At 32.6% G+C, this 62855-nt stretch overlaps 9 protein-coding genes, 1 long non-coding RNA gene and 1 pseudogene across 15 annotated transcripts; 5 read left to right on the forward strand and 6 right to left on the reverse strand.

The window, feature by feature from the left end:
* Positions 1–3350: 3350 nt before the first annotated feature.
* Positions 3351–5620, reverse strand: LOC140983103 (AAA-ATPase At3g50940-like). The gene is made up of 2 exons (XM_073450017.1): positions 4227–5620; positions 3351–4014 (listed from the first exon to the last, which is right to left on the reverse strand). The coding sequence occupies exons 1-2, from the start codon at positions 5181–5183 to the stop codon at positions 3640–3642; spliced, it is 1332 nt and encodes a 443-aa protein (XP_073306118.1). The 5' UTR covers positions 5184–5620; the 3' UTR covers positions 3351–3639.
* A 383-nt stretch (positions 5621–6003) lies between these two features.
* Positions 6004–7353, forward strand: LOC140983243 (uncharacterized). The gene is made up of 2 exons (XR_012176394.1): positions 6004–6558; positions 6669–7353. It is a non-coding gene; the product is annotated as an uncharacterized lncRNA (long non-coding RNA).
* On the reverse strand, positions 6556–13241 carry LOC140983242 (inositol-pentakisphosphate 2-kinase-like; annotated as a pseudogene).
* Positions 13242–19236: 5995 nt separating this feature from the next.
* LOC140983069 (uncharacterized) lies at positions 19237–20540 on the reverse strand. The gene has a single exon (XM_073449966.1). It carries the CDS (start codon positions 20306–20308, stop codon positions 19523–19525), a length of 786 nt encoding a protein of 261 aa, XP_073306067.1. The 5' UTR covers positions 20309–20540; the 3' UTR covers positions 19237–19522.
* A 9804-nt stretch (positions 20541–30344) lies between these two features.
* Positions 30345–34522, forward strand: LOC140983441 (glucose-1-phosphate adenylyltransferase large subunit 2, chloroplastic/amyloplastic-like). Of its 6 annotated transcripts, none has more exons than XM_073450496.1 (15): positions 30345–30479; positions 31030–31265; positions 31370–31498; positions 31806–31979; positions 32089–32181; positions 32243–32326; positions 32406–32461; positions 32587–32680; positions 32986–33171; positions 33254–33334; positions 33487–33573; positions 33649–33753; positions 33888–33994; positions 34076–34136; positions 34278–34522. In XM_073450496.1, the coding sequence occupies exons 1-15, from the start codon at positions 30440–30442 to the stop codon at positions 34377–34379; spliced, it is 1635 nt and encodes a 544-aa protein (XP_073306597.1). In that variant the 5' UTR covers positions 30345–30439; the 3' UTR covers positions 34380–34522. The 6 variants fall into 6 exon arrangements, with proteins under 6 accessions (XP_073306597.1, XP_073306603.1, XP_073306600.1 ...); XM_073450502.1 differs by having other exon boundaries at positions 30390–30475; XM_073450499.1 differs by lacking the exon at positions 30345–30479 and adding an exon at positions 30482–30588.
* A 1063-nt stretch (positions 34523–35585) lies between these two features.
* Positions 35586–38094, forward strand: LOC140983655 (proteasome subunit alpha type-1-A-like). Its single transcript, XM_073450792.1, has 2 exons — positions 35586–36068; positions 37335–38094. Exons 1-2 carry the CDS (start codon positions 35718–35720, stop codon positions 37803–37805), a joined length of 822 nt encoding a protein of 273 aa, XP_073306893.1. The 5' UTR covers positions 35586–35717; the 3' UTR covers positions 37806–38094.
* A 962-nt stretch (positions 38095–39056) lies between these two features.
* On the reverse strand, positions 39057–40509 carry LOC140983012 (isoflavone reductase-like protein). Its single transcript, XM_073449867.1, has 4 exons — positions 40238–40509; positions 39991–40125; positions 39654–39891; positions 39057–39525 (listed from the first exon to the last, which is right to left on the reverse strand). Exons 1-4 carry the CDS (start codon positions 40418–40420, stop codon positions 39155–39157), a joined length of 927 nt encoding a protein of 308 aa, XP_073305968.1. The 5' UTR covers positions 40421–40509; the 3' UTR covers positions 39057–39154.
* A 3798-nt stretch (positions 40510–44307) lies between these two features.
* LOC140983014 (protein RADIALIS-like 3) lies at positions 44308–44784 on the forward strand. The gene has a single exon (XM_073449869.1). The coding sequence runs from the start codon at positions 44379–44381 to the stop codon at positions 44754–44756; it is 378 nt and encodes a 125-aa protein (XP_073305970.1). The 5' UTR covers positions 44308–44378; the 3' UTR covers positions 44757–44784.
* A 2680-nt stretch (positions 44785–47464) lies between these two features.
* LOC140983013 (zinc-finger homeodomain protein 4-like) lies at positions 47465–48881 on the reverse strand. The gene has a single exon (XM_073449868.1). It carries the CDS (start codon positions 48387–48389, stop codon positions 47607–47609), a length of 783 nt encoding a protein of 260 aa, XP_073305969.1. The 5' UTR covers positions 48390–48881; the 3' UTR covers positions 47465–47606.
* Positions 48882–53860: 4979 nt separating this feature from the next.
* Positions 53861–58557, forward strand: LOC140983541 (sugar transporter ERD6-like 6). Its single transcript, XM_073450628.1, has 18 exons — positions 53861–54296; positions 55032–55094; positions 55164–55253; positions 55348–55407; positions 55500–55565; positions 55650–55715; positions 55796–55871; positions 56241–56305; positions 56391–56483; positions 56664–56744; positions 56847–56931; positions 57047–57093; positions 57179–57241; positions 57324–57383; positions 57508–57573; positions 57680–57739; positions 57980–58094; positions 58253–58557. The coding sequence occupies exons 1-18, from the start codon at positions 54102–54104 to the stop codon at positions 58363–58365; spliced, it is 1464 nt and encodes a 487-aa protein (XP_073306729.1). The 5' UTR covers positions 53861–54101; the 3' UTR covers positions 58366–58557.
* A 136-nt stretch (positions 58558–58693) lies between these two features.
* On the reverse strand, positions 58694–60659 carry LOC140983540 (3-ketoacyl-CoA synthase 4). The gene has a single exon (XM_073450626.1). It carries the CDS (start codon positions 60477–60479, stop codon positions 58941–58943), a length of 1539 nt encoding a protein of 512 aa, XP_073306727.1. The 5' UTR covers positions 60480–60659; the 3' UTR covers positions 58694–58940.
* Between the last annotated feature and the right edge of the window lie 2196 nt (positions 60660–62855).

The raw sequence follows: 62855 nt of genomic DNA on the forward strand, positions 1-62855 counted from the left end.
ATTGTGTATCTTTTGTTAATTTGGATGACTCAAGAAACTGATTTTGTTTCATCTACATTATGATATCATCTTCATAATATTTTTATTATATTTGTTAGTGATCTAATTGTTATCTATTCACTTTTAATTAGAAATCTTTTATGTTTTATAAATAAACATTGGTCGCTTAATAAAATTAATTTTTTATTATCGTATCTCTTCTCAATGTTATTCTTTTATTTTACTTACCGAATATCCAACAAAATGGTATAAAGAGTCACGATCTTGAGAGATCTGTGAGATTTCTTTCACAACAGTTGCACCTCCATTGTTTGATGGAACAAATTATCAAAAGTGTGGGCGGTTAAAATGGATGCTATGGATTTGTGAGAAGCTCTTAAACAAGAATAATACATTCCAAATTTGTCTCACAATCCAACGGTTGCACAAATAAAAAATCAAAAGAAGAATAAGCAACAAAAAAATCAAGAACAAGAAAAAATATGGCAATACTCGAGACTTTCCACACCGTTCCTACTGAAAAAAACCAATCATCCACAAAATAAGTATTGGTGGACTCTAGAAGCAAGATGTCACAAGTGTGACCAGTTAGGACACGCAGAGAGAATATGCAAGACTCAACAACAACAAGCAAAAGTTACTGAAAATCAACATCAAGAAGATGAGTTGTTTGTGGCATCATGTCTTGCCACCAATAATTGAACAAAAAGTTGGCTTATAGACAGTGGTTTACAAAGCATATGACTTATGATCGAGGTGTCTTAAGAGAGATTAACAAGATTTTGATTTCTAAAGTTAGTTTTGGAAATAAACAATGCATTGAATTGAAAAGCAAAGCAACGGTAGAAATTGAAGGACACTCAGGTTTGAAGTTTATTTATAATGTTTTTTATATTCCTGATTTTAATCAAAATCTTTTGAGTGTTACTCAATTGTTGGAAAAAGGCTGCAAGGAGTTTTTTGAAGAAAAAAATTGTGAGATCAAAGATGCAAAAGGCATAGGCATTAAAAGTCAAGATGCAAGACACAAGTTTTGTCTTGGATTTAACTAATAGGGGGCATGCTACTATACAATTTATGAATAAAAATAATTTGGTGAAAGATTTAGCTAAATCAGAGGAGAAAGATTCTAAGCATGTTACCTATCAAGATGGGAAATACACCAAGCTTCTTTTTCAACAAAATAAGGTTGGAGGCCCATACATAAACTACAATTGATTCATGCGGATGTAGGAGGACCAAAGAAAGCACCATTCACTTCTCAACAAAACTGTGTTATAGAGAGGACAAGGTATACGCATCCCGTTAGTGAAATTCATCTTCAAACAGAAAAAGAATTCCTAGAAACATTAAGGGCACAAATTTATTTGTGGCCAACCAGAACAAACCTCCTGACCTCATTAATATATTGTGCACAAATAAAAGCAAGCTTTATGACTTCAACATCGAAAAAAAGATGAGGTTTATACTTATATTGCAAACATATGCTGATCATCGATTCACAATAAAAAGAAGTTGATTCACTTTTTACTGCTGACTTTGAACTAAGAACTTACGAACCTCAATGGAGGTTAGAAATGAAAATGGCAGCGTAAACAGTCTGTGCCGGATATCTCAATTGTGTAGGTGAAAGTATATGCTGCTCAACATAGATATTTGTCATTTTTCGGCATTATGAGTTACTGTTTTTGTTATTGAATTGTTTGATTTTCATTGACTCGCACTATTTAAGTTCCATGCCTGAAGAGGTTCCACTTCCCTCCATCTGAACTCCAGGGAAGGGGGATAGTCTTAAGTACATATCTGCAATGATATCAAGTTGTGTTAGGTTCTATAGGTTTTTTTTTATGAAATATTTCAACATCAACACTTACCCCTTTTGCACACGGTGAATTCGGACTAGATTTTAGTCATGGATACATTTTACCTACTGGTTTGCTGATTTGTCATGACTAAGGCATTTTCAATGATATGGAACTAAGATATTAAAGTAATTAACCAAGAAATAAATAAAATTGAATAATCTATGTGCTCAGTATTCAATAGGGTAATCTGCTTCCTCACCATGCGACGACTGCTCTCCTTTAATAGATATCAACTGTATTGAGTTTTGCTTTGAATCTTTTCTTTGTCCAAAAGGAGTTTGATACAACATAGTAGAGCAGTATCTGCATCCTCACTTTTCATGAGCTCTCCTGCAACTTCAGCTGGTGTCACCTTCACTTTTGNACAATAACCAGTCTTTTTCATAACCAGTAATCGTCTTTACAATAAAATGCGGAAGCGAAATACATGATGATAAAATTAAAGGACAGAATAAATTCGACTGGTCTCGAATGGATTTGCTTTATCACCAAAACAAAAGTAATCTTGTTCTTCATCCTCGATTTGTTCCTCGTTCTTATCTGGGTGGGAATGTAAGGGGTGAGTATTTTGGGAAATACTCAGTAAATGGGGGCCGATCGTGCATAACAAATATCGAGGATATACATACGAATAAATTATCGTAATTTCAATATTAAGCATGTTGAATCAAATACTAACAAAATACAAATATAGCACTGAAAATCATCTCATTTTCTATGGTTTTACTGATCAGTCCCCTATATGTTACTCCTCTAAGGGGCGAGGCCAAAGGAACGGTTATTATAACCCACCGCATCAGGGCCTAAACAGAGAATATCAAAGTTCGGAATTTCCTTTACCATTTCTAAATCGAATCATTACAGTGCATTTCAAATAATTCAACATGCTTTCAAATATTATAAACGATTATCAAACAACGAATAATTCAGGGGATTTTATACCAAATGGAAACGAATAGATTATGCCGATCGAATTTTCAAAATCATATTTAATTTATTTTCTACATATATCATGCTAAAATAATAATAATAATAATAATAATAAGTGTGCCCAACTCTTTTATATAATAATATAAATATTCAAAAATCTACCTTAAAATAATTAACTAATGAATCATATTTATTATAGAAATTTAAATATTAATAGTCAACTAAAATCAATATATTTGTGCAATTTTATATAATGGCAAAAGAAACCCACTTACTCTCCAAAGAAGATAATCGAGAATTGATGAGTTTGTGGGGAGGATTTGAAACTTCAATTGGCTACTGGGCCAGGGACAACAACTTGCTGTTGCACAATTCAAAGATGACAGCGAAGCTCCGTGAATTTGCTGCAAGAGGGCTCCTACGGAANAGTTACTGTTTTTGTTATTGAATTGTTTGATTTTCATTGACTCGCACTATTTAAGTTCCATGCCTGAAGAGGTTCCACTTCCCTCCATCTGAACTCCAGGGAAGGGGGATAGTCTTAAGTACATATCTGCAATGATATCAAGTTGTGTTAGGTTCTATAGGTTTTTTTTTATGAAATATTTCAACATCAACACTTACCCCTTTTGCACACGGTGAATTCGGACTAGATTTTAGTCATGGATACATTTTACCTACTGGTTTGCTGATTTGTCATGACTAAGGCATTTTCAATGATATGGAACTAAGATATTAAAGTAATTAACCAAGAAATAAATAAAATTGAATAATCTATGTGCTCAGTATTCAATAGGGTAATCTGCTTCCTCACCATGCGACGACTGCTCTCCTTTAATAGATATCAACTGTATTGAGTTTTGCTTTGAATCTTTTCTTTGTCCAAAAGGAGTTTGATACAACATAGTAGAGCAGTATCTGCATCCTCACTTTTCATGAGCTCTCCTGCAACTTCAGCTGGTGTCACCTTCACTTTTGTCAAAAGCTCCTCAATCACAGCGAATTGTCCGTGTTCCTCTATCCTCAGATAATTGGCTGAAAGTATCTTGAAACCATTGAATGTGCAGTAGGACATCTCCAAGTGCACGTCCATGCGACCCGGTCTCAACAGGGCTGAGTCTAACCGATCCTTGTGATTTGTTGTGAAGACTATGATTCTCTCATCTCCACAGCTCGACCACAAGCCATCAATGAAGTTAAGTATTCCCGACAATGTTATCTTGCAACATGAAAAGAATTCATTTTGTTAATGTCTAAACGCATTCTTGGTGACCCCAATACTCTGGAACAGAACTAGGAATTTGATTTATAGGAAGCCAAATAAAAAATTAATTGGGGAAAGGTTGAAGTATTTATGAAGTTATGCTTGAAATTTTCTGTTAATTTTAGTTGACAAGTCTTCCCTTCGTATTTTCTTGTGTGTTTACATACCTTGTCCTCAGCTGCTGCGCTATCAGTCTCTCTGTTGTGCATTCCCACATTGCAATCAATGTCCTCTATTACAAGTATAGACCGATTCGACGTGCCAATCAACAGCCTTCTCAAATCTGAATTGCACTGTACTTCTCTCAAATCCAAATCATAGACATCAAACTTGAGATAATTAGCCATGGCTGCCACCAAACTCGATTTTCCTGTCCCCGGTGGACCATAAAACAAGTACCCTCTTTTCCAAGCCTTCCCAACTCTCCTATAATAATCCTTCCCCTTTACAAATCTATTCAGATCCTCAATCATCTTCTTCTTCACATCAAAATCTATTGCCATTGTATCAAATGTTGCAGGATGGTTCAAGACAACCGAGCTCCAATAATCTGTGCCATTGTAATCAACAGTATGCAGCCTAACCGTCTTTATTTCTTCCTTGATCTCCTTTGCTTTCCTCAATATGTATGGCAAATAAACTTTCAACACAGTATCTTTAAATTTCTTGTGAAAACTCAATTCAAAGTATCGTAGCTCGGTTTTCTGATTGCTATTTTTGTTCCCTTGAGTTGCCCGTTTGATGGAAGATGACAGCAAGATCCACTGTAACTTAACCCCATCATGGAAATCCATGATTTCTTGGTTATTATCGACTGTTACGGATAACTCCTCCTGTTTCAGGGGCTTATTCACCTTGACTCTTTGTGTGGAGGGGGAGATTTTGGTGCCCAAATATACATTAGCTGCCTCAAACATGTGATTTGAAGTAAGGCCCTCGAATTCTTCTATGACAACAGTGAGTTTGGTGGAGAGTTTTTTGATGGAGGAAGTGAGATATGTGTGGAACTGAGGAGGAACAAGGTCATTGACAATTGATTTTAGGAGAATTATGGAGGCAGCTACAGATGCCGCTGCTGTCAGAATCTTGTTGGGAGGGGGCAGAGATTCGTATGAGAAATGCATCTTCTCGGATCTTTTCGGGTGGTTTGTCTTCTGGCGGCACTTTCTGTGATTTAAGTTTGACCGTAGTTTCTTGGGATTTAAGGCACCTGGTTGTACTAGAATTTTATGGAATGGCGGCTTCGTGGATAAGGGTTTTGTTAGATGTCCAAGGTTTGGTCTTGGCCCGAATTTCTACCTGCTGGATCCAAGCCCAACTGCGGACTTGATCTTGATCCGACGACAAGATTATTTTTTAGTATAGCATATTCAAATTATTTCCGTAAACTCTCCGACCTTGCACTACTTCCATGATTTCATAATTATATTATGTTATTTCAAGGGAAAAAAACCCTTAAAATGCAAGACAAAGCAAATGATCCCGTGGAAAATACGAACAACCGAGAGACTATAAATTACGAGTAAAAAAGTTCTTGTTTGTTTATGTAAATGTCTAAAATTTCTCTCAATATTTTTGATTATTTCTTGATTCGAATTCGAAGCGGAGTCGTAGTCTATTTTTGTATTCGTTCTAAATTCACACAAAATCACAAATAAAATAGATTTATAGGTTTGATACCTTGTCTAGAACTCATGGGTAAAAGAAATATTCGATCACATAGAGTCTACAAATAAAGTGGGTTCAGTAGTTCTTCATATCAAATTATTGACTCTAGAGATATAGTAATATGGAGAAGACAAAATTGTTTCAAACACCTACAGAACCTTTATGGATTAGAAACAAAACTCGAAGCTGATTTCATATCAACATGATACTGACTACTGGACGTGTTTGCTTGAAAACTCAATTCAAAAGCTCGACCTCTTGTTCGTTAAAATTTTCTCAACATGGCCTACTTTTTGTTTTTTTTTTTTAAATATTTATTCGATGATACCATTTGCATTCAAATAATCGTTCATAGTTTTAGCATAATCATCAAAATCTTGTATTTTATTTACATCGCATCAAATTTTAATTTTTACAATCAGAAAAAAAAAATCAGAATTATATTTAAACAAATACGAAAATATTTCACTCAACTTTCAGTTGAATTGAATAAAAAAAATCAGACTAAATAGTTTATAGTTTCTGAAGACTTTCTATCTCTTCAATTTTCACAATTTCAACCAAAAAAGTTCAATTAAATTCTTCCAAAAACAAAGAGGTTATTAGAAAAGGATATAGATTCAAAATCAGGTTTCAGATTTTTTATTAATGTCATCAAACAGAGATCTCATCTCTAAGAGCCCAATGAAAGACAGCAACGCACAAAATCCTAATGGGGTGAGATAAGTTACATTTCAGGGTAAGAGACACACAGGATACAACAAACATTTACAATGTCTCGAGATTTAGAAGATACAGATAGAACGTACATAAACAACATACAGTGGATAGGCGCGCAGTCCCAATATGCCATTTTTCACAGAGTTGATCCAAAATTTGACAGGACGCCAATCCAAGAGTTCCAGCAGTGGCTCTCTTTCTATGCAGAAAAAAGTGGATAGGCGCAGTCCCAATATGCCATTTTTCACATAGTTGATCCAAAATTTGGCCAATCCAAGAGTTCCAGTAGTCGCTCTCTTTCTATGCGGAAAAAAGATGTCGTGTTCTTCTGAAGACCATATCTTACATTTCTGCGGAGACATCATGAATGGCCATCTCTTAACATAAAATTGAGTATAAAAGGAGAGCACAAGTATCCAACTCGGGTATTGGGTCCGAAATTAATTCTGTGACAACAATTATTATTATTCAAACCATACACTTTAGTTCATTTCATATCAACTTCGAAAGCCATTGAATAACAGGAACTCAAAATGAGACAAGCAGCAATAATCTGATACTTTTGAACTTAGCCTTAATTACAAGAGTGAGAGGAGGATGAGTTTTCAGCACTTAAAAGGTGTCATGAATCAATAATCACCACGCGATCGCGGGAAATTGGGTACTTCAAGGCATGCACATGCAAGTGAACTAGTTACTAACAAATTAACTCGATAAATCAAAAAGACGTGGAGCAGAAACGAAGTCATGATATAAAGGAAAATGTACAAGCTTACAACTAAGACCCGATTCCTTTTTTGAATTTTAACCATAAATCATGAAGATGAGGTTGCTGCGGCATCAACACCGCCAATTATGAAAGGTCCAAACAAACCAAATCCAGTTGAATGCTAGCCAATTTTCATATTCAGCTTGAGCTCAAACTTTTTATCCAACTTGAAGCTCATAAAAAAAACTTCTGAGCTCAATCTCAAGGACCGTGACAGAAAGGCAGCACCAAGAGGCTTCCAAGCATTCTAGAGATCACTTGAACTTAATGTAATTCTCTAGAAAACTTGAACTTAGTGTAATTCTCTAGAAACCACTATTATGTATCTTTCTCTAGAATGTTCACTTGTAAATATCTTGTAGAATATCCAACAATATTGTTGGAAACTTAATTTCCACCACATATGAAATCAACTTAGTCATTAATTCCTAACGGGAGTAGTATAAATAGGCTTCCCCACTTTATCTATGACCATCCAAGTTTGTAAAAGCATTCAAGCTATATAAAGTTACTTTCTCTCAAAAGCTTCATTGTTCTCTTGTATTTTTGTGGTTTCTAGTCTCACTTAACTTCTTGGGGAAGAAAATCTAAGTATCGCATGTGGCTCAAGTTTCAAGAATTAGCGCATGACATGAAGCTCCAATTAATGTTTGAATTTGGGCTCGATTTGTTTCGTCAAAACTTAATTAGCGATCTCTATTAAACAAACACTCAGATTTTGGGCTTATGCTCGCGATGTAGTGTAATTTTTAGCATATCTATACCTCACAAGCTATCCAACAAATAACTTCAGTTTCCATTTGGTCTGAAAAAATATTCGAATATCTTTTACCTCGATTCGAGTTCTATAATTTTGAATTACTTGAAAAACCAGCCGACTAAATTTCTTTCCACCTTTACATTTAGTAAAAATTTTGCAATACCTAAAGATCTAAGGGTTGCGAAAGAAAATGGTATCTGCAAGTATGCAACGGAGAGACTAGGTATAAAAAAATGAAATGAAAATGAACTACTACGAAGTACCTGAGATTTCATTTGCACGTTGGCATTGGAACATCTTTTTGGCATTATATCAATACGAATTTGATGATTCACCATCTTCAAATTATTCCTCATTTTCTACTTTCTTGACATCATTACTTACTATCTGTTGATCCAACTCATAGTACTACTCCATTTTCTTCAATGGTTTCATATCCAGGTCAATGAAAGATACCACATCATATGACGATCCCTGATCCATATTACTTCTAGATCTAAAACTAATCATCATACTTAGGTCCTTGGCAGTAGCAGATATCAAGTAATCTCTCACGATTTTTAAGCTTTCATGAATTGGCATTGAATGCAGGGATGAATACTTTCTTGAGAATATTTTTTCACCTTTTCCTTGACATACTGCACAAGGCTCAGAAATAATGTCATAGTATGCATGAATGGCTTCTTCGATGTCAATAACGTCAAGCTTTTGTACTTCAAGCAATCTATTCAGCAAACCAGAGTTGAAAATTGCCTCACCTACAAGTTCCAAAAAATAATTTGTATGCGCCCCATTTTTCGCAAGAATGACATGTCTGAGGGCATCCTCAAATGCTTGGTCAATAGTGCAACCATTACAGTCAACGACATCTAGGCCTCCAAGAACAATTGCACCATTAAGGAAAACCCGAAAATTATTCTGAGGTGTAAGTAAAAAGGAGTTAATTGCTTTTTGTACTCTATCCTTGGATCCTGAAAATAAATCTAGCGGGTCATATTTGCTTATTTGTGATACCTGGACAGATCCATACACAGAATTCATCAGTAATCCGAAAGAAAACTAGTACAAGTATAGGTATAGATCTAAGATGATAGGCTAGGGCCATCATCAACCAACAAAAACTAATATGGAGTTGAAGCAATGCAATGGTAAAACAATTAAAAACACACATATCTTAGGTAGTTGCAGGTAGGGGGATTGTAGTTCAGGTCCATGTGTCACCTTTCCTTGATGTAGTCTCAGAAATTGATGCATTTGAAAACGAGTAATTCTACTTTTGACAGCATTTTCTTCCACGATAAATTGTGAAGTAGGAAGAAATCCACATTTGGGCTGCATTTTTAGAAGAAGAGAAGAAATCAAATACGTTATATTCCCTAAGAGGTGCTCAAGAAAGAATAGCCTTAACTTTGTTGGTCCTCACTGTATAGTCTATTTCAAGAAGAAAAATCATTTTGACTCTAGACCTATGTAAAAAGATCCCCTAAATTATCAAACACCATACCAAGTCAAATATCAATTCATCGTTTTCAAACACAATAATTACCTAATCTTTCTTTTCCTCAATCATTTTAAAGCTATCATTATACAACGACGATCAATGCATATCAAAGCAACTATCAAACATATTACCCAAATATCAATTCGATGTACTTTTCTTCCACTTCAGACACTTTTCTCAAATATCCTGAGATGAGAGAAATTAGAGGCCAATATAAAACAACTTATATCTTTTACACGATATGTATAAACATGTAAGGAACACAACATGTAACAAATATGACATACATTCATTTTTCTCAAATATATTGAGATGATAAAAATAAGAGGCCAATAAAAAACAACCTATATCTCTAAAACGCTATGCGTAACATTTAAGGAACACAACATGTAACAAATATGACATGAGAAGGACCTTAATCTCCACAGACAAGCAAAAATCCTCCTTGAGGCTTGAACATACCTGAGACTAAAGATTAGAGCATGATTAGGGAATTGTTTATCCAACGTGAGACACTAATCACTAATGTAATATGAAATGCAAGTAAACACATCTATAGCCTCCAAATTTTTCCCTTGATCATAAAAAAACTCAATTGAAGAGAGATGATTTCACAAATAAGATGAATCACAATATCAAATGTGACTAAACTACCTCAATCACAATTATATGCATCTTCAGCAACAAGGGGGAATCTATCTTGTGCACATGCCTGCACCCATTGACTTGCTAATTTAAATGTGACCTATTAAGACTCTCAATGAAAAAGATACTATGATCAATGTGTTTTTCACATTGGAATTTTTATTTGTGACCGTTTTTCGGTTGAATCTCATAAAGACTGATTGGACGATTTTTAGTTAAGCCCTCCCATATTTTTAACTCATGCCGACAATAAAAAAAAAATGAAAGCTTATAACATGAAGATTTTCTTTACATGCTGAAATACGATTTGCAAATATATTTTTCTCTCTAAACAGTAAGCTAGACATATTTCAAGAATATTTCTCCAAACTAGCAAAATTTTATGAGCCCGTCTGTCTTCAGGTATGAAATAGTAGAATAACATGGCCAAAGCATTTTCAAAATCCAACGCCAAAAAACAACATTCTTTAAAGGTAAAATGTTGTCGTGGGGTAAATACTGAGGATGCCATCAAGTTGAACAGTAGATGGAATAAAAATCTCCAATAGAGCAAGCATATCTATACTTAGTCCACTTATGTTAAAGAACATCGGGAAAGATTTCGTGGTTTGAGCGACAGATAGATCTGACAAAGATAAGATATAAATGAATACATATACAGACAACCTAAATTAAGGAGGGCACGAGGAAATTAAAGGGAAGCTGGTACCAAGAGGAAATACTGAATGGTCAGCAATAAGAAGAACTGAGTCACACAGGGGATTGACTTTGGCATGATCAACACGCCAGGAAGGACGAGAATGAAGAACTCTATTTTCGACTGCCTCCAAAAATTCTCTTGACACAAGAACACGAATCTGCCAAAAGCCATTGCATGATCCGGTATATTAGTTGCAGAGGTGATAATGACATAACCAGTTTCCATATTGTGTCAACTCAACAACAGTTCTTTTTTTCAATTTGCTGATCTCGTCAACAGAACAAAGGATGCATGGAATTTATAACTAGTCCATCAATCACTTAATCAACATTTATTAAGCGACTACATCATGATAAAACGCTGTAGGTCATGCAACGAGTAAATCTACTTTATGTGTCATTAAAGGTTGTAGAGTGTGTGTGAAACAAGTTTATATCTTTAGCAAATATAAGGTAACGAAAAACGTGTACTTATACCCTTAGATCCAAAAATGGACGAGCAATGGTACAATAGGCATGTACCGAAGGATAAACAAGCATAATAAGCACATGAAAGGAAAAGGGGTGCGACTTATATACTTGGTGAGGAGAATTCATGACCATCATGGTGATAATAAATAGATGAAATGAGAATAAAAATTAAAGTCTGATGCAAGAGCAATAATACTTTCCTTCAGAATTGACATGTCAACAACTTACCCCTGCGTCAACATGCTCAGAACCCAACAAAGGGCACATTATTTGTTGCACGTACAGTTGCTCTACAATTTCCCTTGTAGGGGCCGAGGCAATGCCATCCACTTCTCCCCACAGGACGTATTCGTGCTTTGTTAGAGCTGAAAGACCATTTACATATTCAGATCCATTTCTTGAGACCTTTTGAATCCTTAAACCTTTTCCCATCTTGAGAGATAATATAAAATAGATTACTGAGGCATCTGTAGAACAAAAATCATCTACCTCTACCATCAAAATTTTATTTCAAGTTTTTTATATTCTTAACACGAATTGATACAATGCAAAATTTCAAAGCAAATAAATCTAACAAAAATCAGTTTCCGTTATTAACAAGGAAAAAGAAAGGACATTTTCTCAGGCCTCTCACCCACTACTATTAATTACGAACACTAAAAAAGCCAGGCTCCACAATTTATACAGCAGCTTGCATCATGGCCAACAAAAGGACTTTTAAAATAGCGAGAAATTGAAAAGACAAAAACGATGTGGTCAAGGTGAAAACATACATATACATCATCCGCTCAAAATCCAATTAAACAAAATCAAAGGAGAAAAGAGAAAAGAGAAAGAAAGGAAAAAAAGGTACAAAACTAGGAGAGTTTCCACAGTATGCAAGAACCAAATTGACAGCTCCCTCAGCTCTATATGCCCACTCCACCGCGTCTTTTGCCTGTAGAACCATCTCCATCAGCTGCCTACAACACACCATTTTTTGTTACAATTCCAGCCAACAAAATGCACAACAAACTCAACACGGAATTAACAATGCACATACAAGTTAGAGTGTACGATGTCTGGGTTTTACCTGAATCAAATTCGGGGATTAATTAGTGGAAATAGGGCTTAGAGTGAGACAGTAGTGTTGCTACTGAGTACCATCTCTATTTCCAATGCCCTAAAAATTTTGTTCGGAGGTTTCTTAAGGTTTTGTTGACTTTTTTAAAAAAATAACATACATATGTATGATTTATATAACTGTGCAATAATATTATTTTGCTCATAAAGATTATAAATTTTTTTATTAATATTTTCTTGATTTATTTCATTATTATAAATGAATTTATCAATAATTTTTTTATTTAAGAAAAAGTTATATATTCTTTCAGATGATATTAATGATAGATGAAAACAATATATATGTATATTCTTTCAATCAAAAAATTTTAAAAAAAAAAAAGGCAATTCGACATAAATTGATATCGAAAATTCTCTTTCGATATTCTCCTCCACAAACACTCGTCGTAAAAAAAACAATTTTTTGAAGAAATTTATTTTAATTGAACTTGAGATCATGTTCTAAAATTAAGATATTGATGTCAATAATAAGCCATCGATGTTTAAATAATTTTATTCGAGTTTTAATCAAAAGAAGTAAATGTTTTGCCTGTTTAATGTTTTTTTTTTTTTGCACGGTGTTTTAAATGCTTTTACTACTAAACGAATATATTTGATTTTGGTCCATTGAGAAAAAATTGTTCCACAAATTACTCAGCAGCAAGAACATGAAAGAAGAGTTTCACACTTCACCACACCACTCTGTTCTCGAGCGGTGAGTTCTACCTCTGGCCTTGACTCCAACCGACGGTGACGACCTATGGCTCTCACGAAAGAAGGCATTGGCTCTAACTCCAGCCGATGATGGCCTCTTTCTCACTTATTAATGGTTACGGCTTCACTATTCATTGAAGGGTTGAAGATTTCAAGTGAGCAAAATAAAATTGGATATGGGCCAGATCCAGAAGCATTTATTCAGGCTTTAAAATATCGGGTACCATTTTCAAAAATAATAATAATCATTGTTGGTACCCGATATCATCCGGGTATGAATTTAACAAATCGAACACTAACCAAAATTTATATTTTCGGGTTCGGGTGTACCCGATTTTTTTAAAAGAAAATATGTGTCGGGTACCCGATAACCGTTTTAAAATGTCCAGCCCTAATTCAAACCAGGCTCAATAAGGGAGAAAAGGGAAAAAAATAGTTCAATAGACCCATAGGTTGCTTATTCCTCACAGGGGGGCTTCAAATTGAAAGTTAACGAATTGAATCATCAATCACATTCATTATTATCATTTTAACGTATTGTATTCACCATTGAAAAATCATGACTCTTAACTATTTTGACATTAAATATCTTGAGTAGGTCTCTTGTGGGACGACCTCACGTATCTATATCTGTGAGACGGATCGACTTAATCCAGATGTGCAAAGAAAGATAATATTTTTGACATAAAAAATAATTTTTTTCATTATTTAGATCAGGTCGGTGATTCGTGTCACAAAATTAACATATAAGACGGTCTCATAATATTTTTTGTGAAATACCTAAATCGTGAATTCCATATTATGGGGCGAATTTTTAGGTGGCTTTCATATTTGTAGATCAGTAGGTTCTTGCAACTAATTCGGAGCATGTTTGAACTTTGAATTTGAAATTAGGCCGCTTTGAAAATTTTCAAAGTATAAGAAGGAAAAACTATAATGTTGTATTTGGATATAAGGATTTGGGGGGTTTATTTTTATTTTTTTAAAAAAAATAAACTTTAAGATATCTGATTTTAAGTTGACATCTCAAATTCATTGTATTTTTTTGAATAAAAAATAGATTAAATAATTTGAAATTTTTTGATATATGTGTGTGTGTGTGTGTGTGTGTGTGTGTGTGTGTATATATATATAACAGGCTGTTAAAGATATATAGGTCCAAAAAGTTTGAAAGATGTCTTGAAATTTCCCCTTGAAAATGAGCTATTTAAATTAAATGTGGTTCCAAAAATCAATTTTAAAAGATTGTTTTATTCACGATGGTATACACAACGCCTATTAAAGTTGACTCTTCTCAATTTTTTTCATTTTTTACAATTTTTTACGTTTCTCGTAAGTGTCCCGTATTTTTATAAAATTTACAAATAATAACTAATATCCTTATGCAGCCTCCTCCTAATTTACGGCAAAACCAAATTATATTGAAGTTAAACGTATAATCATACAAGTCTAGAACAATAACAATTATAGTTTTTTGGATTATTCTTTGAATTTGTAACTGATCATGCATAACGATTAATTTAATTTGTTGCAATATCACTATATCACTAATGATGTGTAATAATCCAATTTAATTATTCAATTCATTATTGATGTCCAAGTTACTTATAAAAGTCCAAACTCGTTATACACTCCAAAAAATTATAAATACATGATAATTCTCATTATTCAGAACACTCTCATTATTTTATACTTGAACTATTTTAGCTCTCCGATAATATCTTTAAATTATTTTCTGACTTGAGCGTCGGATTGTCTACGTCGGACGAACCCACAAATTTGTCTCCATCTTAAGCTTGAAGCTCGACAAAAACGCCCCGCTTCGGAGAAAATAAGAAAAAAGCGGTCAAACTGTAGTTTGACCGAATTAAACGTAATTAAAGTATTTAATTAAGCGTACTTAAGCACAATTAATCGCATGTGTTTATTTTTATTTTTTTAAATTATGTATTTTTATTTTAAAATAATAAATTAGGTTTATAATTTAGATGTTTATTTTTAAATTTTAATTATGAGTAAGCGTGTCTGACAATGATTTGACAAATATTTAGCATTTTTTTATGTGGTCTAGTTGCAAAAACAAATAAAGATTGTAATTTTGATATTTTTTTGCTTTTATAAATATGAGAATTAATGCATCAGACTTAAATCTATCATATTTATATATTATTTTATCTATTTATTGATTTGAAATAATTACAATTACACTAAAGATAAAAAACGTTTTTTCGCGCTTAAGTTCGTGCTAATCTCGCTTAAGCTTGAAAAACTTGGAGCTCGACATCCGCGCTTCGAGACGTTTCACGCTTTTTATAACCTTGCAAAATAGTCATGATAATCAAAATTTTTGGCTTCATCAACTAACATTACATTTTTTAAAAAAAATTTATTTTTAAAAAATTCCTTTACTGATTAGTAAGAAAGTAGGTAAAATGGAAAAAATAATTTTTATGGGTTTTTTTTTTTAAAAAAAAAAATTAGCTTGCGGATATAAATACACGTCTCTAAAATGATTCGGCGAGTGCGTGGTAAGGCTCCACAACAAATTTAAAGACACTGCTGTTTGAAATTAATTTTAGGAAGGTAGGGCCATACTTCTATAATTATTAGCTAATTTTTATACTTCTTAATAAAAGGAATAGATGATGTTTGAGTGCATGATTTCTAACTCAAATTAAATACACTTGAGAATTTTAAAATTAATAAATAATGTAAAAATGTAGACATTAAGCCAATTATTTGAAACAAATACATATGTGTATATAATATATAAAGAGAGCGAAAACATGTCATGGAACGTCACATCGGTTGTCCTCTTACACATTGTTGACTTAAATGCTTCAACGATATTCACAAGAACATCTTTCCACGTTAGCTTTTAATTAACATTCGAGAAGATGTTATCGTTAACATTGTCGAAATATTTAATGCAACAATATGTGAGGAGATAACTAATATGACGTTTCACGAGATGTTCTTACACTGCGTCATTGATGATTTGCAAAACATACCCCTAAAAAAGGAAATGTCACGATGAAATAGTTGTATTATGTAAGTGCATGTAATCGATTACATTTTAGGTGACAAATATCATACATAAGACCCCAATGGGTCAATATGCAAAATATTTAAAGAAAAACAATAGAGATTACATCTGAAGTATTCTTTGCCAAGGTAAAATTCTAATATTTGGGCTCTCAGTATATGATGAGATTTTTTAATATTGAAATATGCGCGTCACATATGATTTAGTGGATTGTGATAGTTATGGGAGAGAGAATTTTTTTAAAAATTTATTTTGAGGTAGCAAATTTATTTATGTTTAGATATAATTACTCTTAAATTTTTTCTTTTTCATTAGATTACATTAGATAACTAAAGATAACATTCTCTCTTATCTCTTCGTTCTAAGTGATCCATGATCATTCCAATCCAAGCTACACTTATGTCGAGGCATCCCAAATTTTTTTAACAAGTTGTACGAGTTCATGACTTGGCCAAATTTTATCACCTTGAGTCCTTGACTTACAATTAATAAATTAGGATATACCTGTATATTTTTTATATGATGTCCATCCATTCTGTGCTATCTATGAGATGACACTCATCTATTGAACGTATTATTTCGACATGCTTCATTACATCTAATATATTAGTGTTACCTCATTGATGGACAGATAGAACAACATATCAAAATTATATCTATACTATTATATTAAGTGTGAGGACATGATAATAATTGCCTGGAGAGGACACCAATTTATTTTCTAATTTTACATATTAATATTACACTTTTGTTTTTTATTTTTTTTGTTTTAATTTCAACACACACTTTTATTTTTATTTATTTTTATTTCAATAATTCAAATATCAATTTAGTCCCTCTATAATTTGTCAAATTTCACTTTAGTCCATCGATAATAATAAAAAAAATTATACATACACGCATCGTGTGTGCATAGTAACTAGTATATATAATCATTGTACAGTCCCTAATTATTATAACTAGTAATTTTGGTGGACCGCTAGCTCATTTAATTAAATATAATCCAATATAGAATTTGGTTTGGTAGCTAGCAGTTCGAAAAATTAAAAAAATGCTTCTGGTTTGAATTGCTTTTGACTATTTTGGTGTTTTCGTGAAATGACAAGGGCGAGAAAACAAAATAGCGGCTAAAACTTGAAAATTTTGTGAAACTTGTACGTATAAAGAAATAGAAGAGATCATTCCTTGTCTTAGCCGACTCCTTTAAGAATCGGCTGTTAGGACTTTGGGTACTGCAAGGAGTGAGTAAAAGCACTGTCTACAACGCATTTTTTTAGCCTGACTCGAATACTTTTCTTCCTCGTCATGGATTTGAACGTCGGAGAAAAAGGTATTTTATTAGTGGAAACATTTCTAGTGGCCCTTTAATATAATCAACTTCTTATCTTCGAACTATTGTTACTGAGAAATCGATTATTAGAGGAGTTGTTCACTGCAAAGACAATAATTTCGCAGCATTATATATATGGTTGCAAAATGTTTTTAACTATTTTGTTAACTTATGAATTGACGTTAAATCACTACCTTCTGGTTTTGAATACTATTAGAATTATTATTTTATTTTATGTATGAAACAAAAAGCAACTTTGAAAAAGAGAGTGAGAATTTAACTACTCTCCCGTTCAAGTCATTGTCAAATTTTAGGCTGTCGAAATTATTTGGGAATTCGTGAATACCGGACATTTTGAAAATTTGTGCAATATAATAATATGGATATTATTCGAAAAACTTTAGAAGAAAGAGTGGTAATCATTGTATTCAGAAATGACGATTTAACATATGACATTGTGTGGGCTTCATTTTTTTTTTTTGCCAAAAAATAATAACAAAAAAATCCAGCTCAGGAACAATTTCATGTGGAAAAAGAAAATGGAGATAATTTAAACCCCAAAGTATATAAAACAATGTTTTCGTCTAATCAATGCATGAAATATGTGCCGAGTAATGAATCATAATTACTCATTCATACATTATGACTAAATGAGTGACTATAATTTATCTACTAAACACATGTGTTATGTGGTGAATAGATAAGAACGTTATCCACGTAGATATCATGAACAAAACCAACCTGAACATAAAACAATCAAGATAAACTCAATGTTACCAACTCATTATCATTATTGCTATTACAACAAAAACATTAGATGGTTCACTACAAAAAAAAAAAAAAAAATTTGACACCACCGCCAAAAATATAAATACACAATCAATAATGTTCATTGGTCATGCACGACCCAGTATAGATTTCATTATAAGTTACACATGCAATTGAGCCAAAAAAAAAAAACATGACAAAGGAAAGAGACTAAGACAATAAAAAAAAAAAGATAAACGAGAAAATTATCCCCGATAGACTCACTTGTGTGTTTTATTTTTAAAAAATAGTCATCGATCTCCTATGAATTTCAAATATTAATAGTATGCTGACACGAGGGTGAAAGGTTGATAGTTATGGAGATTTAGATGGCAATTTAAGGAATCAAGCATGGTTCCATAGATCGATTGAACTGTAGCAACTTTTACGGAGGGGGCAAAGAAAAAAGAATGTTTCAACATAGCCCACTATGTTACCCTTTAGGCAAGGTAATAATTATGGCTTAATTAGTGCGTAGTTAAAGGTGACAAATAAATGGCATTAAATGGATTAGTTTTTCGCCCAATATATATTGCGAAAGATAAAAAGTCACTTTTGAAATCATGCGAGAAAAAATTTGAGTTATAAACTATCATTGGCTAATTATATATGCGTAAAGCAAAATGTTTTCTTGAAAGCCGCTGATCCGGGATTTCTTGCGGGCCGTCAATTTAATCATTCAAACTTGAAACCATTGAGCTAGTTTGAAGTGCAAAGTGAAAATTATAATGGGAACCATCGACAGGAAATGCATGATGTTTATTAAACAATGTACGATAAAAATATGAATATATAGTCGCTACAAGAACTATTTTTTAGGCATAAAAAATGGTCGCCTTACTTTAATTGATTAAACATCTACCTGGTATTGTCTTTAATCTTGGGTAATATCTTATCCCCTGATATTTAAAATTTAAGTCCACTATAGGAATCCTTCTCTTTGGAGTTAAATAATAAACTCTCCAATTTGATACCTCATTCAAACTTCATATTACTGAAAATTTACTCCGTTTTTGTACATATGGTTGTATTTGTATCTGAAGAGAGATTGTAATGGGCGCCAAAAGCATAGAGGGTAGTTTCTTTCCTCTGATTCGAGTGAAATGCTAACTTTGGTAATAAAATTTAGTAAATTTAATGTAGAATTGAAATATCAGGTAACAGTAATTAGACATTTACAGCAATGTACTTGATATTCAGTGGCGCTAAAACTTACACTCGTATTACAGTAATTATTGTGTCGTTTTTACCAAGTGAACATTCCCCCAGTTTTCGAATTGATTCGGTGAGTTGCTCTTTTTGCTCCAGTGTTTATCGATGAAAGCCTCGACGGTACGCCGGAACTCGTCGCCACTCAGAGTGTCGATCTCCGACGATTCGAAAGACTCTGTTTCGGAATTCTCCTTGCTCTGGTATTTCTCCGTTTCCGATCTTCGGAGCTCCAGCCTCGGTCTCACTGTGATCTCACGCTTCAGTTTCTCCGATTGCGTCCTCTGGAACCTCTGTATTTGTCTCGTAGCCTCTTCGATAGCAGTCGCCACCTCGTCGGATTGCGGATTCGCCTTGATTTCCTCCGAGCATACTACAATCTGCTTCTCGTCATCGCCAAGGGCGGCGAATTCATCCACCGCTGGGACCATATTTCCAGGAGGAGGAAGAGGCACCCGCTGATGGATCGCCACGCTGTGTTTCACGTAATCATCGTACAAACCATCGCCGCCTCCGGATTGACCCAACGCTTCTTCGTTTCGCCGAAAAATCAGAAACAGCGATACGATAATGAAATTCCCGATGATGAAAACGACGTGGTGATTGAACACATAGGCGGAGAACTCCACAAAATACCCGCCCGCAATTTTCATAACCGCCGGAACACGCGCAGAGGTCCACGAAACCAGCCCCAGAACTACCAAAAGTTCGAAAAACTGCCACAGCTTCACGATTCTGCGAAATTGATTGAACTTTGCAACCGCCTTCTCCTTCTCAAACCTGACATTATCAAACACCGTTGATTCCATGTTCAAAGTCTCGAACAGGAGATCCTCGAGCACCCAGCAACGTAGGTTAGATCTTCACAGGGAAAGAATGATCGAGGGGAAGTGGAAATGGAAAGACATGTGGATTGAGAATACAGAGAGATTCTATACATGAACACAAAAAGGGAATTTTAGGAGACTGGGTAAAGGGTGATTTTGGGTTTGAGTGGGTCTCTTCATTCACAATGCAAGTACATTTTTATAGATACCATGGGAGGGATACTTTCGGGTTATTGTACGTGTATATAATTTATAGGATATATATATTTATATATGTATAGTTGATGTTTATTTTATAAATATATATTTATTTATGAGGACAAAAGTTTCTGCTATTATTCATTACATATTGAGTAAAATTTTGGACTAACACAATAATTTACAAATCGTGTTAGTCAAGTAAATCGCACTAAACAAACTTTGTGCTTGTTTTCAAAAAAATGTTGGTATGATTGATGTTTGTTATATTATTCAATCTATAGATATCATTTGATTTGTGAGATAATATGATAAAATATTTGATCATAAATTAAAAGAAAATAATAAAATCATTAAATTTATATTCTGATCATTAATATAAAACTTGAGCAAAACACGACATGATAGAAAATGTTAGAATCTCATATTTCAAGTAAAATATTGCTTAAACAAATAAAATATACTGCATATAATATAGCATTCATGTGGCATAATATATTAATTGTAATTCACGTACTGTGGACATACAACAACATTAATTGATTTGATAAATACTTATATAAATTAAACCTATTGCTTGGAAAACTTAAACCTGATTTTAGATCGATATATTTGGTTATTGCTTGGAAAACTTAAACCTGATTTTAGATCGATATATTTGGTTTTCTTATTATTATTATTATTATTATTTAATTATTTGACGGCTATATGCTAGACTTGTATATTTATTTGTCTAATTAATTAAATTCAAATAAAATAAATAGGATGAGGGTACGTAACAAACTAGTTGGAAAAAAAAATGAAATATTGATACATCACCGAATCGGAATTGGTATAAAAATGATATTCGGGGAAAACTTGACGCGTAATGTGGATGAGTTTACCTTGCAGATACTTATGTATCTTATTTTTTATGATTTGTTTTTTTCCCCCAAAATATTACACATATATGTTGTTCTTATTTCATATTTTTGGCATACAATAAAAGAAATATTAGGATTTTTGTGAGACGGTCTCACAAATTTTTATTCGTGAGATGAGTCAACGATTTACATATTTACAATAAAAAATAATATTTTTGACATAAAAAATAATATTTTTTAATTGATGATCCAAATAGAATATTCGTCTTTAGTTGATGGGGTCGTCTAATAAGAGTGTTTTTTAAAATCTCGTAAGTTAAATGGACAAAGATACCCATATGTGTTGGTTGGTGCCATGATCCATCTCCTTAATTTGTATTATATTCTCCAGACTGATGGTGGACCAAAAGTTTAAGTCACTCTTAGCTTTATTTTTGTCCAGATCTCAAATGTTTTACATTTAGTATCTTGTAGTAAAAGTGTTTATATTTGACCAGCCGAGCAGCGAAGCAAAGTTATTATCTTATCGCATTTGTTTTATATTAAGTGTGTATATAAAAAAAATATATAGTGATATATCTGAGATTATTTTGCCTTAAAAATAATATTGCCAACGACAAATTAATTCCGAAGCAATTTTTTACGGTTATATTTAGTTGAAATTAGGTTGTGTTTGGAACGATGAATTTCAAATCTATTGATTTCAAATATATTTTTGTTGTTTTAGAGAAGTAAGATCATAAACTTCAAATCCATCTATTTCATTTTATATAGTGTTTCGATCATGTGAATTATGATGAATTCCAAGTTCATTTCAATAATGCAGATATTGAAATTTATTCTATTTTTGTGTAATTAATTTGTAAATAATTAATATCTGAATTTAAAATTTCATATATTATTTCATTTTTAACAATAAAATAATAATCAAAATACACGAATTTCAAATTCATCCATCTAAATACAACTTTAGTTCAATGAGTTATATCTACCGACCATAAGAAATTTAAATTTGATAGCATATTTATTCAGAAAAACATGAAATTTTCAACTCAAAACATATATATTAAATTGTGTGCATGCTTCTAATATACATGGAACCATCGAAGAAGGTAGTGGAACAATAACTGCTCCTCATTCAAGAGTAACCAGGAACTACACGATATCATGTGTAGTATGCATCTAGTTCAAAATTCAAATTTCAGTCTTCTTTTACTATATTATTATTATATTCAAATTAAAATATAAATAGGAAACGTCTATGAAATCGTATGCTAATCAAATCTCATTTAGATCAGTGATATATAGTTGTTTGCGAAGCATGTGCTTTTGAGACTCGATAAAAAAAAAATATTTACTCATATTATTGTGTTAGTTTGAAAGTTACTCATTACACAAACAAAGAAATCTAAGGTTAAACAAACGAACGTAGTTAACCGTTTCGCTTTGTCCATGAATTAATATTTTTAAGAAAAAATTAATCTCATTAAGAAAATCAAGTTTCCTCCCTAACAAGAAGAGAGAGAGAGACACCTTTTATTTTAACACTTGAAAATTTGGTAAAGAAATGAGCGAGAAGAAGCGGGATGAGTTAAGTGATATGACATTGTGTTGACTTCACCACAAAAATGGACAATAATTGGGCATGTACTTCTGTAGATATGCCCTTTTATGTCTTGCTATACATACTTCGTACGCCCTAAATCCGAGCTTTGTCCTTAGTAATCCCATTATCGGTGGATGTTTCGAGTAAAAATCGGTGAAATAATTAGGTTCACTAATTATTATAATGTGTCTTAATCTCACCAAAATTTTCATATTCAATAACATTTTCTGGTGTCCTTTTCTAATACAGTGAAACTAACAAGCACACCTAAAGGCATGCTTGTCCCAACTTTAAAAATAAAAAAAAGTTAGATAAAAATCTGATGATACTCGTAGGCTTAGGGATGGCAACGGGTCCGATCGGATCGGGCGAGGCGGGTTGATAGTCCTTATCTCCATCTCATATCCATCCGGATCCCATCTATTTACGGAGATCAAATCCTCATCCTCGTCTAAAAAATATCAATGATAATATTAATATCAGTATCAATATAAATATCAATATTATTATTAATATTTGCAAAAAAATAAAAATATTAATATCAATATTATTAAATAATAATAGTATAAATATTTTCAAATAATAATAATAATAATATTGTTATTATTAATATTATTTTCAAGACGGGTTCGGGGATAAGGATAAGATCCCTATATTCGCCCCGAACTATTTTGGGAATTTAAAAAATTCTCAAACCCGGAAAAATCGGAAATCCTCGTCCTTGTTTGGATTTTTCCCGCGGGGAAAATCGAGGCCTATATATAAGATGTGTTGTGTATATTTATTAAAATTTTTGTAAAATGATTTTGTATTATTTAAAATTAAGTTATTAAAATCTTATAAATTCGTTTAATAAAATAAGGTAATTAATGCCGGTTAGTCATGTCTTAAAAACGAATAAATTTTGTACAAAATGATCTCAATATTTAATCTAGTTAATTAGTACCCCAAATAATTCTTCAATCTCTTTTCCCTTATTATTTTATTCCTCAACTTCTCTGCCTCTCTCATTGATTTTCTCTGTCCCGTAACTGAATTTTTTATGTAAATGTTTTAAGAACTTGATTTGACTAAAAATGTAAAGTTAGGTTCACAAATTGTTACTTAATACTTATCTTATAATCTATTTCAGCCAAACAAATACTAAAAACACCGATGTATAAAAAAAACATTTGTCATTTTATCAAAATTTATAATTGATGATAACAATACAACTGAAATATTCTAAATCGTAGCTGCTCAAACACACGTTTACTCTACCAATAAGGACCAATTATTACAGCCCAACAACAACGGATAAACTAATAGACATAAATTTAATGATTGTTTTTTTAAAAAATATATAAATTTATGTCTCATCAAAATATTAATCTCCCACAAAATTAAAGATCTCTCGATTAAAGTAAACACGGAAATCGTGACAACGTAACTTCATACATTATCACATCGTAAAATATTAAAAATTAAATAGTACATAATTGGAAATTAATATATATTCACATAGCAAAAAATGAAAAAATAAACTGTGAACAAATACAACTTTAATGAACCTTCCGATTTTTGTTTTCTCACCGAAAGGTAAAAGAAGGGGAAATTGTCATGCTTTTGTACCATAACTTTAAATCTGAACCTACGTGAACGCCAAGCACAGGGTCTTCAATTATTTGCATGAAAAACTCATGATTTCTCGTTGAAAAATATACAACAATAATTTATTTATTTATTGATGGAAATAAAAATAAAGGCTAAGCCACATAACCTCGTAATAATAAAAGTTATGTATATATAACTTAAAAAAAGCTAATGATTCCGTGAATTCGTGTGGCTTAACCAACTTTCGAAACACCACACCGCTCACGCTCGTCACGTCCAACTTTGCTCTTTTTAAAGCTTACATTCAAAATAATTACATGTTGCAATTTTTATAAATTTTATGTATCTTTTCTGTTTGAGGGAAAATGTTAATATGTATTGAGATTTTTAATTTTTCTCCTTTTATTTTATCGATAATATAGTTAGTTATCCAGTAATGGCGCTTTCTACTTTAGGGAAAATGAAGGGGGGAAAAAGAGATTTGGGGACCCGTGGACACGCGTTCGGAATGGGATTTCGATTATAAAGTTGCCTTCGGAGCTTTAATTTTGTGATTCCTTTTCTTGCGGAGACAAGTTTCGAAAGGATAAAAGATGGCTTGTAATACTTTTGTAATTTTTGTCTTAATTAATTCATATTTAAGTACGCAAGAGGGTTTAAGATTAGTTATTAATTTAGATTTCAGAAAAACGATCTAACGAAATTTAGATTTAAGAAAAACGATCTAACGAATCAATTTTGTGAGACCGACCTCCTGTTTATCTCACTTATAATAAAATATTATTTTTATGTCAAAAATATGAGTAGGATGGGCTCGTTTAATAAGAGACATGTTATTTGGATTTTAGTCGATTCTACTGTTCATTTTCTTATTTATTATTATTAGTATTATTAATATTATTGTATTAGTTATTCTATAAAGTCATAAAGTCACGTTATTTCAGATATATTATATATTATATTATATTTATTATTACTTATTAGTATATGTGGCATAGAAATATACGTGCACTTTATTATATATTTAGTGATTTATTAATATATAATCGTTTTTTAACAATATTAATTAATATTTAGTGTTGATGGTGCTTCTCTGAATGATTTTGCTACCCACTTCTGGCTTCTTTTGAGCGAGAGCCCTCTAAAATTTATGTATTAATTCGTCCATTAAATTAAAATAAATAAACTTTAATGTTACTGATACTTTTTTTAAAAAAAATATGTTTGTGCCTTGGGTAGCTAGCCGATCAAGGCTGAACGAAGTATTTTTTCTGGCTATTTTACTTTTTTAAATTTCAAACAATTCGGCGGGTTTATATATATACTCGGCCCACATTTCATTTATTTGTTTATCGAAAAATGAAAACTTAGGCTTGACTTAAGTCAAGTTTGAATTGATTTTACGTTAATTAATTAAATAAAGTCAATGTTAGGGACTCATTAACTAAACTTAAGTCGGGCTAAGTTAATTTTTCCATTTTTAGTGAATGTTACATTTTTTGTTCATATAATTTACACATTTTTTTAATATTATTGATCAATTAAGGAATTTAGTAATGTAACTTACTTTTTTTTTTCCCAAAAATACTGACATGACATCGAACATTGTTGACCGGTGAAAAGAATGCAAGTTACAAGACTAAAATCATGAAAAAATGTAATTTTACTCGTTTTTATTATGTATGAAGATTTTCGATGAAATATTCTAATGATATTAATTAATTATGCTCCATGTTACATTATTAGTGCCAATTTTGAATGTCTAAAAATAATAATTTTTTCCCCATCATTTGAAAATCTATAAAATGCATGCAATGTAATTCAACTCAGTACTCTTCAACTTAATTTTTTTTAATTATAAAATAGTCGGCAACAAAGATATAAAATTCAAGGAATCTTTAAGCACAATATTTGATGGCATCACCTACAATACAATGCAATAATGTAAACTGGTCCACGAAGACTTTGAAAACATTCATTTGCATGACATGATTTAACGGCCAAATGAATTTCCTCTAAATTTCGAGGAAAGTTACTTTCTCAACCAAAGCAAACATGTTAATATATTTAATACTCAAGTACACAAATAAAATAATAGTAAGTATTTTGTGAGACGGTTTCACGAATCTTTATTCGTATGACGGATTAATCATGCTCATATTTACAACAAAAATTAATAATTTTAACATAAAAAATAATATTTTTTTTATAGATGATCCAAATAAAAAATATCTCATAAAATTGATCTATAAAACTGTGTCATGGTTAAGTAATTTTAAAGTAATAATTAATAATGTCAATGGACGGTGTATTTTCCACACCAAATAGTGAAAGTGATATAAAATTAATGAGAAAACAAAGAGATGATGCATACACATATTATGTCATGATGAATAAATTACACACTTCACTTCTTTTAATTAAAAAAAATTGGGAATTTGCGCGTGTTTATTTTTTGTTGTACTCTGGATAAATCCAAATTGTCAACGTAGCAGTCTGAAAACTACGTTGACCAGATAAACCATATTGAACAAATTTTGTGTCGCAGACTCAAATTAACAAGACAGATGGACGGGGGAATTGAACACATTACTTCTTAGTAGGTGTTCGTTATATCTTACCATTTCAGTTACCCCTTTGGGCTCACAGACGTCACTTGTTATTTTATGTATGTGTCAAATAGGAATGAATTTTTTTTAGTCGCGGGAGAAATTTGTTATTATTAAATATCGAATCTGAAATATCGTCTCAAATTAAGAATTTGGTGTAAAATAAGTTATAAACCATCGACTCGAGAGATATATATTAATTTGGTATTGAAGTGTTTTAATAATAATTTATTTACATAATATCGATGATACGTAATTCTTCACGAAAACACGAGACAAGATGATTAAAAAAAAATTGTTTGTATGTGTTCATCCCCAAGAATTCCTTTATCCCTATGATAGCGATTTGTCCGAATCTTCTTCAATTCTTTGCTGCTAAGAAACTGAAATGTCGCAACCCGTTTTGAACTTTTAAATGTGCCATATATCTGTTAAAAAGATGCAATAATATTCCTTTTTTAGGAATGAGCACGATTTTTCTAATATTCCTGCCGAAATAACTCGATTTAATTTCTGCCATAATTAATTATTATATATTTGTACATTTGGCCTTCGTTATCTCGATGTCTTAGATTCGACAGTCTCTTTCAAAGTGAGCCGACTTTGTAAGAAACTCAATATTGAGAGTAAAAATTCAAAGCAAATTAATGTAACTATACATTATTTTGGAATTCAAATCTGATAAAGTTTTTGCTGCCGGTTGTTGTAAATTTCGATAGACTTTCTAGTTAATGAACATTTTCATTTCGAGAAAAAAAAATTTGGAAAGCTTCACATTTAAATATAGAGTAGGTCTCTTGTGAGATAGTATCGCGAATCTTTATCTGTGAGATGAGTCAACCATACCGATATTCACAATAAAAGTAATAATCTTAGTATAAAAAATAATATTTTTTCATGGATGACCCTGATAAGATATTCGACCCACGAAATTGATCCGTGAGACCGTCTCACAAGAGTTTTAGTGTTAAATATGACACCATAATTAAAAAAAAAATATATGTAAATGGTGAATAATACTCAACTTTATACTCGAATCAAATGCTTTAAAGCATATTTGTTCAACCTTTTTACCTTCCTATATTTCAATTTTGTGACAAATCACTCAACATATGTTCGAGAAAAAGGTATCGACCTTAGGCGGTCAACGAAAAAATCTTACCCGTAATTTTACAAGCCGATATAAGTCTTTTATAAATTTGGGAAAACATGTGACGGTCTAAGCTATGGAATAAAATCAACATGCGAGAGAGTTAGCAGAAACTTGGGAGTTATGACATATTTTAAATACAAAAAATCTTAACAAAGTGTGTAACAAACTAATTTTGTGAGACAGATCTTTTACCAGACAAAATTAATATTTCTTTATGTTAAAATTATTATGTTTCAGTTCAAATATTGGTTCAGATCAGATCCCGTCTCACGGATATATCTTATCACATGAGACATATTATATTTCAAAATGTTCAATAAAAAACTCTTTTGAAACAGTCTCACATATTAATTTTATGAAATGTGTCTCTAACCGTATCCAATCTATGAAAAATATCATTCTTAATGTAAAAATATATATTGTTTTTCATGGCATAGATGGATCGGATCAACATCGAAACATCAAATATAATATTTTAATTGTTTTTTTTTTATTTTTATTTTGAACCATTATAAAAATTAAAAAGTATACATTCGCCTCGGTGCTTCAAGTTTTCCGTTCCATACAAGTATTGTCTCTCATACTGGCCTCCAAAGGTCGGGCTGGATTTCAATTAAGGATCCAAAATTTACTAGCCCAGAGTATAACCAGCCCNTTATAGCTCGAAATTATCATTGATAATTTAATTCTGTAACTTATATATCACGTGATTAAAAAGTAACATTTTCATCTCTGCTTTAAGGAAAAAAGAATCATGTTTCACGGTCTATATGTGTTGCATAAGAAAATAATTGTTTTCAATTAAACCAACATATATTACATAAAAAAAATTTCATCACATAAATAATAAAAAATGATATTTTTTAGTGAAAAATAATACATTAAGGCTATGTTTGGTGTGTAGGATAAGATAACTAATTGGATTGATGACAAAACTCAAGGTAAGGATATATAATGTGTTGTGATAAAGTATGTTTTGTTTGGTAAGATTTTAATGAGTATGATAAATTTTACATTTTTTGTTATTAAAAAAAAAATACCCTAACTAGCATTGATGACAATTTGGTATATAAAATGATATTTGTAGCAATGTTTTCAAAATCATGTGTTTTGTTAATAAATAAATATTTTATAAAATTTTAAATTATAAATTATGTATTCATCTGATAATTTATTTTTTTAATAAAAATTAATATGATTTTGCATTTTATCTCATTTTTAATATTGATTTCTAATTATTTTTTTCTCTATTTTTTAAAATTTTATTTAGTTTCATCATGAAATTATTTATGTGATGTGTGCAAATAAAAAAAAATAAACCATCAAAGAATAGAATCCAAAATTGTAGATCTATAATGTTGATTTTTTGTAGGCAAAATGGTAATTTATGTTATATTTTAGGAATTGGATTGTTAATCCCTCCAAAACAATGGGATATCTTTTCAACCAAATATGTTTTTTTTATCATGAGCTTCTTGATTAATTGAGTCCATAAAAAATGAGACAAACATGAGATTAATAATCTATCCTTGACTTATCACTCACACCAAACATACCCTAAACGTAAAAAAAAAAAATTTAAACACAAATAAGCATATATTACATTATATTTTTTCATAAAGTAAATTTAAAAAAATGATACTTTTGTGGTTGAAAATAATAATGCAAAACCCAAAAATATTTTTTATAGATTGAATCAGAAATTTTTCTCGAAAAATTAATCCGTCAAACAAAGTATTCATAATTGATAAATATTAGTTAAAAAAAATATTTTATAATATTAAAAATAATAAATAATTGGAATGAAATCTAATCGCATGACTGGCGCATCCCAAAAGAACTCCTAATCTAAGTACACTTAGGAATGATTTGCAGTCAAAGTAAGGAAAAAATCGTACAGTATCAGAGAGTCAAACCGATAAAATATCATCTTGTCTTGTGGCTAATATAATATCAATGAATAATTAATTAAATAAAAAGTTAATCATCACAATTTGTGGTTCCCAAACATTTATGGGAATTTGAAGCTGATATGTATCAGTGACTGCCGTCACTCTCCCAACACTTGTATAGTCTCACTTCGTAACTTGTATGCATAAATTTCAAAACGTAAAAATCACATCTTTCGTAGGTATCACAACTTTTCTCTTCAATGATCATATTTCTCGCATTTTCACCGTGAAAATTCACCGATTGTGGAAAGTAGACGCTATTTTCGCGACCCTTTTTCGTTAAATCACGTTTGTCACACGTTTTCTTGTCCTGCTCATCTTCTTGAATCACATGCATTGAGCTTTTGCTGCAGATTTTCTATCCTCTGCTACAAATCTTGGTTCCTGAAATTATTGCTTTACAATGTTTTCTTTGATCCCTTCTTTCTTGACGTTGTCTTGTTTATTTATTTATTTTTTGCCCTTTTTGTTTTGATCAGGTGGTTTCTGATCTGGGTTTCTTTTTGCAGTTTTTATAATATTTAAATTTAAATTTAAAGTTCTATTGTTTTTTGAGTTATTTTCTGCAAAGTTGTATGTTCTCTTTTAGAATCTATGATCTTTTGGCAAAAAAATAGTTGCGCTTTTCAGATTCTTGTCCAATTGTAGTAAAATTCTATCCTGCAACATTGGATTCCTCGTTGTTATTTGTTTAGCATTTAAATTAATTAATTTATTCTGTTATTTCAGTAAAAATGGATTCCTGCTGTGCCGCCATTAAAGCTAAGGTGCTACCAGCACAAATCAACGAGGGTTTAAGAAAAGGAGATAATGGGTTTTTGGGAGAAAATTTTGGACCGAGTTTAAGGAAAAGTTTTGGGTTTGGGACAAAGAATGTGAAGAGTTTTTGTGGAAAAAGGTCAAGAAAATCCAATCCTGGAGTTGCATTCTCTGTTCTGACACGTGATATTAACAAAGAGATGGTGGTAAATTTTGGATTGCAAATTGAATTATATATTATTTGCTGAATGAATGTTTATTAGGTTCGAATTTTAAGATTTATCTTGCTACTAAAATTTGGTTTTTTCAGCCATTCGAATCGTCATCATTTGTCGAAGAGCGTCCAATGGCAGATCCTACTTCTGTTGCCTCGATCATTCTTGGCGGAGGTGCTGGCACTCGCCTCTTTCCTCTTACAAGCAGAAGAGCAAAACCTGCTGTAAGAAAAGATCAATACTTAAATTTGATTGTAGGATTTATTTTACTTTTACTTTGATAGATAACATAAGTGGGCTTGCTGTTTGATGTCATCTTTAAAACAATGTTGCAAGTAGAATATGCATAAATGTAAATTCATGTTCAGTCGCCCTCTGTACTATTGATACTCTGTGGATGTTAGACAAAAGTTTGATAATTTTAAAGTTTCGACATTGGAATCGATATTTGTCACAAATATCAAATTTCAGCACGGTTAAAATAAGACGAATCAAGTTGTGTGTGAAATGTGAATGCTTTGTTTTGTGCAGGTCCCAATAGGTGGTTGTTATAGGCTAATTGATGTTCCCATGAGTAACTGCATCAACAGTGGGATAAGAAAGATTTTCATTTTAACTCAGTTCAATTCTTTCTCCCTCAATCGACACCTTGCTCGGTTATACAATTTTGGAAATGGTGTAAATTTTGGAGATGGTTTTGTGGAGGTAAGATGCCTAATCGGATCATGCTCCCATTGGCATTATCAACGGTTGATAGTGACTTAAAAAACCAAAGCATATAGTAACTTTGTGACAAATTATGTTCGGGGAACAGGTTCTAGCTGCTACTCAGACACCCGGGGAGACGGGAAAAAAATGGTTTCAAGGAACGGCAGATGCTGTCCGACAATTTATATGGGTTTTTGAGGTGTGTATTTGAGATATTCTCACTAATATGTTTAGAATTGGCCTAACTCTGCTGATTGTAGGATGCCAAAAACAAGAAAGTTGAGAACATCTTGATTTTGTCTGGAGACCATCTATACCGGATGGATTACATGGAATTCATTCAGGTACTTTGGTGACTCGCAAACAAATGTATTCCTTATTTAAATATCAATACTTGTATTCTGACGAACAATGTACTTGCAGAAACATATAGATACAAATGCAGACATCACAGTGTCGTGTGTACCCATGGATGATAGGTACACATTTTATTCATCTTTTCGACTATATGACCCAAAAGGCCGAGATTTTATCATTCATTGAAAGAACTTTGCTCGGCCGCAAAACCTCGTTATTCAGGTCTTGGTACTTTTTGTTATCGCAGCCGAGCATCAGACTTTGGGTTGATGAAAATTGATGAAACGGGGTGTATTGTGCATTTTGCTGAGAAACCAAAGGGCTCCGCATTGAAAGAAATGGTAATCAGTTCACTCTATGAAACCTGATTATCTAATCTTCAATGTCCTTAAGCATTCTTCGCTCAGAATTGGCTTCAATAACTGCATATCAACTATTTTGTCATTAATTATGAATTTGCTTTTCTTCTCGTTAACGTGTAGTTAGTTTGAAATTGGATATAAAATCACTTTAATGTTTCTTTTTTTTTTTTTCCGTTTCCTAAAAAGTGGGTAAAGCAGAAGCTCTAGAGTCACATTTTGTAGCTACTTTCTTTCAACCTTTTTCTAGCATGTTTACTTATCCACTATTCGATAATATTCTTCAGCAAGTTGACACCTCTCGTCTAGGACTATCTCATCAAGAGGCTAAAAGATTTCCTTACATTGCATCGATGGGTGTTTATGTGTTCAAGACGGACATCCTGCTAAAACTTTTAAAATGGAATTATCCTTCCTGTAACGACTTTGGCTCCGAAATTATTCCTTCTGCTGTGAAGGATCACAATGTTCAGGTGAGATCTGTCATGAACCTTTTTGTAGTCCGACTTCAAATTGGCAGTCGCTAACAAGTTTCTTGATGCATTCTTTTGTCAGGCGTTTCTATTTAACGACTACTGGGAAGACATTGGAACCATAAAATCCTTCTTTGATGCCAACTTGGCACTCGCAGAGCAGGTTATATTGCCATTTTCCCATAATTTTCTTTGAACCACAGTGCCACTTTAGCTTGAAAAATCAATGATAATTGAATCAGAAAATAAAAGTTACTTTAATACTGGCTAGATAGAGTGAAAAGCTTAATGTGGTGGCCCATGATCTTTTTGCAGCCCCCAAAATTTGATTTCAATGATCCAAAAACACCATTCTATACGTCTCCAAGATTCTTGCCGCCTACTAAAGTTGAAAAATGCAAGGTATGGATGTGGTATTTGGCATATGTTCTCTTTGCATCTTGTTTGGATATATCTTATGAACACGATCTCTTTCAGATAGTGGATGCGATAATTTCGCATGGCTGTTTTTTACGGGAATGTAGCGTAGAGCATTCCATTGTAGGCATACGGTCACGCTTAGACCATGGTGTTGAGCTCAAGGTAAGTTGTATCTGTTTTATGTGTGCTAAAATCACTTGGCTCTAGTCCTAAATATCTTTAGGTGTAAAGCGGACTAGGTTTTATGTCCAGCTTAAAAATCTTAATAAGAATCCGACTTGCATATTAAATTTCAGGATACCATGATGATGGGCGCAGACTATTATCAAACAGAATCTGAAATTGCAGCTGTTCTAGCACAGGGCAAGGTTCCAATCGGTGTGGGACGAAATACCAAAATCAGGCAATTGAACATTTTCTTGATTTATTATTCAATTATAGTGTCAACATTTGTACTGAAATGGTTTGTGAAATTTTCTTGAAGGAATTGTATAATCGACAAAAATGCAAAGATTGGGAAGGAGGTGATCATTACGAATAAAGATGTAAGTGTCTGTTTACATTGTTATCCATAACTTGCTCATAGGTCTCCAAGTTCATGTCAGCCTCAATAACTCGTCATATACCGATAGAATCGGACCAGAAATATCTCGCTGTTAAATATCTGAATCCTTGAGACATGTCAGGGTGTCGAAGAAGCAGATAGAGCAGACGAAGGATTTTACATTCGATCCGGGATCACAGTCATACTGAAGAACTCCACCATTAGAGATGGAACAGTCATATAACAATCGAACTGCTGCAAGACTGAAACTTTGAACATGAACCAGTTTGCGTGCGTAAATAATAGATTTTCCTTGTATACTACAAGTCAAAAGGAGTTGTGAATGAATGGATGAATGAATAAATCTAGGCCTTGGCCTTCCTTCCATGTTTTCCTGTTTTATCTAGTTAATTAATTGAATGGACCGTGTTAAATCTTTTTTGCTTCTCTTTTTAACCAAATTATTCTCCTTTTTTTTTCATACATACATACATATATATATATATATATATATATATATATTTATANATTGTAATTATCTCAAACCAATAAATAGATAAATAGATAAAATAATACATAAATATGATAAATTTAAGTCTGATGCATTAATTCTTTTATAGAAGCATAAAAATCTCAAAATTACAATCTTTATTTGTTTTTGCAATTAGACCACATTAAAAATGTTAAATATTTGTCAAATCATTATCAGACACGCTTAATCATAATTAAAATTAAAAAATAAACATCTAAATTATAAACCTAATTTATTATTTCAAAATAAAAAGACATAACTTCAAAATAAAAAAATTAAAAAATAAATATATGTGATTAATTAAACGTTTTAATTAAGCTTAATTCGATCAAACTACATTTTGACCGCTTTTTTCCGCTTTCTCCGAAGAGAGACGTTTTTGCCGAGCTTCAAGCTTAAGCACGCTTAAGCGAGGCTTAAACGGACTTTTTAGAACACTGATTATTATTAACGAATTATTCAGTTATTTATAGGTTCTTATAATAATATTTTATTCAAGAAAAGAAAAGAGATATTTTTGTCCATCTCTAGTTTCTAAGTGATTTGTCTATTATTATATAGTATATGTTAATATAAAAGATGATTAATATAAAATAAGGCAAAAACTTGTGTGAAACGGTCTCACGGGTCGTATTTTGTGAGACATATCTTTTATTTGAGTCATCCATGAAAAAATATTACTTTTTACGTTAATAATATTATTTTTTATTGTGAATATCGATAAGATTGACCCGTTTCATAGATAAAGATTCGTGAGACTGTCTCACAATAGACCTACTCATATAATAAATGAGGTTTTGTATCTTTTGGGGTTTGATTGTTGGGCATAGGCGGGCAGGTATGGGTTGCTAGGAACTGGGGCCCTTTAATTCTTTATTCAATCTGGACTTCTTTTTAGGCCCATAACCTCCGGTCCAAAGTTTTGGTAGATCCATTGCCGGGTAGTTCTTGGCTTGAAGACAAAGAAAAGCAAAATAAAGCAGAAACCCTTCCATTTCTCCTCCCAATCAGAAAGAAACAAGTACAAATCACCGAATCCACAATTCAAACATGTTCCGAAACCAGTACGATACTGATGTGACAACGTGGTCGCCGGCGGGGCGGCTTTTTCAAGTAGAGTATGCGATGGAGGCGGTGAAGCAAGGGTCGGCTGCGATTGGGCTGAGATCAAAGACGCACGTGGTCTTAGCGTGCGTGAATAAGGCCAGCTCCGAGCTTTCTTCTCACCAGAAGAAGATATTCAAGGTCGATGACCACATCGGCGTCGCCATTGCTGGTCTTACCGCCGACGGACGCGTCCTCTCCAGATATATGCGCAATGAGTGCATCAATTATTCCTACACATACGAGTCGAAGCTCCCCGTCGGGCGTCTTGTTGTTCAGCTTGCTGACAAGGCTCAGGTTTGATTTTTGTTTCAGTTTTGTTAAATGTTTTAGTAAGTTACTAATGTGTTTTTCCGCGGTGGTGCTATTTTGATGATTTTTGTGTAACTAATACAGAAGGGTTAGCCGATTTTGAGTTGTGAAAAACCAAACAAGAATTATTTGATTAAAATTCAAGATTCCTTTTAGCCTTTTACTCAGTAAGTTTCGGTGCGTGAGAAATGTGAACTTGTATCAGAGATTTCAACAGATGATCTAGCTTGAATGTGAGAGCAATCAAAAGAAATTAACACACTGAAGTTTACGTGGCTCGGTCTCAAGCTCGGTCGTTGAGGCCTACTCCAAGGCAGCCAACTGCGCTCTAAGAGATTTTTTTTTTTTTTTTTGCTTTGAGGAATGAATGAAAAATATACAAATACAATTGGCTTTCAAGTATTTATATCGACTCCTAAACAGTAGCTCTAACTACTAACCGATTTAGCTTTCTTATACGATATCCAAGCCGAATGCAAGTTATCCAACCCAACTCATTTGTTGATGCCCCATTCCCTTCCTTGGTATGCAATGTCGATTGGATCCAGATGCAGAGCGAAAAAACAACAGTTTTATTTGAGGACTGGTAGTTGGTGATGACAAATTGGTATAGCCATGGGGAAAGTTTGAAGAATCTGAGATTGGGGATTATTTCAATTGGAAATAACCAAATTAGCTGGCGTTATATTGGTATTATCTTGTAGTATTAGTTGTACTATCCTTGATTCTACTGATTTAGCGAGGAACAATGGCTGCTAAAAATGATCTTTGTAACTCCGTCAACTTTTGAGGTCATCTTTGTATAGTTGCTTCTCAAATGTCAATCGAAGTTAAGTATCCATTAGTAATAAGGTTCGAAGTGACACGTTAATCTTTGTCTTGATGGATTGCTTCTATATCTTGTTTGGTACCCGACTCTAGTGATGATGATGGGTTATGAACTTCTCTGTTCCTCGATGAGTTGCTGCCATTTTGTATGTTAGATTAGATGTAGATTTATGTCCGTTTCAAGTATCTGGTATGGTGCTACTTAACCGTTACAACATCCACTCTCATTTTTTTGACTGTTTCTCCTGATCAAATGTGTAATTGAAGGAGAACTCTGGTGTTTTGTAAATTTATCTGGTAAAAAAGGCGTGTTAACATGTCAGAGTGGCTTCCCTCCCCTTTTTTCAATCTTTGATTGAAGAAGTTTCTTTTATTGTCTCGTAAAAGTAGTCACTCTTTTCGTCTTGGTTAACCTTAATGCAGGTCTGCACACAACGATCATGGAAGCGACCTTATGGTGTTGGTCTGCTGGTCGGTGGTCTTGATGAATCAGGAGCTCACCTATATTACAACTGTCCAAGTGGTAATTACTTTGAATATCAAGCATTTGCAATTGGATCTCGGTCACAGGCTGCAAAAACTTACTTAGAACGTAAGTTTGAGAGTTTCATGGAATCATCACGAGATACTCTGATCAAGGATGCACTTTTTGCGTTGAGGGAAACTATACAAGGAGAGAAAATGACGAGCTCGATATGCACAATTGCCATAATGGGGGTAGGGGAGGCATTCCATATACTGGATCAAGAAACTGTGCAATCCTTGCTCAATGAATTTGAGGTTGTAGGTGAAGATACTCCTACTGATGAGGCTGCTGCTCCAGATCAAGCTCGTGATGCTGATGCAGGTGCTGCTACCGCTGGTGACCAAGGCGTTGCTCCAATGGATATCTGATATTGTTATCCAACATTACTGTCTCTTGTTAAAAATCGGTGACATGTTTACTAAATATCCTTTTTAATAGACAGAAGATGCTGGAGCAAAAGGATGCTCTGTTGTTGAGCTGCATTGACTTCATCCTCACTGTTTCAACAATTTGAGTTCCCCTTGTAACTTGCTCCGTACATGGCCAAATTTTTTCTCGTTCAGAATAGATGGACGTCATTTGGTATCACTTCATGCTATTTTCATTTCAACATTTGTTTTTGGATTGTTTCGGTTAAAAATTATTGGATGACATTATTGATTATTGTATGTTAGATATAAATAGGACTAAAAAAACACGTTTTTTGATTGTTTCGGTTAAAAATAGATTGATGGCATTTGCTATCACTGCAGCCGCTAAAATTATGTAATGAAACGAATTTCTCAAGAAGCCCTCGGCAGGAAGAGAAACAGCCATCGCTTATCGAGGCAAAAAATGATTCAGAAAACTAATTACTAATTGTGAAATAGTATCTCAAATACAGGTGTCCTCATGCAGATATAGATTACAGCATGGTTCCCATTGTAAATTGGACATATCCAGTCAACACAAGTCCTCGCTTAATTTGTGAGAGTGGTCAATTGTACCACAAAATCTGCGCAAACTCGAGTTCAAAACAGCCTCTGGGGAAAAAAAATCTCATTGCACAGCCTTTTGGGACTTATGAGGTAGAATGCCATTAGGATGAACAAGTTCTGGTTGGGTTTTGCGGACTACCCCGAGCATCGAATCATACCCTTCATCGCGACGATTTATTATTTTTTATACTGAAAGGTTTATTTTGATTTAAAAAACTTTCATCTTATTTATGATTTTTTTTATTTCCATTTACATGCAATTTAAAATATAATTAAATTAAAAATTAAATATTTATTGAATTTGGCTAATGCTCAATGGTAATTGTTTGAAATAATTGAATAAAAATTATCTTAACTCTATAACTAGTAATGTTATTAAAAAATAATAATAAAATTAAATTGTTAAACAAATTAATATTTTGGTAATTTAAGAGGATTATTCCCATGCTTAAAATAAAATTAAAATGAACACTTCATAAATTCGAAAATCTAACTCCAATTATTTTTCACAATTTTCAAAATTAACCTAAGTTTTCAAAAGAAAAGGTTAGAGACGAATATGAGTTATCGTTTGAACTAAAATAAATGATTTAGTCGATTTGGGATTTAATGGAAATAGAGATTTAAGTAGAAACAGAGAAATAAGCTTACACACATTTATTCATTAATAATAATAATAATAATTCAAAGCAACAACATAGGCACATCACATACTATAGAAACACCTTGAAACTAGTTTCTTAGACAAACTGATCGAGATACTCTTCCACAGTTTTGTATTCAACCTCTGGATAGAGCTCAGAGGAATCGACCCCGAACGAGGGCTCGATTTCGAAATACGTTTGATCCCCCTTCACAAAGATTGAGTGGTTGATGGAGAGTATGACGTTGAGAGGGGTTGGAGCTTCTGCGATTTGTTTCAAGACTTGTTCTTCGGGTACATACACTTTCTCCAATGTTTTACCAATCTTCTTCTCCCACAATGAAACAAGATCATTGAATGAATAGATATTCTTGGGTGGCTTGATGAACAGAATCTTGTTCAATGTTCTTGGATCATCCACTGCTTTGATCGTATATGTGCCGATATCGTGCTCATAATTGAAGACAGCTGCAAATTATAGAGGACACAAAATCAAGAAAAACACTATCAGAATGGTTTATTTCTTATTTGAATGAAGTTAATAAGAATAATAATGCTGAGATACATATATATGTATATGTAAATATGATAGAAACCTTTAGCGTTGCCATCTCCTAAGATAATCACTTTATCTCTCGGGGGAGAAGTAGCGCCTGGTTGACTTAGCGTTGGGAGCGAATAGCCCGCGAAATAGTTGGATGACACATACGTGTAAGGTATTCCTTCTGCTTCAATTGCTCTGCGGATTTGAACTTTAGTTTCAAATGCAGACTTTGCTGGTTCAACAGCGCGAGCACGATCTACATCGTTCCCGAATTCCGAAGGCAAGAATCTCTACAACATTATAACAAAAATAGTTTGGATTTATCACAATTTATAGCTAAAATTTGGCAAGTGATCTAGAAACTGACGATAGCAACATATCAAGCCAACCTTGACATTTCCAGCCTCTTTAATAGCAGCAATGATCTTTACTTGATCAGCCAACTGAAAGTTACCAACTGTGGATATGACCACATCCACTTGCTTTATAGCCTTCACCAAGCTCTCGTGATCATACAAATCACCCTGCATGTATAATTTCGTAAACATGCATAATCCAACCTTTTTAACTAGCAAAAACAAAGGGTGGTTCAAAGAAACAATCTTTTAGTGGAATTTAAAGTAAACAAAAACATACAATAAGAACGGTGACACCAGCTTTCTTGAAACCCTCGACGACTTTGCCTTTAACAGGATCAGAAATGGTGCTCTCTCTGAACAAAGCAAACGTGGGGTGGCTGGATTTTGCGCTTGCTTCCAATACGAATTTGCCGATGTACCCCGTTCCTCCGATTATCAGAATCTTGCTCCTCTCAGCCATTTTCTTGCTCTTTTTTCCCCCTCGAGAACTTGTGGGACAGAAGTCGTTAAAAAAGAATAAGTTGGTTGGCAAGTAAGATGGTGTTATGTTGAGCCCCGGTGTAGGCTTATATATATATATACACCAGATTGAGAAAATATTTTTTTTAAAAAAAAATAGTTGATTAAAGTTATTTTACAAATTTTCTCGTATGATACGAAAACAATGTATTAATTATCCTTGAATTGGAATAAAATTTTTGGTGCTAGCATGAACAATAATCATGATAACGTCCGGATTAAATGATTTCTAAGCATAACAATTATGGCGACGTTGTATTTAGACGAGATAGTGGCCACTATTCATTTCCCTAGGCATGCGAGCTGCCATTGATTAAAGGGAAGACAATTCGAGTAAGTGCCCGGCCGGTGCTTTAGTAACAATTATGGAATTGACCTTTTTGTTGTGATTAGGAATCCAACCACAGCAATAGAAACGTTAGACTTGAATCTTGATTGATACACAAGGCCTTACATATTTAATTAGGAAATTATATTTTATTTCTTTTTAGACTAATGGCATTTAGAATTTAAAAATATCCCATTTCAAATCGATCATTGGTAATTAATTACTCTCATCATGATTTTAAATCTCTATTTTTCAATGGATCGTATTTATGATATATGGGATTGGAGGAATTTATTATATAATATAATATAATTAAACTAATCACATAAATGAAATTTGAACTCGATACGGAAATATATGTTGAGTCTTACTTTAATAGGTAGGCCAAGGGAGCTTTGGCCTTATTTCTTTGATTCTACGAATCTGAACTAAAGATAGTCTATGTTCACTTGGGTTGTTAATTTGTGCTCATACATTTGTTTGTTTCCTACTCTTTAGTTTAAAATTTACATTTTACCAAAACTCCTTGGGTAGGTGATGTTTGAGGTTAGGACGTCGCTGATTGGTGAATGAATTAAGTACCAAAACAGTGGATTATTCATTGCCAATGCTCGTTGTAATTTACGATATATTACGTAAATAATAATGAGTAAGTCTCCTGTGACACGGTCTCACGAATCTTTATCTGTGAGACAGGTCAACCATATCGATATTCACAATAAAAAATAATAATTTTAATATAAAAAGTAATACTTTTTTCATGGATGATCCAAATAATAGAGACCTGTCTCACGAAATTGATTCGTGAGACTGTCTCACAAAAGTTTTTGTGAATAATAAATCTTTTGATCATATGAATTTTATATAGATATATGACCAAATTCATCATATATTTATTGATAAATGAAATTATTTATATTATATAAATATTTCACTTTAAACGAACTATGGAATAATCCAGATATTTGGTAGTTAACAAAATAATATTAGTCAAATATTTTTTTTAAAAAAAACGACTTTTCAATATATTTGAAAATACTCAATTATACTTGAGAGGATCGTTTTTTTTCTAAAAATGAAGTTTGACAAAAATTATTTCCCCGGATTTCCAAGTTCTCGATAAAATATAGTTTCATAGTTCATACTAATGTAGTACAAAAGAAATTCTTAGACTTTGTATTAATATGGGAGATAGCTATAATATCCTAGGCTAGTCAATTTGCAATCCATCTCACCAAGCATCCACCATGAATCAATTTAAATTACAAAGCATTCAAAATACAAAACAAAAAAATAAATTGGCCCTTTTATATCAACACTTTTCAATTATATTGGTTTATCCATTCACTAAAAAATGTAAAACTATGGTCCAAATGGACTTTAGTTGGGCTTCATATGATGTATCTAGGCACTTTCTCAAGAAATTTTATGGAAGTTCCATTTATAAAGTCCAATTTAATGTCTCCTTTTGTTTGATGTATTGTTCTAGCTAGAAATATGTATATTGAATTCAATTAAAATTTCATATTGAAAATACATGGAACAAGTTATGAGCTAATAAGATGAAAATAAATCTTTATTGATATAAGGTCTTTTGAGTGAAGTCAAAAAAACAAATCAACAAGGGCTTAGATAAAAAATTGATAATATCATACCATCTTGGAAATATATTTCTGGCCCGTTTAGACGTCTTAAACTGTAAAATAAAAACAAAGTTGCAAATAAAATATAACCAAATAAAAAAAATAAAAAGATAATTTATTTCATGAGAATAATATAATATTATTGTTGATGAAAAAAAATTCAGCCAAGTAGGTGGAATTGATGGATAAAAAAAGGTAAAATCTGCTTAGCATATGTTTCCTGAATCAATGTTAGTGCACGCTCGTAGATATGTCTCCTTATCTTTTGGAATAAATTTCATTTCTAGGGGTCACACTCACCCTTGCTCGATCCTTTTCAACGTTGATTCAACCGTTTGAAAATATTTTTTTCCAAATTTATGACTTTTTATTCAAATATTCTTCGCGATTATCTTACCTCATCAAGCATTAACACAAGATTAGTGTAAGATATGCATAAAATTCGATCATACCCATGCAGACACAACTTGCACGAGTCAAGATCTTGACATGTGTCATCATAAGTAGATCTAACAAACCAAGATATGCATTTTTCAATTATTAAAGTAAATACTTGAAAATATAGATAGAAGTTATAAATTTTATAGGATTTATCATTGCAAAAGATATGAAATCGTGTCTTGATTGTGCCAATTGGACTCGAAACTTTATCCATGCACGTTATTGATGATTTAAAAATTATTGGAAACGTATTCGTAGGCAATGTAAACAGAAAATATTTTATTTTTCTTCATATATTGAAATATTTTGGGGACGCAAAAGAACCAATGAAGTCACCGATTTTAATTAAAAGGGCCTTTTTTAGTATTTTCTCTAAAACCCACCAATCGAACATTTTTCTTGAATTTTTAAATTGAAAACTGTTATCAAATTATATAACTTTAGGGTCAACATTCAAAATTAACAACTGGGGGAATCATGGTACTGTAACATGTTCCATCAGAAATTTTCAAAAGCAATGGTGATGAATTAAAAGATTTGGAGTGATCTGGAATCAATTCTACGCTAAGGGAAGGGCAGGAGTGAAATCAAGATTTAATAAAAAGATTCCAAACAAGAGGAATAATTTCACTTGATATTCAAATCAAATGACCATCATGATACTATATAGCTTATATTAATTGCAAACTAAAAACTATTTTTAAGTTTTTTGTAGAACCAAACAGTTGTCACTTTATCAAAAGTTATAATAACCAGTGTTATTGATTCTACTCAAAATTTTAAACTGCAATCAGCAAAGACAATTATTGCACATCAACGAACTCCCTCTTGATAATTGCATTCGTTGCAATCAATGAAAATCAAACTCATAACTCTGATACCCACTATAAGAAGAAGCGTTTATCGCTTTACTAAAAGTTATAGCTAGTGACAATCAATTATGTAACTCAGATCTTTTAAACTGTATAACAGCACAAACATCATGGTTCGATCGCTCTACTCGACAGAGATAATTATTGCACCTCAACTTCTTTTTCCAATTCACATATTCAATTTGTATGAAATTAAATCTCGATTTCATAAATATATTTTCTCATCTACCTCGTGAAAAATGTATGGCATATATAAAATATATATGTACACAAATTCCTACTGACTAGTTAAATGTGTTGGGGCATATATCTCAACCAGTATGTCTTGTTGATTAGATTAAGGGATCTAATCCTACCATGTGGGCGACCGAAATTCCCTGGGTATTCCACTTGCTCGTGATGATATTATAAAATTCACCAAAAAAGGGACTTTAGAAAAATTCACCAAAATCCTGTCTTTCAATTAATATTCACAAAATTCTGTCAACTTGCTCTATTCCACCACCTTCAATTCATCTGATCTAGCTATATATAAAGTGCACTTTGCTCGACAAATAACTCAAACAACATCAAAACTTGTTTAGATAGTATACACTTAGCTTCTCCCTCTAGCTAATGTCGTCGAGTTCTAGTCAATCGTCGCGTTTCATGACATGGACGCCCAAGCAGAACAAGCAGTTCGAAGAGGCTCTGGCGAAACACGACAGGGATACGCCTGATCGTTGGCATAACATAGCCAAGGCAGTTGGTGGGAAATCAGCGGAGGAAGTGAAGAGACATTATGAAGCTCTAGTTAAAGACATTATGCACATAGAAAACGATCAAGTCCCTATACCTAATTATGGAGCTATCCCAAGCAATCACAGAGGATATGGCAACGAATATAGGTATTTCAATTCAAAACAACTCTTCTTCTTTCACACACACATGCATTTCAAATTTTCAAGAAATCAAGATTTGATGCTGGGAATTCTCTTCTGTATCGAATTATGAAATTATGTTCCACCTTAAATGTCACCTTTTTTTTTAGCTTTTGAAGTTTATTTTCATGACTAGCAATGTTCATTTACATTCATAAAATGTACACATTTGAAACAGGAAATTTATCTTGATAATTTTTTCCTTTTCTTGGTTTTTTTTTTTTTTTTTNTAATTGTGTTAGCTTTATATAATATGTACAAGGAACATTATCTTTTGTACTATGATTATCCAATATGCTTGGAACATTGGTCTCCAATTTTTATTCCAAATTGCTTTGATGTCAAATATTCGAGCTAATTGGATATATAATTAATCATTTATTAAATTCGATTTGAAATTAAAAATTATTTAAATAAGAAAATGAAATTCACTTAAGAAAGTCATTCAAATGTCAAAATCATAGCTCTCTTTCGATGTATATATAGATTGAATTTTCATGAATGAAGCGATCGATTTTCATTATTGTTGAAATGGGATTTAAAGATTCGATCGACCATATATGCTCAAGAATCTAATTAAAATCAAGATAGCATATAGTGCAGCAAAATAAATGGATATGTAGCACCGTTTAGAATTTTAGACTATGATGGAATGATTTGGATTCGGAAAAACATGGACGAAATTCAAATGCATTTATTTTGTGTAAATTTGAAATTCATTACGTTGATTCATTAATAATTTTATAATGAAAGAAAGATAAAAGAAAATTAAAAGCATTGAGCAAGTATATATTATTATAAAAAATTAAATATTTCGTTTAAAATCATTCGATCCAAATGTACTCGTAAATTGTTGCAACCAAAGTATTTCACTTCAAATAGTATGATATTCATTTGCCCTTTCCACTACGATGACTTTCAACGAGAACATCAATGTTAGTTTACAAACATATATCATTCTAAAAATTTTGTCTATTTGGTGGTAGAATCTTTCTAGGTTTAGTTTATAAGCTACTCTTTATTAGTTTTTGTCAGGAATTCAACAAAAATCCTACATTGGAAATATATGGGGAAGATCACGGGTCAATAAGATTGAATGATATCTCTATTAGTATCAGACCTTTTGAGTAAAGTCAAAAAACAAATCTATCAGTGTTTATGTCCAAAGTGAACAATATCGTGTCATCATGGAGATACGTGATTTCCATTCCCAACATGTAGTATCAGAATCATTGTCTAGATTGAGCCATGTAGGTGGAATCCTCATATTCTTAAAATGAAGAAGGTGAAGGCTCCCAGTAAATACGTGATAAGATCAAGGAAATATTTCACGTAAGACGTTCGCTTTCAATGTAGTGGAGATAAGTGATCTCAAGGACGGACAGATCGGATTAATGGGATGTTCGGGCCATGAGAAGAATGTCGGTCTTCTGTTTGAGTGGAGAATTACTGAGAATTCAACCAAAATCTCACATTGAAAATATATGAGGAAGATAATAGATTAATAAAATGAAATGATATATCAATTGATATTTTTGGTAAAGTTCATAAACAAATTCATGAGAGCTTAGTTTCAAAATGGATAATATCATATTATTATCGAGATATGTGATTTTCATTGTTGAAACATTTTTAATGTTAGATGATGGACATTTTTTGTAACAAAATTTTATCTTTTTTTCTAAGATGAAAATGTATAAATAAATTGTAAAAGATATTTGATTCAAAGGAGGACGATCCGTTGGATACTCCTGTTGTGGCCATAATCTTGATAAAAAAAAATAAGTAAGTCTCTTGTGAGACGGTCTCACGAATTTTTATTTATGAGACGGATCAATCCTACCGATATTAACAATAAAAAATAATACTCTTAGCATAAAAAGTAATATTTTTTCATGGATGATCCAAATAAGATATTCGACCCATGAAATTGATCCGTGAGACCGTCTCCCAATAATTTTTATGTAAGAAAATTTGTTTTCCTACCAGATTTGAAGTACTGGTACATCATTTGATAGTAAAACAGTACTAGTCTAGTTTTCTTAAAATACATATACTAATTTTGACGCTTGCACCGTGATAAATGATTCACATACGTATTCAAAAAACAAGTGGGCCACAAAATTCGACGATACTTTTTCAGGCCTACTAGGGGGGACGACCTAAGCCAAGTGCAAAGCAAATCCTTGGACTCCTCAAGAACCAATCTAAAAAATGGGTTCCTTTTTCAGGCCTACTAAAGGATTTACTTGTTTGATATATGCATACACTTATATTTAAATTAGTGCGCCCTTTACCCGCGATGAGTGCTTTGTATATTATGTAAAGAAAAATAAATATGAAACAAATGTATTTTTCGAATAACTGGCTAGCTATAATTATGTAACTGTTTGTATTACTACATGCATATATAATGTTTGTCGGTACTATGTTCTAAGTTGTATATTCTTACCTGTGTGGGTTCTCTTTGTTTTGGACCAGTTGTGTTGGAGGGTTCAGGGTGGTCGAGAAAATCCATATATCTGTGCGAGTTCATAAATGATTCTACCTGAGGCATTAATTAATCCTCCTGAATCATAGTTGGAATTTAAGAATTGCACCGGAAAGAATCGGAACTCATTAATTGATTATCGAGTTGTTTTCCCGAATGATAGAATTGGAATTAATGACATGATAATCATGTAATCAAAGAAATTAAGTTTGATGAATATAATATATAAGGAGGGGTTATTTAAGCATGCAGAATTAAAACCAACAGTATTGACATATTACTATACAAAATTAAACATGCAGCAACATAATATTTAGCAAATTTGACAGAATGAGTCTCTACAAATGTCACAATAATAATGATAATGATAAATATAAATGAAGCACATTCGATTATTTATTTAAATATATATATATATATATGACATCATAATTATGAGAATTCTTGGGGATTTTTCTTGGAAGAATTGCTCTTGTTGTTATGCATCCAAACCTTAAAAACCTGTCTCTTTACCCCAACTTCAGCACAAAACCTCTGCAATTCACTATCTTCTCTGGGAATCCGCCACCCCAGTTTATCCGCGAATGCCATCATCTTCTCCTTCTGCTCCGTCGTGAATTTCGTCCGGAACCGCTTCTTGCTGGAAAACTGCGGCGGCGGTGGCGCCACTTGCAAGGAGTTGAAGTTCAGCTCCTCGCTGGAAGAATCAGTGCCGGCGCTTCCTGCACCTCCGCCAGAGCTGCCGAATGCCATTTTCATGGGCTGAACCATGGAACCCCAGTGAGCACCGGATCCGCCGACGCCGACACGATGATGGCTCATCGAAGGGGAAGGAAGAGGCGGAGGGAGATGGAGGGGGTGGTGCACCATCGCAGCACCGGCGGCCGCTGGGTCTCCGTGATGCTCTTTGCGGTGGAAATTCCGGTGGCAGCTGCAGGCGGCGCACTTGAGCGCTTCGAGGGTCCCTTCCTCTCCGCCGGGCATGAACTCCCCACAGCCGTCGGTGACGTTCCCACCGATACTAGCTGCGTGGTTCTTGAGGCATTCCCGGTAGCTAAATATAGGGTTTGTCGGCTTGGGTTTGGAGCCACCGGAATTGGGTTCGGGGATTCTCGCTTTCTCTTGCTGAGTATTGGAGTTTTCAAGAGAGTTATTGTATCCTAGGGAGGAGCTTTGCATCCTCATTCCCTTGTCTTCACCAGTAAACGCCGCCATTGTTACGACGATCTAATAATAAGACACCCTAAAATTAACACAGCTAAACCTTCAAACGCTACAAATCAGACCAACCCAGTACCCCAAATCCATAACCCCTCCCTAGAAACAAAACCCTAATGACAAATCACAAGAAAGATAAATTAAACGGGAATTAATTAGAAACCCAACAGAAGAACCGAGCTTATTAAAGAAAAGGGTTAGGAGAAATTAGATAGAAAAACAAAATAAATTCGGGGGTGGTGGTGTTGCAGTGGTTCCAACAGCCAACTAAGTACCCAACAAGAGACAGCTTGGTTGCTTGCGGTGAAGCTTAGGAGAGAGAAGAGATATATGGGGGATAAGTTGGGAACAACAACGTAACTGATAGAGATTAACAGTAGAAAAGTGAAAAGAAAGAAAGAAAGAAAGAAACCGACAATGTCATGTTCGTCCTCTCTCACGCCCCTGCCACTTGGTCCCGTTCCACCACCTTCATTATTGCAATTTTTGGGTTTCAGTCTTCACCACTTCTCTCTTCCTTTCTAAATTAATAGAAATTAATTCTTTAACATCCAGTATAATATTCCACATCAATATTTCCAATATTTACTGACAGTCAAGCCGCTAAGAGAGAGCTTAGATGGCAGTGAAAGATGTGTATGTGTCAATAGATTTGTAAGTTATTATGTTTATTTTTAAAATTTATCTAAAATACATATAAAAATAATATTGATTGTGGGTTTTCAAAGTTTAAATAATAATAATAATTAAATAAATACTTACGGTCAAATTTCACAGCTTTAAATTATATAACAATTTAAGAGCTACGCGCCAACAACAATTTTAGCAGGAACAGTTATTTTATTACAACTATGTTTACAACATTAATTTTATTGTGTTTATTGTTTTTATCAAAAGATACAAATGAAAGTAATAATACAATTCTAAAACAATAATATAATTATAATATTTTAAATCATACAATAACATAAATATGTCGACTTATCTTTTAACAAAGAAATTGTTGCACACGACACAAATAATCACTTATATTATGTTTTGCTCAAAATTATTTTTTCCACTTCTCAAACGAAATATATTTTATTGTTTTTTAGATATAAATCATTTTTTAGTTCTAAAAATGTTGAAACATACAATTTATTTCCATTGTAATTAATTGTTAAAGTATTGAACTTGAATTTCCTCATTACTGATTGAGCACGAGGCTTCTGATTTACAAAAGATAAGATTTGAAAAAAATTTATGGAAATAAATGAACTAGATGCGCACGTAGGCATCCCGTTGGATTGTATATATTTTTAATCAATGTTAAATTTTGTTCAAAATAAAATTAAATTACAACAATTTGTTAAAACATGCAATTTTTTAAAACAATTGGTTGAATTAACAATAGAGTGACATGCGTGAACCATTATACTTATTAATCATAAAAACTCTTGTGAATAATCTCACGATTCAATTTTATGAGACATATATTCTATTTGGGTCACTTATCAAAAATTAATAATTTTTATAACAAAAATATTGTTTTTTATTGTAAATATGAATATGATTCACACGAATCAGGAAAAAAAATCCGTAGATATTCTCACAAAAAATTTATTATTTATTAATTATTGATCATAAATAGAATTGATAATAGATAATTGTTTTTTTTTAATTAAAAAAAAAAGAATTGGAAACAAATGAGAACCGCGAAAGCAAAATGATGGGATTATGGCGTGTGCTTCTGTGTCCTCATCAGATTTGAGTTTGACTCGTATATTTCTTTTTCAACGCTTTCATTAATTATTTTCACTGCTATTTTTTTATATTATTATTATTATTATTATGAGATCGACTTAGATATTATCCCTTTTTCTTCACTATAAATTCTAATATATAATATACTATTTTTAAAAAAGTAGCACAAAACGACATTAAAGCAAAGTATTGATAAAGACCTTCGACAGATAGGGATAAGTAAGTAAATTTTTGGGGAAGTTGGTGAAAAATCCTCAACCAAAACATTTATTTGGGTTCACTCCCTACCCACAAAATTGTGGTATTATGTCATACAAATTGTGGTACACTTCATGTGGAAATGTGGTACACTTCATGTGAAAATGTGGTACTAAAAAAGTACCCAGGGACTGAACACAAAAAAAAAACGGCGGCTGGGGAGTTAAGTCCAATTTCCCGTAAATTTTACCATAGATTCCGGATTAATTAAATCAATTTATCAAAAAATTCATCCATAGTAATTTGAAAAATCTATCATTAAAAAATTTCCCACGTTATACCTTCACTTATTGGGTATCAAACTGTTAATGCCTCCAGCTCAGGTTAAATCTTGTTATAATAGATTTTTATAGAAATTATCCTGTCATGAAATTGATTCACTCATGTTGTTATCAAAATCTATTATAAATTTTTATAAAACATTTTCATTTTCAATGACAAAAATACCACAATCACCTCTATTTTAGGCCGCGACTCGTGACATGCCATTCGATCCATCTGCACCGATAATCTAAAGATGATTCTTACAGATTCAATATATGGTTCCCGTGATTTAACATTTTGCATTGGGAATCTAAAAATGACTCTTACAAATTCAAAATGTGGCTCTTCTGTGATGTAACACTATGTCCCGCAAGTTCTAGAGGTGGCTCCTACCCACATACTACTTCAGGTGTCCCTACTGGTGATCGGACCGTCTTTGATACCATTCTGTCACGTCACGGGCCTAAACCTATGCATGTGCGACTGCACAATAAGCCCATAAATTACTTCATATCCATCGTAGTTTTACGAAAAATAGTTAACCTTACTTGTTATATGAGTATATTGTAACCTCTTATAAAATATTTTAAACTTAATGAAAAGTGAAACGAGAATATCATACAAATTCATTAATATTTTTAAAATTAAGTGATATTATTATTAAGAAGTTCTTCACAACATAGCTAAATGACTAGAGATCATAATTTTTTTTTAAAAAAAACGCATCAGGTGCTTAACTTATATTTAATTTACAAATTTTTGTCAAGCACCTCCATATCTATGGTATTTTTGAAAATTCTTTTCTTTATTAGCTGATTAATAAACTTCAAATTTTTCTTGTTTTTGAGAATCAATTGTTTCGCAATCTATCCATATGTTAATAAAATTGTAGGTTTGATTGCGCTACTTAAATTTATAAAAATTGTGTTCTTATAAGTCTGATAGTAAATTTGTGATATTCATATTAAATCATGTTTAAAAATATAATCCTTCAATTGAAATAGGTGTAGCATAACGTTCAATACGAATGTATTTGGTCCATTTGACATAAACATGGTAAATCAGAAACACAGATAGACTTAATTTTTATGGTAAAATCCTTCAACACCATTACCTATGAAAGTAGGTCTCTTGTGAGACGGGTCAAACCTATCGATATTCACAATAAAAAGTAATACTTTTTCATGGATGACCCAAATAAGATATCTGTCTCACAAAATACGACCAATGAGATCGTCTCAGACACGTTTTTGCCTACTTTACAAACCCTTAAATGGATATTGTATCTTATTAGTTTCATCACTGATCGATGATTTATATCTTATCTTATATCAAAATCTCAAATTTAAAATAATTTCTCACATTAAAAATCAATTCTAACATTCATCTCCCTTCCCTCCCAAAAAAATTTAGTTTCTTTACTTAAGTTACACCCAAAAATAAAATAATTTAAAAGTTAACAAAGGTACACGGATTATTATGGAAACATGGTCAATTATAAACTGTACGGTTAGCGTGATTGATTGGATTGTATGGTATGGTGTGAAGTGTGAGATTAGGTTATTATTGTGCGTGATCTCTGCAGCTATGCCAGGCTCTCCCATGCTTTCCCCAAGCAATTGTCTTTTCCTCTCTTCTGTCAAATATTATTATTTAGATTCCTTTCTATGTATCTACTCACAATATCATAAATTTTTAGTTTTATACACTTTTACACACACATATATTAAGTATTAATTAAGTATAAAAATATATGTATACTGTGTGTAACTTTTTGTAATTTATAGTAACCACAGCTGATAAAATTCATCAAAGTGGCTTAAAATAATAATTTCTATGCTTTGGAACTTGGTAGTGTAAGGTAATGCAAAATGTACATCTCACTCGTTTTCTTTGATACACAGTTACGGTTGGTTTCCATTGAAGAATTGCCTTGTGATAATTGATTCAAAGTTTTTTATTGGGTGTGATTTTATTTCATCGCATCGCTTTTTATCAAATAAAATTTATATCTATACACATAAAAGAAATATATGAAGCACATACAATGTTCGTATATCGGTGAATTTTTTTTAATAATTTCAAAATTCCCATTTATTACCAACTTTATATTCCATAATTTTCCTCTCGTTATTTATTCTCTTTTGCATTTTGGGAATTTTTTTCCCTAAGGGGTTCATACACATAAAATGTGTCACAATCCGCTAGAACAATATTATCGTGCACGTTTTAATTTATCTTCATATATGCATGTATATAATTCTCCCTCCAGTATGTAATAAATAAATAGTGGGCCTGAACAGGTTTGTGATCAAATGAAATGATCCATAACAGGCTTTGAGCCCATTATGTTTGGCCCAGCTCAATTTTATGCGAAAACTGGAAAGTTGCCAAATGAGGACGTGTATACCTATTAGTAGAAAGAATTTGGAGTTTATTTTGAATATATTTTCATTGTTTAGACAACTTTCTAATCCGATATATTATTCACACTATAATTATACTAATAAAAACTGTATTCGGCTATTGCATTTCAAATGACTGTATTTCTTGTTACTACTAAAAAATAGGAGGAAATTTTTATAACACCACATGTTTATGTTTTTTTTTTTTTTCAAAAGACAAAAAAAGGTTGTTTCTCCAATAGATAGAAACAAGAAATTGGAGGACGAAAGAAGAATGCATTCCAAAGGATCATTTGTTTGAATTATTTAGATATTATTAGTAGCTTTCTCCCATACTTTGATATATTAAATTCTATTTTATTTTCAAGCTCAAGTTGACAAATGACAGGCTACGAATTTTATGATTATTGTTGTAATAATTATAAGGGGACCAAGGAATTCGCCAGCTGTGGTATCAGATTTTTTTCCCCGTTCAAACTCCACGCCAGTCTTTTGTATGAAATACACCCAAAGTTCTGACTAGAAAAATATCATGCCTCCAAGTCATTTTGATATATGAGAAATCCTAATCGTCTTGGGTGTTTTAAGGAGTCGCTAGTTTTAAAATATTACGGTGAAAATGAATCCACGTTTGAAGAAAATGTACATACAGATTAAAGTGTGGAGGCCACCAAAAATCACCTCAAATACTTGTCCATGTTTAACACGTGAGAGTCAGCTCCGATTCTATTTAATTTATTTACGTATGTTTTTAAATAAAAAAATTTTAAAAAAAGTTTATTCTGTTTATTCTAAGCGGTGCAATTTTGTATTTATCTTTATCCATTTCGGAGTTTTTTTTTTCAAGCCTACCTTCCTTCAAGAAACCAAATACAAAACAGTTCCTTGATTATAAGAGCAAAAATATATATTCTTGATCAGTGTTTTTGACTTGGGATTTTATTTCTTGGATTGAAGTTTAATTTTTAAATTTGGGTGATCATTTTCTTGGATCGAACTTTGGTGGGTAGAGAGAAAGGAAAGAAAAGCGGGGGGAAAGATGAGTTTCAGGGAGGATGGTGAAGATGGAAGAGGGGATCTGAGGAAGCCATTTCTTCATACTGGGAGTTGGTATCGTATGGGTTCGAGGCAGTCTAGCTTGATGGGCTCTGCTCAAGTTATCCGGGATAACTCTGTCTCAGTCTTGGCTTGTGTCTTGATTGTGGCTTTGGGTCCTATACAGTTTGGTTTCACTGTACTTTCTTCTTCTCCTGTTTTCCCTTTTTATTTATTGATATTTTATCTACTAGTTAGAACTTTTTTTGGTTGCAAATTGAAATGAATTTGAACTGGAAACTAGTGAATGTTTGCTTGTATTCATTGAATGCTTGTATTCATTGAATTGAGTTTGAACTTGAGCAAAATTGGGAACAGCATAAGATCTCTGCTGGGAAGATTGTATTGTGGTGGAATTAACTTAATAAGCTTGATTTTGACTGTGTTGAAATAAAGTTCAGTTGATGGTGTTGAATTTCAGTTGCATTTATGTTATTAGGGGTAGATGTTTGAAAATTGAGTAGCTGTTTTGGAATTTTGTATCATTGCAGTAGTTCCACTCGCTCGAATCCAGTTTTGATAAAAGTGGGACTGAATTAAGATAGACTCAAATCCGCTCCATCTTTATGTCCTGCAAATGTAAAATTATGTTTTTAATATTTTTCCATACTACCGAGTACCGGCTGAGCTACATTCTTTTGCTTTCAAAATTGGTGTTAAGTAGTTTCAGAGTCACAGCGCTCTTTACGCTTGGATCAGTTTCCTGGTAGCTTATCTGATCTCTTTGACTAATTTACTTTATGGGGTAGGATTCATAGAGTTGAATTTCATATATATTATTTCTTTTCTTTTTTGCTTTCAGATCCTTATTTGCATCAGAAAATCAATGAAATTTACTGTATTATTATTAATGCTATATTTCTTGGACATGCAGTGTGGTTACTCTTCGCCAACACAGACTTCCATTACCAAAGATCTCGACCTCACAGTCTCACAAGTTAGCAATTGTTGGTTTTTCTTGCTTTGGCTTTGTAGTTTCAGAATAATAACTAAATGTTTGGAACAGTTCTCCTTATTTGGTTCTTTATCAAATGTGGGAGCTATGGTTGGAGCAATTGCCAGTGGTCAGATTGCCGAGTACATAGGGAGAAAGGGGGTATGAGCTATTTCATTAATTTTATTGATGGCAATGTAATTGTTTTTATTATATGTTGAAAGCACAAGTTTTGATATAATTTGCTAATTTGCAGTCTTTAATGATCGCCGCTGTACCTAATATAATCGGCTGGCTTGCTATATCATTTGCAAGAGTGAGTCTTTCCTACATTCTGTGTAGCATTTTATTTGCCTATAATTCTCATCTTTTAAATTTAAATCGACCTGTTCTTTCCTTTTACATTAGGACATTTCATTTCTCTACATGGGAAGATTGTTGGAAGGTTTTGGTGTGGGTGTTATCTCTTACACGGTAAATACATAACATTTTGTAGCTATTATATCATAAAAAATCATAATAGACTTAAACTTTTGTTCTTTTCCTGATTTGAAATAGGTGCCTGTGTATATAGCTGAGATAGCACCTCAGAATTTAAGAGGGGCACTTGGCTCGGTGAACCAGGTTTGCTGAGTGAACTGTCTATTTTTCATCTTGTCCTTTTCACTAAAATTTGTGACTCAAATTGTGCTTTTGTTTGTTAGCTCTCTGTGACGATTGGAATCTTGTTGTCGTATCTATTAGGACTACTTGTTGATTGGAGATTGCTTGCGGTTCTGGGTAATTCTTTGTGACCTGTGACTTTGAATATAATTTTTTTAAGAATCCTTGGCATGTAAAAAATTGTAATTTGATTCTCTTTAAGTCAGGATCATTGTTCCTAGGACAATTTTTTAATGAGTAATTTTGTTAGATTCATCTTAAATTTGTTATTTAATCATGCTGGTCTTTAAAAATTTTGATCTGTGTTATGATGTTCGCAAATCAGATTATCGATTCATTTACCAAAGAAAAACTTCTACAAAAATAATGCTTAAGACTCTATGTTTTCACCTTTCGAAGCAATTTTAAAAAAATTACTGCACAAGCTTTAAATGGTTTGCAACAATGTTCCTTGACGGCGGCTAATTTTTTCATCTCCATTCACAGGAATATTACCTTGTCTGATATTGATACCTGGCCTATTTTTCATCCCTGAATCTCCTCGGTGGTTGGTGAGACCACAAAGAATTTCTTTTATCAAGTTTCTTTTAGCTCAGTTGAAGTACTAAAATGTATCGTTTTTTGAAATTCAATTAGGCTAAAATGGGCATGACTGATGATTTTGAAGCCTCTTTGCAAGTTCTTCGAGGTTTTGACACCGATATTACTCTTGAAGTAAACGAAATCAAGGTAGATTTTCTCAAATAGTTATATTTGTCCTGAAACAGGTTTATTTCCTGCTGCAACATTATTTTTTAAACTCGTTTCATTCATAAATATTCCTCATTGATTTCTAGGACAACATAATCAGTTTCTTGAACGTGAAAATGTCCAATTTTTATCCCAATACATTTTTTTGGGTTCTTGCAGAGGTCTGTAGCTTCAACGAGTAGAAGAACGACACTCCACTTTGCAGAACTCAGATCAAGAAGATATTGGTTACCTCTGATGGTACCGATAGTTTACAGAACTTTTCCATACTTGTGGTTGTAACCGATATTAGGTTTGGCACATTCTTACTCGTGTCCGCTTTATATATCTTTTATGATACAGATAGGAATTGGGTTACTCGTCCTCCAGCAGCTATCTGGAATCAATGGCGTCATCTTCTATTCTTCTAATATATTCGAATCCGCTGGTGGGTAAAAGCTACCATCATTTTTCTTGTGCATGGGGATAATCCATTTTTATTGTATATTTTACTTTTTTTGTTTGAATGTAAAAGATTTTTAATAGTTTCCATACATAAACAGGAATCACATCCAGCAATGCTGCGACCGTTGGTGTGGGAATTATTCAGGCGAGTTGGAAAATATTTTTGCTAGTTTTTGTTTGCTCGAGCATTCGCAAATTCTTTCAAATATCTGAAATTCAGGATTGTCTAGGTGATTGCAACTGCCGTTTCTACATGGTTGATGGACAGAACTGGCCGTAGGGTTCTTCTAATCGTAAGTAGAAGAAATATAATAATCATAAGGTTTGTACTTATGTATCAGATTACATGACAGGTATGGAACTATTGTTTTTCAGGTATCATCTTCTGGAATGGTTCTTAGTCTCCTAATTGTTTCTGTTTCATTTTTTCTTAAGGTAATGAATTAATTTATCTTATTTTTCGAACAGAGAACGAATTGTCGGTATTGATGACATTGAAATTCTCGTTATTCGATTTTTATTCTTGGTACGATCATGTTTGAAACTTTTACAATTTAAGGGCATGGTAGCAGAGGATTCTTCATTGTATGGCATACTGGGAATCCTATCCGTAGTTGGGGTGCTGGTATGTCTTGTTAAAGATGTAAATAATGATTCTTGACTTTTCATCTGCATGTGTTTTCTACTTTGTTAAAAACATTTTTGTTTTGCTCTCTTTTCCCCCATTGTAGTTGATGATTGTGTCTTTTTCACTTGGGATGGGGCCAATTCCATGGCTTATTATGTCTGAGGTACTGCCCACATCTTCATTTTGGAACATTATGATGCAGATTAATTGTTTTAATGGGCAAATTTGGTTAGAGAAGTTATTAGCTTGAATAAGCATCTTATGTTTGAATAGAAGGTAAACAAGTTCATGTTTGAATATAATATGAAATTTAAATCAAAAGTCCGTCCGTCTACCACTTAGTTAAAGGAAAGGCTCTTTTTTAGAAATTTTGACATTGTTACCTTGTATCTGATTACCGTAGATTCTCCCTGTTAAAGTGAAAAGTTTGGCTGGGAGTGTGGCAACTTTGGCCAACTGGCTCTTCTCTTGGATCATTACTATGACTGCACCGATATTTCTGGCTTGGAGCGGCGGAGGTTTGTCCGACCTTCCCTCTATTTGCTTGTCAATGCTACTAAACGCATAGTATGCGAAATATTTGTTAATATGAAGCATGACCATCTCGAACCAAAAAGGATATGATTTGGCTAATTTCTAACTCGAGAAATAACAAGTTGTTTGTGCTTGTTTACAGGAAGTTTCGCTATATACATGACCATGTGTGTTTTCAGTTTGGCATTTGTAACAGTTTGGGTTCCTGAGACCAAGGGAAAAACCTTAGAGGAAATCCAGTTCTCTTTTAGATGAGCTTCTGTATTTTGATCGGTTTACCTATTCATCACCCCTTTCTTTTTTGTCGTCGATCGTAATATCGATCACATGTTGTACCCAAAATCGGTTGTGTGATTATTTTTTGTATCTGTAAAAAAGGAGAGAAAAGAAACCTGGATTCTTGATTCTTGAAAATATTTTTGGAAGGTAAGATCGGAGTGAATCCTATTTATATTACATAGCCATGTGGTTTAGTTTAATCAATTTTAGGATAGCATCATGTGTTTTGTTTATTTACAATCTGTTGCTCTATTTTAACATATTTTTTGTACTAAATTAACGCCATCTTTCTAATTGCGGTAGATTCAATCAAGATTCTGATAAAAGTGTAAAGATGAAACTTTTTTGAAACATAGAAAAGCCTCTTACACATATCAATAATCTTATTACTGGCTAATATCAACAGGTGATCAAGTAATTTTCCAATAGTACAAGATTGAGAAGTCACAAAGTAGAACAAATATAGATATGGCAAACTTAGGGAGAAACTGAAAACTTAAATTCCAAACGAGGGCCTCGTATTATTCAATACGAAATGATAGTTTGATATGCTAAGAAACTACTTTTACGGGGTACCTGCTGATACAATCTGCCCAAGGCCCATTTTTAGATGGTTTAACATTCTGGATGGCTTCCCACACTGCACTATTACATTTGAAACCACTTCCGAAAGCAATCTGCCACACTCTGTGACCCCTACGAATCCTCCCTTTTGCTTCAATATAAGCCAGCTCATACCAAACGGAGCTCGAAGAAGTGTTTCCAAATCGGTGCAGTGTCATCCTGGAAGCCTCCACGTGGACCGGCAGCAACTGCAGGTTCTTCTCCAGCTCATCAATCACAGCCCTTCCCCCAGCATGTATGCAGAAATGATCGAATGCCAACTTAAAATCCGGGATATAAGGCTTCACATTTTTGTTAAGAAACTTCTTAAGTATCAATTTTACAAAGAACAAAAGTTGCTCACTGACAGGCAGTACTAAAGGACCCAAAGTGGTGATATTAGTCTTGAGCGCCCCACCGGCAATAGCCATAAGATCCTTCGACAGAGAAACACCCGTCTTCCCTGAATCATCCTGCTCCTGATACACACACCGAAACGCCTTATCATCAGAGCCTTTATGAGTCCTCACGACATGAACAAGCTTGTACTTTGCCCCCCTCTTATCTTTACTCATATTCGACAACAAAACAGCCGAACCCCCGACTCGAAACAAACAATTCGGTATCAACATCGATTTCTTGTTCCCAGAGTACCAATTCTGCGTAATATTTTCAGTGCTCACCACAACCGCATATGTATTCCCATGAACTTGCAGCATATCCTTAGCTAAATCGATGGCAATCACCCCTGCACTACACCCCATTCCCCCTAAATTAAAGCTCCTAATATTCCCCCTTAACTTGTATTTATTTACAATCATGGCTGACAAAGATGGTGTCGGATTAAACAAGCTACAATTCACAACCAAAATTCCAATATCTTTAGTTGTTACATTCGTATTCGCAAACAAACTATCCAGCGCACCAAACATTACCTGCTCCGCCTCCTCCCTCGCCGCCTGCATTGACGGCCGCGGTGGGAGAAAATGCATCGCCTCGGGAACATAAGTCTCATCGCCCAGCCCCGACCTTTCCAGAATCTTCCTCTGAAATTCAATCGAGGATTCATCGAAATCCCCCACTAAGCGCGAATGCTCCATGAAGCTCTGGGAAGGTGCCTTCAAACTATCCGGGCCACGGTAGCAGAAGTAGTCCACCAAGTAAACGGGTCTGGGTCTGGTCATGATGTACACAGTTGCCCCGAACACGAGAAACGCGGAGCAAATTATAACGGAAACCAGATTGTACTGAAGATGAAGCCATAAATGACGGACATCATTGGGGTTCATTTGCGAAGCTTCGATGATGACTAAAATCATTACAGGCACCAAGCAAAGAGTCAACAGATGAGAGATCAAGTAATGGTAACCGAGTTTAACGTACTTCAAGTTGACGCTCTGAAGAAAGTCCGGTAGGCTTCGGCTATGTTGTATCTGCACGCCGACGGCGGCTTCTTGGGGTTGACCGCCGCCTGCTCCTTCGTCCATGGCCGCGGAGTTGGTGATAAAAAAAATGGAAGAAAAAGTGGAGGAGAGAGGGAGCAGAACGGGCTTGTACTGATGGAGATTCCTGCGGTGCTGACAGTGTTGAATTTCATCGGACTTTTTATTTGCTCTGCGCTTCAGTTTCTTATAGGAAAAAGGTTTTTGGATTGCGTATCGTTTTGGAACAAATAATTTATTGTAATTTTTTCAAGTTTCATTGAAACTACTGCTCTTTATTCATTTTAAATTTTTTGTAACAAATTTAGACTTTAAAAATTATTTTTATAATAGGTTTAAGGGAATATAATTATTTAAAAATATAAAATAAATAAATATTTTATTAAGAAAATATAGTTAAATTTGAGATACATATTATTAAATTATATTTTTATCATATTTTTATTAAATGAAATATACTTGTTTTGTAATTTGAGTTGATAAAATTTTTTATTTATCAAAAAAATACATCTAATTTAATTTTAATTTTAATTTTGTTTTTCAATTTTTTTAGAATTTATAAATTTAGGTTATTATTCAAATGCTCGTAATTACTAATTTTAATAATTAATTATATATAATAACGCACATATCAGATACTCGTAGATAGTAAAACAAGGAGCGCCTTTTATACTTTAAAATTATTGGAAATAAAATCAACTACTACATCCTATTTCTCTTTTATTTCTATAAATTAAAGTAACAAACGTGTAAACAGGGGCGGAGCCACCCTTGGGTTAGGGTGGGTTCCAGCCCCACCTATTTTTTTTAAAAAAAATTAGTATTTAAAAATTTTAAATTATTTTCAGTCCCATATTAAAAATAGAACAAATTCATCAGTTTAATTTTTTTTTTTATTCTCATGTTTAAAAATTAAAAATAAGACAACTATCATAAATCATAATTAATTATTGTATATTGATTGGTTTATTGTCGTATATTCTAAAAATTATGCAACTTTGAGATAAAAATTCGACGACTCTAAAATTATGTTAAATATTTAGTTGTAATTATTTGAATTACAATAATATTGTCTTATGATGTATATGAATTTTGGAGTTTAAATTTTCACCATAAAAATCTATTGTTGCATATTTTTAAAATAATAATTAATTGGTTGAAATGTTTGATGATTATTGATGTGCAATTATTGTTGGGCTTGTTTTGTGATTTTTCTATTTATAATAACCAAAAATTGAATAAGTATGAAATTTGAAAAATAATTCTTTATTGTAAATTTTTGGGAATATTGAATATTTCTAGCTAAATAACTCAAGGAATGGAAAAAAATAAAAACTGTCTAAGTTATTTTTAAACCAAAAAAATACATATCCACAAATAACGAGCAAACATCAATTACAATCTAATGGTGAACAAAATATCAGTTTCAACCAGAATAATAGATCGAAATGAATTAATTTGAAATTTTGGTTAGGTGTTGAGGTGCAATAATTGTCCCTATTAGGTAGAGTGATCGAACTATGGCGTTTGAGCTGCTGTACGATTCAAAATATTTGAGTTGCACCATTACCACCAGCTATAACTTTTGGTAAATCGACAAGCGTTTGGTCCTACATTTGGAAGTTCGGTTTAAATTTTTGAAAATATCGATTAGTTCCGTTCGATTTCAATTTTAAATTAAAACTTCGGTTAACATAACAAATTGAACTTTTATAAATAAAATTAATATTATTAAATTTTCTAATAAAGTTTATAAAGATTTAAATATTGCAATTTCTAATAAAATTTGTTGGACAATAGAACTATACTTAAAAAAATTTTATAATAAATAAAATTTAAATTTATTTAATCTAATTTTTATATTGGACTTTTTTATTTAAAACATGATTATTTTAAAAAAAATTATAAAATTTCGGTTAATTGTGTTACTGACCGAAATAATTGATTTTTTCGATTTGATTTATTAGATATTCATAATAAAGTTTGTCGAAAAAAAATTTCAGTTAATCGATTTTAGAAAATTCGGTTCGATTTTAATCGAACCTATTACTGTCTAATACAGGATGGAGCCAGCCCCAGGTACTCATGAATCCTGACTCCGCCCCTGCGTGTAAACATTATATATATATTAGAAAATAATAAATGGGAAAGGTTCATAAATAACCCTACAACATTTATCTATACTAATATATTGATACACGCGTTACGCATTTATATAATATTTTTTATAAATAATTTGATTTATATTTACATGAGAATCAAAATGTAATTATAAGAAATAGTGAAGGATTACACTGCAATTTTGATAGAAAACAATTTTAGTGAATTTGATCATAATAGATGGACAAAAATGGATATACATATTTTAGTGTCTTTTGACGGTTTCTATCATGTCCTCGATTTAATAAAATAGAATATATA

Source organism: Primulina huaijiensis, chromosome 8 (assembly GCF_012295235.1).
Source record: "Primulina huaijiensis isolate GDHJ02 chromosome 8, ASM1229523v2, whole genome shotgun sequence".
NCBI lineage: Eukaryota > Viridiplantae > Streptophyta > Magnoliopsida > Lamiales > Gesneriaceae > Primulina > Primulina huaijiensis.

Bases quoted from the DNA above. Each gene is read 5' to 3' on its own strand.
- LOC140983103 (XM_073450017.1), bottom strand. From the start codon at position 5,183: ATGCATTTCTCATACGAATCTCTGCCCCCTCCCAACAAGATTCTGACA. The intron at 4,015-4,226 runs GTATGTAAACAC...TCATGTTGCAAG, and splicing joins GCGCAGCAGCTGAGGACAAG to ATAACATTGTCGGGAATACT.
- LOC140983069 (XM_073449966.1), bottom strand. From the start codon at position 20,308: ATGGAATCAACGGTGTTTGATAATGTCAGGTTTGAGAAGGAGAAGGCG.
- LOC140983441 (XM_073450496.1), top strand. From the start codon at position 30,440: ATGCATAAATTTCAAAACGTAAAAATCACATCTTTCGTAG. The intron at 31,980-32,088 runs GTAAGATGCCTA...TTCGGGGAACAG, and splicing joins TTGGAGATGGTTTTGTGGAG to GTTCTAGCTGCTACTCAGAC. The intron at 32,327-32,405 runs GTACTTTGGTGA...ATGTACTTGCAG, and splicing joins ATTACATGGAATTCATTCAG to AAACATATAGATACAAATGC.
- LOC140983655 (XM_073450792.1), top strand. From the start codon at position 35,718: ATGTTCCGAAACCAGTACGATACTGATGTGACAACGTGGTCGCCGGCG. The intron at 36,069-37,334 runs GTTTGATTTTTG...ACCTTAATGCAG, and splicing joins AGCTTGCTGACAAGGCTCAG to GTCTGCACACAACGATCATG.
- LOC140983012 (XM_073449867.1), bottom strand. From the start codon at position 40,420: ATGGCTGAGAGGAGCAAGATTCTGATAATCGGAGGAACGGGGTACATC. The intron at 39,892-39,990 runs GTTGGCTTGATA...ATAATGTTGTAG, and splicing joins AAGAGGCTGGAAATGTCAAG to AGATTCTTGCCTTCGGAATT. The intron at 39,526-39,653 runs GTTTCTATCATA...TATAATTTGCAG, and splicing joins AGGAGATGGCAACGCTAAAG to CTGTCTTCAATTATGAGCAC.
- LOC140983014 (XM_073449869.1), top strand. From the start codon at position 44,379: ATGTCGTCGAGTTCTAGTCAATCGTCGCGTTTCATGACATGGACGCCC.
- LOC140983013 (XM_073449868.1), bottom strand. From the start codon at position 48,389: ATGGCGGCGTTTACTGGTGAAGACAAGGGAATGAGGATGCAAAGCTCC.
- LOC140983541 (XM_073450628.1), top strand. From the start codon at position 54,102: ATGAGTTTCAGGGAGGATGGTGAAGATGGAAGAGGGGATCTGAGGAAG. The intron at 57,384-57,507 runs GTAATGAATTAA...TTACAATTTAAG, and splicing joins CTGTTTCATTTTTTCTTAAG to GGCATGGTAGCAGAGGATTC. The intron at 57,740-57,979 runs GTACTGCCCACA...TGATTACCGTAG, and splicing joins CATGGCTTATTATGTCTGAG to ATTCTCCCTGTTAAAGTGAA.
- LOC140983540 (XM_073450626.1), bottom strand. From the start codon at position 60,479: ATGGACGAAGGAGCAGGCGGCGGTCAACCCCAAGAAGCCGCCGTCGGC.